The sequence below is a fragment of the Manis javanica genome, chromosome 2 (assembly GCF_040802235.1).
Source record: "Manis javanica isolate MJ-LG chromosome 2, MJ_LKY, whole genome shotgun sequence".
Lineage (NCBI taxonomy): Eukaryota > Metazoa > Chordata > Mammalia > Pholidota > Manidae > Manis > Manis javanica.
The window spans coordinates 86,452,321-86,524,409 of NC_133157.1; the positions used below are offsets into that span (position 1 = coordinate 86,452,321).

General features: G+C 41.1%; 1 pseudogene; it reads left to right on the forward strand.

The window, feature by feature from the left end:
* The first annotated feature begins 37,018 nt into the window (after nucleotides 1–37,018).
* Nucleotides 37,019–40,127, forward strand: LOC108409730 (zinc finger protein 532 pseudogene; annotated as a pseudogene).
* The last annotated feature ends 31,962 nt before the right edge of the window (nucleotides 40,128–72,089 follow it).

The window sequence follows — 72,089 nt, forward strand, 5'->3', positions numbered from 1 at the left end:
ACATATGAGTGAAATCATTTGGTACTTGTCCTCTGTTTGGCTTATTTCACTGAGCATAATAGCCTCTAGCTCCATCCATGTTGTTGCGAATGGTAGGATCTGTTTTTTTCTTCTGGCTGTGTAATATTCCATTGTGTATATGTACCACATCTTCTTTATCCATTCATCTACTGATGGACATTTAGGTTGCTTCCATATCTTGGCTATTGTAAACAGTGCAGCGGTAAACATAGGGGTGCATCTGTCTTTTTCAAACTGGAGTGCTGCACTTCTGTTTTTTTAAAAATAGAATTTTATAAATAATCACACAGCGTGCCACACTCCAGACTAGCTTCTTTCACTTAGCAACACACATTTGAGATTCCTCTGTGTCTTTGCTGGACTGATTGCTCATTCCTTATCACTGAACAGCTTTCCACTGTTCGGCCCTGTCAGAGTTTAGCAATCTGTTCACATATGGAGAGATTTCTTGGTTCCTTCTACTTTCTAGCCATTGCAAATAAAGCTGTTGTAAATATTGGTGTTCTGGATTTTGTGTGGACATAATTTTGCAATTAATTAGGGTAAATACTTAGAGCATGGTTGAAAGATTGTGTGTTAACACTATGTTTATCTTTGTAAGAAACCACTTATACCACTTTGCATTCCCACCAGCAAATAAGGAGAGGTTTTTTTTCTCCATGTCTTTGCCATTTACTAGTATTCTCAGGTGTGTTTTTGTTTTTGTTTTTGATTTTAGCCATTTTGATAGGTATGTTGTGGTATCTCATTGGTATTTTTCTTCATATTTCCTGGAGACAAATGATTTGAGGACTTTTCAAATTTCTTTTTAATTTTCATATGCTTACTGGCAATATGTTTAGTGATAAGCACCTTGCTTATTTTGTTTTTGAGAGGGCACCTCTCATATTTATTGATCAAATGGTTGTTTACAACAATAAAATTCTGTATAGGGGACTTAATGCACAATCATTAATCAACCCCAAGCCTAACTCTCAACAGTCTCCAATCTTATGAAGCATAACGAACAAGTTCTTACTTGTTGAACAAGTTCTTACATGGTGAACAGTGCAAGGGCAGTCATATCACAGAAACTTTCGGTTTTGATCACGCATCATGAACTATAAATAATCAACTCAGATATGATTATTCATTTGATTTTTATACTTGATTTATATGTGAATCCCACATTTCCCCCATATTTTTTTTAAATAAAATGCTGAAGTGGTAAGTAGATGCAAGATAAAGATAGAAAGCATAAGTTAGTGCTGTAAGAAGGCAAGGGTAGATGATCAGGTCTGTGCCTATAGACTAAGTATTAATCCAAGCTAGACAAGGGCAACAAAACATCCATGGATGCAGAAGATTTCTCTCAAAACAGGGGGGCATGAGATTCTAAGCCTCCCCTCTGTTGAACCCCAATTTCTCACCTGATGGCCCCCCTGTGACTGTGCCTGTCTTAGGTCGTTCCTACTTTGAGGAATCTTACCCGTCTCTGGCTAACCAGCCATCTTCTGGGGCCATACAGGGAAATGTAAATTTGGTAAGTGAGAGAGAAGCAATATTCTTTGAAAAGGTTAGCTTTTTACTTCTTTGCAGATTTATGCCCTGTGGCTTCTATGCCCAGCACTTGTCTTGAGGTATCTTTACCACCTGGAGGAATTATGATACTTGGTAATTTTAAATATGAGGCACAAATTCTACTAAAGGGCTGTAATTAGGAAGGAAGAAGAAAAGCTATAGAAGTATCAGACAGAAGAAAACATGAGAAGATTGATTATTTCTTTGACATAACTTCTTGTAGAGTAACATAAGCATGTATAGGTTTTAACAAACTACTAATTAGATTGCGTACACACATTAACAGAATAGGAATATGGATACATAACAAAAGCAGACCTACAATTACCGGCCATATCCAGTGAAACCAAGAAAACCAGTTAGGTAACCCAGGCATTTGTGAAAACTTATGAATAATATGATGGATATTGTCTAACTGATTTTGAATAGTTTGAGAAAAATCAGACAAATTAAAACAACACATTCCTGGAAACTGTTCACATCCCATATGTTCTTTTGACAATAGATAGTCTATAGTAGCACGATGTTGAAGCACTGCAACTCACACTTCTCCTAATTCTTGGTTGAGTTCAGACAATATAGAACCAGTCAAATTTGTTGTTTTACTGTATGCACAGGCCAGCTTAGATATCTCCAACGGCAATTCCAGGAACCGGCGGGATGAATGCAGCTACAACTGCAACAGCGCCAAGATCTTTGTTGAAGTTTTTTGATGGTCATCTTCTGGAATGACCCTTCCAGAGGATGTTGATGTTGGAAGTTCTTCTTCATATCGTATCGTAATTCGCTTTCTGGGTAGCCAAATTAGGCTTTGATTCTCTATAAAAACACAAAAAAACCCTTTGCCCACACTTTGATATGACCGTTATACCATTGTGAAGAACCTATTGGAGACCACCACACAGGAACTGCTTTTTTTTTAGAGAAAGAAATATTATCAGAAAAATGCACTTCCATAGCTAATCATCTGACACCCTTTAAAAGATCAAAATTAAGGATATGTAAAGCATGCATTAATCATTAATTTGCAGTTTATTTTATCCTATCAGGGAGTAATCTCCCCCTTTTTTGTTATCATTAGTCTACAATTACATGAAGAACATTATGTTTACTATGCTCTCCCCTACACCAAGTTCCCCCACCCCCCCAAACCCCATTACAGTCACTGTTCACCAGCATAGTAAGATGTTGTAGAATCACTACTTGTCTTCTCTGTGTTGCACAGCCCTCCCCTTTCCCCCACCCCCCACATTGCACATGCTAATCATAATACACCCTTTCTTCTTCCCCACCCTTATCCCACCCTACCCTTCCATTCTCCCCAGCCTCCTTCCTTTGGTAACTTAGTCCATTCTTGGGTTCTGTGAGTCTGCTGCTCTTTTGTTCCTTCAGTTTTTCCTTTGTTCTTATACTCCACAGATGAGTGAAATAATTTGCTATTTGTCTTTCTCCACTTGGCTTATTTCACTGAGCATAATACCCTCTAGACCCATCCATGTTGTTGCAAATGGTAGGATTTGTTTTCTTCTTATGGCTGAATAATATTCCATTGTATATATGTACCACCTCTTCTTTGTCTGTTCATCTACTGATGGACACTTAGGTTGCTTCCATTTCTTGAATATTGTAAATAGTGCTGCAGTAAACATAGGGGTGCATCTGTCTTTTTCAAACAGGAGTGCTGCATTCTTAGGGTAAATTCCTAGAAATGGAATTCCTGGGTCAAATGGTAAGTCTATTTTTAGCATTTTGAGGAACCTCCATACTGCTTTCCACAATGGTTGAACTAATTTACATTCCCACCAGCAGTGTAGGAGGGTTTCCCTTTCTCCACAACCTTGCCATTTGTTGTTGTTTGTCTTTTGGATGGTAGCAATCCTTACTGGTGTGAGGTGATATCTCATTGTGGTTTTAATTTGCATTTCTCTGGTAACTAGTGATATGGAGCATCTTTTCATGTGTCTGTTGGACATCTGAATTTCTTCTTTAGAGAACTATCTGTTCAGCTCCTCTGCCCATTTTTTAATTGGATTATTTGCTTTTTGTTTGTTGAGGTCTGTGAACTCTTATATATTTTGGATGTCAAGCCTTTATCAGATCTGTCTTTTATGAATATATTCTCCCATACTGTAGGGTACCTTTTTGTTCTATTGATGGTATCCTTTGCTGTACAGAAGCTTTTCATCTTGATATAGTCCCACTTGTTCAATTTTGCTTTTGTTTTCCTTGCCTGGGGAGATATCTTCATGAAGAAGTCACTGATGTTTATGTCCAAGAGATTTTTGCCTATTTTTTTTTCTAAGAGTTTTATGGTTTCATGACTTACATTCAAGTCTTTGATCCATTTTGAATTTACTTTTGTGTATGGGGTTAGACAGTGATCCAGTTTCATTCTCTTACATACAGCTGTCCAGTTTTGCCAGCACCATCTGTTGAAGAGACTGTCATTTCTCCATTGTATGTCCACGGCTCCTTTATCGAATATTAATTGACCATATATGTTTTGGTTGGTGTCTGGAGTCTCTAATCTGTTCCACTGGTCCGTGACTCTGTTCTTGTGCCAGTATCAAATTGTCTTGATTACTATGGCTTCGTAGTAGAGCTTGAAGTTGGGCAGTGAGACCTCCCCCCCACCCCCACTTTATTCTTCTTTCTCAGCATTGCTTTGGCTATTCGGGGTCTTTAGTGTTTCCATATGAATTTTTGAGCTATTTGTTCCAGTTCGTTGAAGAATGTTGTTTGATAAGGATTGCATCAAATCTGTGTATTGCTTTGGGCAGGATAGCCATTTTGACTGTATTAATTCTTACTAGCCTAGAGCATGGGATGAGTTTCCATTTGTTAGTGTCCTCTTTAACTTCTCTTAAGAGTGTCTTATGGTTTTTAGGGTATAGGTCTTTCACTTCTTTGGTTAGGTTTATTCCTAGTTATTTTATTCTTTTTGATGCAATTGTGAATGGAGTTGTATTCCTGATTTCTCTTTCTATTGGTTCATTGTTAGTGTATTGGAAAGCCACAGATTTCTGTGTGTTAATTTTGTATCCTGCAACTTTGCTGTATTCCAATATCAGTTCTAGTAGTTTTGGGGTGGAGTCTTTAGGGTTTTTTACATACAATATCATGTCATCTGCAAATAGTGACAGTTTAACTTCTTCTTTACCAATCAGGATTCCTTGTATTTCTTTGTTTTGTCTAATTGCTATGTCTAGGACCTCCAGTAATATGTTAAATAACAGTGGAGAGTGTGGGCATCCCTGTCTTGTTCCCGATCTCAGAGGAAAAGCTTTCAGCTTCTCATTGTTCAGTATGATGTTAGCTGTGGGTTTACTATATATGGCCTTTATTATGCTGAGGTACTTGTCCTCTATACCCATTTTGCTGAGAGTTTTTATCATGAATGGATATTGAATTTTGTCAAATGCTTTTTCAGCATCTATGGAGATGATCATGTGGTTTTTGTCTTTCTATTTTTTGATGTGGTGGATGTTGATGGATTTTCGAATGTTGTAGCATCCTTGCATCCCTGCAAGGATACATTTTTGATACATTTTTGAATGCGGTTTGCTAATATTTTATTGAGTATTTTTGCATCTATGTTCATCAGGGATATTGGTCTGTAATTTTCTTTTTTCATGGGGTCTTTGCCTGGTTTTGGTATTAGAGTGATATTGGCTTCATAGAATGAGTTTGGGAGTATTCCCTCCTCTTCTATTTTTTGGAAAACTTTAAGGAGAATGGGTATTATGTCTTGTCTGTATGTCTGATGAAATTCCGAGGTAAATCCGTCTGGCCTGGGGGTTTTGTTCTTGGGTAGTTTTTTGATTACTGCTTTAATTTCTTTGCTCGTAATTGGTTTGTTTAACTTTTGTGTTTCTTCCTTGGTCAGTCTTGGAAGGTAGTATTTTTCTAGGAGGTTGTCCATTTCTTCTAGGTGTTCCAGCTTGTTAGCATATAGGTGTTCATAGTAGTCTTTAATAATTCTTTGTATTTCTGTGGAGTCTGTCGTGATTTTTCCATTCTCATTTCTGATTCTGTTGATGTGCGTTGATTCCCCTTTTTTCTTAATAAGTTTGGCTAGAGTCTTATCTATTTTGTTTATTTTCTCAAAGAACAGCTCTTTGTTTCATTGATTTTTTCTATTGTTTTATTCTTCTCAATTTTGTTTATTTCTTCTCTGATCTTTATTATGTCCCTCCTTCTGCTAACTTTAGGCCTCATTTGTTCTTCTTTTCCAGTTTCAATAATTGTGATGTTAGACTATTAATTTGGGGTTGTTCTTCCTTTTTTAAGTATGCCTGGATTGCTATATACTTCACTCTTAAGACTGCTTTTGCTGCTTCCCACAGAAGTAGGGGCTTTGTGTTGTTGTTGTCATTTGTTTTCATATATTCCTTGATCTCTATTTTAATTAGTTTGTTGATCCATTGATTATTTTGGAGCATGTTGTTAAGCCTCCATGTGTTTGTGAGGCTTTTTGTTTTCTTTGTACAATTTATTTCTAGTTTTATACCTTTGTGGTCTGAAAAGTTGGTTGGTAGAATTTCAGTCTTTTTGAATTTACTGAGGCTCTTTTTGTGGCCTAGTATGTGGTCTATTCTGGAGAATGTTCCATGTGCAGTTGAGAAGAATGTGTATCCTGTTGCTTTTGGATGTAGAGTTCTATAGATGTCTAGTAGGTCCATCTGTTCTAGTGTGTGTTGTTCAGTGCCTCCGTGTCCTCACTTATTTTCTGTCTGGTGGATCTATCGTTTGGGGTGAGTGGCATGTTGAAGTCTCCTAAAATGAAAGCATTGCATTCTATTTCCTCCTTTAGTTCTGTTAGTATTTGTTTCACATATGCTGGTGCTCCTGTGTTGGGTGCATATATATTTATAATGGTTATATCCTCTTGTTGGACTAAGCCCTTTATCATTATGTAATGTCCTTCTTTATCTCTTGTTACTTTCTTTGTTTTGAAGTCTATTTTGTCTGATACTAGTACTGCAACCCCTGCTTTCTTCTCTCTGTTGTTTGCATGAAATATCTTTTTCCATCCCTTGACTTTTAATCTGTGCATGTCTTTGGATTTGAGGTGAGTCTCTTGTAAGCAGCAGATAGATGGGTCTTGCTTTTTTATCCATTCTATTACTCTGTGTCTTTTGATTGGTGCATTCATTCCATTTACATTTAAGGTGACTATTGAAAGATGTACTTATTGCCATTGCAGGCTTTAGATTCGTGGTTACCAAAGGTTAAAGGTTAGCTTCTTTAGTATCTTACTGTCTAACTTAGCTCATTTACTGAGCTGTAATAAACACTGTCTGGTGATTCTTTACTTCTCTCCCTTTTTATTCCTCCTCCATTCTTTATATGTTGGTTGTTTTATTCTGTGCTTTTGTGTTTCCTTTAACTGGTTTTGTGGGTACTTGATTTTATTTTTTGCCTTAAGTTAGTATTTGGTTCTTCTGCTTTCTTTGCTGTGATTTTATTTTCTCTGGTGACATCTGTTTAGTCTTAGCAGTGCTCTCGTCTAGAACAGTCCCTCTAAAATACCCTGTAGAGGTGGTTTGTGGGAGGTAAATTCCCTCAACTTTTGCTTGTCTTGGAATTGTTTATTCCCTCCTTCATATTTAAATGATTATCGTGCTGGATACAGTATTCTTGGTTCAAGGCCCTCCTGTTTCATTGCATTAAATATATCGTGCCATTCTCTTCTGGCCTGTAAGGTTTCTGTTGAGAAGTCTGATGATAGCCTGATGGGTTTTCCTTTGTAGGTGACCTTTTTTCCTCTCTCTAGCTGCCTTTAAAACTCTGTCCTTGTCCTTGATCTTTGCCATTTTAATTATTATGTATCTTGGTGTTGTCCTCCTGTGTCCCTTCTGCTGGGAGTTCTGTGTACTTCTGTGGTCTGATCAATTATATCCTCTCCCAGTTTGGGGAAGTTTTCAGCAATTATTTCTTCAAAGACACTTTCTATCCCTTTCTCTCTCTCTTCTTCTTCTTGTACCCCTATAATGCAGATATTGTTCCTTTTAGATTGGTCCCACAATTTTCTTAATATTGTTTCATTCTTGGAGATCCTTTTATCTCTCTCTGCATCAGCTTCTATCCATTCCTGTTCTCTGGTTTCTATTCCATCAATGGCATCTTGAATATTATCCATTCTGCTTACAAATCCTTCCAGAAATTGTTTAATTTCTGTAATCTCCCTCCGGACATCATCCCTTAGCTCTTGTATAGTTCTCTGCAGCTCCATCAGCATGGTTATGAGCTTTATTTTGAATTCTTTTTCAGGAAGATTGGTTAGGCCTATCTCCTTCTCAGGGGTTGCCTCTGTGATTTTGGTCTGCCTCAAATTCTGCCTTTTCATGGTGATAGAGATAGTTTGTGGAGCTGGTGCAAGTGATGGCTGGGAGAACATCCCTTCTTGTTGGTTTGAGGTTTTCCTTTCCTGGGAGAACAGCAACATCTAGCGGCTTGTGCTGGGCAGCTACACACAGACAGGGCTTCTGATTCTCGCCCGGCCACTGTGGAGTTTAGCTCTGTGGTTGCTGTGGGTCTGGTCTGCCTCAGGTTGCTGCTCCCATATGGCAGAGCCGCATCAGAGGGGAAACGGCCAGGACACTGTTTATCTCCGTGAGGGGCCTCCGAGGTGCAAGGTTAGGGTGCCCAGAGTTTCCCGGGATTCCCCGTTGCTGGGCTACATGTCCCAGGATGCTTCCATTCAGCTGTGGGGTCCCTGTCCCTTTAAGACTTTCAAAAAGCACTCACTTTTCTTTGTCCCCTGGGAACCAGCTGCAGGGACCTGCTCACACATCTTACTGTCCTGTTACCATAGTTTCCAGCACCCCATGCCTGCACTGTGTCTGCGCTCTGCTGCGAATGGCTAGGGATGGGTGTTTAGCCATCCTGGGCTCCCTCTCCCTCCCCACTCTGACTCCTCTCTTCCCACCAGGAGCTGAGGTGAGGGATGCTCGGGTCCTGCCAGGCTGCAGCTTGTATCTTACCCACTTCATGAGGTGCTGGGTTCTCACAGGTGTGGATGTGGTCTGGCTGAAGTCCTGTGTGTTCTGGTCTCTCTTTTAGGAAGAGTTGTATTTGTTGTATTTTCAAAAATATATGTGGTTTTGGGAGGAGATTTCCGCTGCTCTACTCATGCCGCCATCTTGGCTCCCACCTTGCTTATATTTTAACTGATTGTTTCTTTTTTCATTGTTGAGATTTAATCACTTCTTATACATTTTGGATACAAGTTCTTCAACAGATAAACATTTTTTTGAATATATTCTTTCAGTCTATGGTTTCTTTTCATTCTCTTAACAGTGTCTTTCATAGAGCAGAGTTGTTTTTTTTAAGTCCAATTTATCAAATTTTTCATGTATCATTCATTCTTTTGCTGTTGTGTCTTAAAATTCATCACCATACCCAAGGTTACTTAGATTTTGTCCTGTGCTTTGTTTCTGGAAGTCTTAGAGTTTTATGTTTTACACTTAGGCCTATGAGCCATTTTGATTTCATTTCTTTGAAAGACCATTCACTTCTCAGAGTTCTTAGACAGCTGCTACATGCCTTCTGCATAGGATTTATAGTTGCATTTTGTGGTCAAGATAGGGTAGAGTTTGTCCTTCCCTGTTTCATAAACCACTCATGAGCACTTAATAATGTATTTTAGAAGTTTTTTCTTTTCTTTTCATTTAACATTCAATTTTTTCCTGTTGTCTCAACCAGTTTAAGCGTTAGAATAATAAAGCATATGGTTAGTATATCAAGGAAATAGTGACTCCCATTTACTCTAAGTCCCTGAAACTTGTAGAGATTATCATAAACCAAATTTCATCTATCTCTTTAGATCCAAAATAATATATGTTTGAGAATCAATAAGCAAGCTACAAACTCAAAAGAATAAAAATATAGTATTATATTCTGGGGATTTAACAATCCCATAACTTCCCTTAAGAGCAAAGTTCCTAGCATTTGTCAGTTCCAGAAGTCCATACTTCTGCTTTATGTCACTAGCTCTGCTCTCCAGCTGATTCACCAACAGTAAACTGATGCTGATGGTTTTGAAAATGCCTGCTACTTAAAGCATAAAGGTAAGCATTCAAAAGGAAATTTAAAAATAAACTTTACCACTCATATATTGAGGCAAGACTGCTTCTCCTGACCCCTCCCTCACTTCTTAAGATTCCCTAATATATGCAAGGAGAAAGGTCATGACCAAGGGGAGCCTCTATGTCCAGAAAAATTCCAAACTATAAAGCTATGTAAAAGACCCATCCAGTGGAGATGAGATCAGATTAAATATGGTGGCATGAGAGGTGACACAGAGGCTTCCTCCTAAAACTGCATATAGTATGAAAATATGATTAATACAACTAATCCTGAGAGAGCAACAGGAAAAAGGACTGCACCAGACTGCATACACCTGGAGAAAAGAGCAGACCTCACGGAACAGAGTAACATACCAAAGCTGTGGCCTGGTGGGACCCAAGCTCTTCCCCTTCCCCAGCTCACTGGAGGGAGGAAGAGAAACAGAGTGAAGAGGGAGTAGAGTCCTGGGACTGCTGAACACCTAACTCTGGAGATCTGTTCGGGAAGCATAAACCTACATTTCATGTTGCTTTCATGATACTAGTGTGATTACGGGGTTGGAAGCTAAGGCAGGCAGAATTCCTGGAGAGACTGAGATTCCAGCCACTTGTGGAAAGCAGGGATCCATAACTGGCTGCTCTGGGACAAATGCTTATACCTGTGTGCTCAGCCCACTGGTTCAGGCAGTGGAGACAGGCATAGCATCTGGGAAGCAGGAAACAGCTCTTTCCTACCCGCAGGCACCAATCCCACTCCCCTGCGACCCCAGGCATTGCTTCAGGGGCTGAGCAGCTCCAGAGAGTAGAGCTTCTGGACACTACAGGGTGCTATATACAAATATGAAATGCCAAAGGAACCTGGTACAGAGTAAAATTAATATAACTACTGAGAAAGATGACATGGACCTCATGATTCTTCCTGAAAGGGAGTTCAAAATAAAAATCATTAACATGCTCATGGAGGTACGGAAAGATATTCAAGAACTCAGGAATAAATTCCGGTCAGAGATCCAATGGTTGAAGGGCACAATGGAGGGTTTTAAAAGCAGATTGGATATGGTGGAGGAGATGATAAATGAAATAGAAACTAGAGAAGAGGAATACAAAGAAGCTGAGGCACAGAGAGAAAAAAGGACCTCCAAGAACGAAAGAATATGGAGAAAACTATGTGATCAATCCAAGTGGAACAATATTTGCATTATAGGGATACCAGAAGAAGAAGAGAGAGAGAAAGGGATAGAAAATGTCTTTGAGGAGGTAATTGCTGAAAATTTACCCAATCTGGGGAAGGAGATAGTCTCTCAGGACATGGAGATCCACAGATCTCCCAACACTAGGGATGCAAGGAAGACAATACCAAGACATACAGTAATTAAAATGGCAAAGATCAAGGATAAGGACAGACTATTGAAAGCAGCCAGAGAGAGAAATAAGGTTACATACAAAGGAGAGCCCATGAGGCTAACATCAGACTTCTCAACAGAAACCTTACAGGCCAAAAGGGAGTGGCATGATGTGTTTAATGCCATGAAGCAGAAGGGCCTGGAACCAAGATTACTTTATCTGGCAAGACTATCATTTAAATTTGAAGGAGGGATTAAACAATTTGCAGATAAGCAGAAGCTGAGAGAATTGACCTCCCACAAACCATCTCTACAGTCTATTTTGGAGGGACTGCTCTAGATGGAAGTGTTCCTAAGGTTTAATAGCTGTCACCAGAGGTAATAAAACTACAGTAAAGCAAGTAGAACAGCTAATTACTAAGCAAATGCAAAATTGAATTAACTATCCCCAAAGTCAATCAAGGGATAGACAAACAGTACAGAATATGATGCCTAATATATAAAGAATTGAGGAGGAAGAAAAAGGAGGACAAAAAGAAAAGAATCTTTAGATTGTGTTTATAATATCATATTGTGAGCTAAGTTAAACTCTTAGATAATAAGGAAGTTAACCTTGAGCCTTTGGTAACCACGAATCTAAAGCCTGCAATGGCAATAAGTACTTACATATCGAAAATCACCCTAAGTGTAAATGGACTGGATGCACCAATCAAAAGACACAGAGACACTGAATGGACAAAAAAACAAGACCCATCTATATGCTGCCTACAAGAGACTCACTTTAAACCCAAAAGCACACACAGACTAAAAGTGAAGGGATGGAAAGAGATATTTCATGCAACTAATGGGGAGAAAATAGCAGGAGTTGCAGTACTTGTGTCAGACAAAATAGACTTCAAAACAAAGAAAATCACAAGAGACAAAGAAGGACATTACACAATGATAAAAAGGTCAATCCAACAAGAAGATATAACCATTATAAATATCTATGCACCCAACACAGGAGCACCTACATATGTGAAACAAATACTAACAGAATTAAAAGGGGAAATAGAATGGAATGCATTCATTCTAGGAGACTTCAACACTCCACTCACTCTGAAGGACAGATCAAGCAGACAGAACATAAGTAAGAACACAGAGGGACTGAACAAGACATTAGAACAGATGGACCTAACAGTCATCTACAGAAGTCTACACCCAAAAGCAGCAGAATACACATTCTTCTCAAGTGCACATGGAACATTTTCAAGAATAGATCAGAAACTAGGCCACAAAAAGAGCCTCAGTAAATTCAAAAAGATTGAAATTGTACCAACCAGTTTCTCAGACCAGAAGGGTATGAAACTAGAAATAAATTACTCAAAGAAAATGAAAAATCCCACAAACACATGGAGTCTTCACAACATGCTCCTAAATAACCAATGGATCAATGACCAAATAAAAACATAGATCAAGTATATATGGAGACAAATGACAACAGTATTTCAATGCTGCAAAATATGTGGGACACAGCCAAGGCCGTGCTCTGAGGAGAGTATATTGCAATACAGGCCTACCTCAGGAAAGAAGAACAATCCCATATAAGCAGTCTAAAATCACAAGTAATGAAACTAGAAAAAGAACAACAAATGAGACCCAAAGGGAGTAGAAGGGGGGACATTAAAAAGATTAGAGCAGAAATAAATAAAATTGAGAAGAATAAAACAAAAGGAAGAATCAATGAAAGCAAGAGATGGTTCTTTGAGAAAATAAACAAAATAGATAATCCCCTAGAAGACTTATCAAAAAAAAAAAGAGAGCCTACTCACATAAACAGAATCAGAAATGAGACAGGAAAAATCACTATGAACACCACAGAAATACAAAACATTATTAGAGAATACTATGAAAAAATTATATGCTGACAAACTGGATAACCTAGAAGAAATGGACAACTTTCTAGAAAAATACAACCTTCCAAGGCTGACCCAGAAAGAAACAGAAAATCTGGACAGACCAATTACCAGCTTTGAAAAAGAACTTGTAATCAAAAACCTACCTAAGAACAAAATACCAGGACCAGATGGCTTCACCACTGAATTTTTAGTGGAGACCTAATACCCATCGTCCTTAAAGTTTTTCAAAGAGTAGAAGAAGGGGGAATACTTCCAAACTCATTCTTTGAGGCCAGCATCACTCTAATATCAAAACCAGGCAAAGACACCACAAGAAAAGGAAATACAGACCAATATCCCTGATGAACATAGATGCAAAGGTACTCAACAAAATAATAGCAAACTGAATTCAAAAATCCATCAAAAAGATCATCCATCATGATCAAGTAGGATTTTTTCCAGGGGTGCAAGGATGGTGCAACATTCGAAAATCCATCAACATCATCCACCATATCAACAAAAAGGACAAAAACCACACGATCATCTCCATAGATGCTGAAAAAGCATTTGACAAAATTCAACATCCATTCATGATAAAACCTCTCAACAAAATGGATATAGAGGGCAAGTACCTCAACATAATAAAGGCCATATATGACAAACCCATGGCCAACATCATATTTAATAGAGAGAAGCTGAAAGCTTTTCCTTTAAGATTGGGAACAAGACAAGGATGCCCACTTTTCCCACTTCAATTTTGCATAGTTCTGGAGGAACTAGCCATGGCAATCAGACAACACAAAGAAATAAAAGGCATCCAGACTGGCAAGGAAGAAGACAAATTGTCCCTGTTTGCAGATGACATGATATTGGACATAAAAAACCCTAAAGAATCCACTCCAAAACTGCTAGATCTAATATTGGAATTCAGCAAAGTTGCAGGATACAAAATTAATACACACAAATGTGTGGCATTCCTGTACACTAACAATGAACTAGCAGAGAGAGAAATCAGGAAAACAATTCCATCCACAATTGCATCAAAAGAAATAAAATACCTAGAAATAAACCTGACCAAGGAAGTGAAAGACCTGTACTCTGACAACTACAAGACACTCTTAAGAGAAATCAAAGAAGATACCAGTAAATGGAAACACATTCTGTGCTCATGGATAGGAAGAATTAATATTGTCAGAATGGCCATCCTGCCTAAAGCAATCTATAGATTCAATGAAATTCCTATCAAAATACCAACAGCATTTTTCAACCAACTAGAGAAAATCATTCTCAAATTCATATGGACCAGCAAAAGACCTAAAATTGCCAAAGCAATTCTGAGAAGGAAGAATAAAGCTGGGGGCATTACACTCTCCAACTTCAAGCTCTACTACAAAGTCACAGTAATCAAGACAATTTGGTACTGGCACAAGAACAGACCCATAGAACTATAGAACAGACTAGAGAGCCCTGATATAAACCCAACCACATATGGTCAATTAATATATGATAAAGGAGCCATGGATATACAATGGGGAATTGACAGCCTCAACAGCTGGTTTTGGCAATACTGGCAAGGTACATGCAAGGAAATGAAACTGGATTATTGTTTAACCCAATACCCAAAGGAAACTCGAAATGGATCAAAGACTTGAATGTAAGTCATGAAACCATAAAACTCATAGAAGACAACATAGGCAAACATCTCCTGAATATAAGCATGAGCAACTTCTTCCTGAATGCATCTCCTCGAGAAAGGGAAACAAAAGCAAAAATGAACTCATGGGACTACATCAAACTAAAAGGTAGTACAGGAAAGTACACCATCAACAGAACAAAAAGGCATCCTACAGCATGGGAGAATTTATTTGTAAATGATATATCTGGCAAGGGATTAACATCCAAAATATATAAAGAACTTACATGCCTCAACACCCAAAAAGCAAATAACCTGATTAAAATATGGGCAGAGTATATGAAGAGACAGTTCTCCAAAGAAGAAATTCAGATGGCCAATGGACACATGAAAAGATGCTCCTCATCACTAATCATCAGGGAAATGCAAATTAAAACCACAATGAGATATAACCTCACACCAGTAAGGATGGCCAGCATGGAAAAGACTAAGAACAACAAATGCTGGCAAGGATGAGGAGAAAGGGGAACCCTCCTACACTGCTGGTGGGAATGTAAATTAGTTCAATCATTGTGGAAAGCAGTATGGAGGTTCCTCAAAAAACTAAAATAGAAATACCATTTGACCTGGGAATCTCACTCCGTGGAATTTACCCAAAGAATACAACTTCTCAGATTCCAAAAGACATGCACCCCTATGTTTATCACCATACTTTTTACAATAACCAACATATGGAAGCAACCTAAGTGTCCATCAGTAGATGAATGGATAAAGGAGATGTGGTACATATACACAATGGAATACTGTTTAGCTGTAAGAAAGAAATAAATCCCACAATTTGTAACAACATGGATGGAGCTGGAGGACATTATGCTCCATGAAATAAGTGAGGTGGAGAAAGACAAATTCCAAATGATTTCCCTCATTTGCGGAGTATAACAATGAAGCAAAACTGAAGGAACAAAATAGCAGCAGACTCAGAGACTCCAAGAAGGAACCAGTGGTTACCAAACGGGAGAGGTGTGGGAGGGTGAGTGGGGAGGGAGGGAGAAAGGGACTGAGGGGTGTTATGTTTAGTTCACATGGTGTGAGGGATCATGGGGAGAACAATGTAGCACAGAGAAGGCAGATAGTGGATCTGTGGTATCTTGCTGTACTGATGGACAGTGACTGCATTGGGGGATGGGTGGAGACTTGACAATATGGGTAAATGTAGTAACCACATTGTTTTTTCATGTGAAACCTTCATAAGGGTGTATAGCAATCATACCTTAATAAAAAAAACAAAAAAGACCCACCCAGTAAATTCTTTACTCTTGTTCCATAGCATATAGAATATTGCTTTTCAGAATGGCTGAATTCCAGTTCTGCATGGAAAATTTATATTTATTATGGAGTCCCAGGAGCTAAGAATATTGTAGCAATTGCTCAGCTCTTGAGTGACCCTGAATTCCCAATTGCCTGAAAGGCTTTCATTGCTGTGACCGGAGCCTGCCAGTTCATCTTTTGTATCTCCTAGTCTATGGAAGTTAAGACCCAAATGGCTGACAGAGGATTCTGACCGATAGTTTTTAGCCACGTGCCCCTCGACATGGTTTTTAGCCACATGCCCCTAGACACGGTCAGCCTGCCTCACATCCCTCCAATGTCCATGTCCTATTTGCCCTATTGGTTTCCTTCTACTTCTGCAGACCCTGCAAATGCCTTTTGTAAAAAACTGAGATGTAATAGTCATATATTAGTTTTAGGTGGACACCATATTAATCTGATTGAGAAATGATTGCCAGAGTAAGTTTAGTTAATGTCCATCACCACACATAGTCACCTTTTTTATTTCCTGAGAACAGAAGCAGATGCCTTTTTAAAGCATCTGGTTCCTTATCACTCACTTTTTCTCCCCAAATAGATGACATGTTAAGGTGCAGACGTGATCTGCCTGATTTGAAATTGGCTCTGTTTCGTCTGCACAATTTTGCAGAGAGGCATGTCTGCATCCCCCAAATCCAACATCCGAATATCCAAGATAAGGCAACTGAGCACACTTAAGTCATACGCAGCTCATCAGGAGCTCACTGTGCCTCAGCCACTGACAAAGAAAAATTCTAAGATAAAAGGGGGAAGATGTCACTGGGTATCAACTATGGCTAAGGAAACACAGGACTTTGAAGAGCGGTGCCAGTCATCGTCTGTGGGTTAGGAAGGCGGGGTTGCAGATCCTCAGCCGTTACTGAGGAATGTTTGACTACAGACTGTCCCCCTCAGCCAGAAGGGGCTCTCCTTCCGTTCCTGTACTCACTCATTCAAATCCTCGCCAAATGCTCTTTAAGCCCCTACTCTATGCTGTTCCTGGAATGGTGCTGCATTGAGAGCCAAGTCCTGCGCTCTGTGCTCAGTGTCAGAACTTGGTGGGTCCAGCAAACAAGGGCGGCGCATTGACTCTGGTGGGTTCTGGCGTGGGCAGGAAGGAGGCTGGCCACAAGAGAGGTGCCAGGATGTCTCAGGGCACGTTGGGTATTAGGCTGTGGATGAATGAAGAGACGAGGAGAAGTCAGGGCAAAGCCCGGCTCCAGTGTGCTTTGAGTGAATACCGTCTGCCTGCAGAAAGCTTCTCCCCCCACCAAGGAAGGGGAGGAGAAAATGAACAGACAAGCGGTCACTTCCTATAAATCCCTTCCATTCACCTGGAATGATTCTTTACTTGTTTTCTCTGTGAAATTGTTCCTTCCAGAATTAAACGACAATTTCCTTGCATTTCTGGATTAAGAGCACTTAATGCTGATGAAGGTCAAACAGCCTAGTCTTGTGACTCTTTCATGTTTCAATAAAAAACAAAAAGCTGTCCAGTGTCTCATCACTTCAGGCCACTAGGCCCTGGCATCTGCAAGGAAGAGAGAGATTCTCTTGAAATGGAGGTGTTTGGTACACTTCACAGGAGCAACTCAACTTTATCCCTTCTCCTTTGAAAATACTTGATTTCTTGGGTATGGTGTTAGGTACACACTCTTTTATCACCCAGACCTAAGGGAGATTTTTTCGTAGAACAGCTATTTAGATCATAGATGCACAATGGGGATGTTAAGCTCCCACAGTGCCAATTAGAAATTCCATAATACAATTATAAGAGGGTCAAATCTACCGCACTGGTGCTTTGCCCACACCAGAAAGGGCTGTGTCCCCGCCCCTCACTATCAGCCTTCCCCGCACACTGGTCTGCGGTATCTCCACCCAGCTGTCAGGAGGTTTTAATAAACAGATATTAGTCACGGCCTTTCCTTTCTTATTTACTGAAGCTGTTTTATGTTAGGAAATAACAACAAAAACTTATAAAAGTGACCAATTGCTACTTACAAAATGTATTTCTTAGCAGCAAAATCACTGCTGAGCAATAATCTTTTAGGCTAAGTTTTAACACAACAGTTATTTTTTAACAATCATAACCCCATGTTGACAAAAGTCTTAACTCTATTGGTGACACCAGATGGTACTAAAATACTGTTGTATCTTAGAGTTTCAGAGCATATCATAAACCAAATAATTATGCTTAAAAGCCCATTCCCAGAGTGTGCTCCAGATCTGAAGCAGGAAACATGTTGCCTGAAAAGAATATAAAGCAATTGGGATTTTATATGACAAATACAGCAGTGGATATATTCATGAGAAGTTTGCACAAGTGCTGCAGAAACACTCTTATGACTTAAGATGAAGAGTAAATAAAAATCTATACAGATCGTTAAATAGGAGAAAAAGCAATGATTTCTTTTGAGCACTTGGAAGACTCTCAAAGGTGTTTGTACCAAAACTGACTTTACCTTTTCCATGGTGTTGATGCCTCCTTGTGTGGCTGAGCAGGGAAGGTGCCAGACTGACCCTGAGCTCAGACCCCTTTCTGACAGCAGTGGTATGATCTTAGACAATCATCAGATGTTTTCTCTTTTCCTCAAGTACTAGCCCTAAGTCTTGCCCTGGTCATTATTGATTTGCTAAGCAAGTAAAAAAACTTAATATCTGGCTTCTAAGCCCTGGTAACTGTCATTAAACAAGGAGGAGGAGAAGAAAGATCACGTAAATAGGGCATATAAAAGGATTTCAGGAAAAAAGTCTTAACAACCTCCTTAGATAGTTAGACTAAATCCCAGCCTCATTAACCATGGCTGGTGAGGGAGCACCCATGACCTCACCCGTGGGCCCCTCTCCACCTCCTTCTCCTGACCGGCTGGCTCTCCCTGATCACTCTGTGCAAACCACCAGGCTCCTTGCTGATTCTCCATGCAGCCACCTCAGGGAGTTTACACTTTCTGTTCCCTCGACCTGAAATGTTCTTCCTTCAGCGAATCCTCTTCTTTCCTTTTTAATTAATTAATTATTGAAGTGTAGTTGATATATAATATTCTGTTGTTTCAAGTATACAACACAGTATTTCTACAGTTATGTACTGTTAAATCCTCACCCCAACTAGTATTGCTACTATCTGTCAACACAGAAAGATGGTACGGAATGACTGACTATATTCTCTATGCTGTACGTTCATCTCCATGACTAATATGTATTATGATTGAGATTTTGTGCCTCTTTACTACTTTATATATTTCAGCCACCCAACCCCTCCCTCATGGTAACCCCAAGTCACTTCTCAGTGTCTATGAGTCCATAGCTGTTTGCTAATCCCTTTCTGTTAGGGGTCCCCTTACATATAACTGAAATAAACTTACATGGCCTTTATTAGTTTTCATTCAAGTTTGTAGTAAATACACAAGCCCACCGGTAAAAAATATGGGCCAATATAAGAATAAATAACTTAGACAAAGATAAATTAAAAATGTTAAACAAGCAAATAATATTTATCTTTGTTAAGTCGGTCAATCTATGAAACAATGTTTTATGGCTACAAATTAGTACTCCCTTAAATCAGTGACTTCAATGTTGTAGTGAAATTGGAATATTCATGTCTTGCTGGTGGAATTTAAAATTTTAAGCACTTTTTGGGAAAATCAATTGGCAGTGTGTATGTCAAGAACTATAAAATGCTTAAAATATTTCATACAGAAAAATCACTTTTAGAAATGTTTTCTAAAGAATGTCAAGCTCTATGCACTCAACTATTGCTATTCAACTATAGTAAAATGATTAAATATATGGTAGTTTAATAAAATTATATCATGTGTAGCCTGAAAATGTTAATTAACAGGGATATAGTAGAAACTATAAAGTATTATGCTATGTTGCTGAGAAAGAGAAAACAAAATAAACTGTATTTGTACATGGACAAACTCTAGAAGGCAATTTGCTGAAGTATAATTATGATTGCTGCTCTTCTTTTTCAAAGTTTTATTTACTGCTTACAGTTTAAGGTAAGGATACACAGTGACCCATGCCCACTGGTTCTGCAGTTCTCTCACAAACTTCCTACTTTACCAAAGATTTCAGCTCTGTTCTAACCATCTGTGAAGAATTTGTCATTATCTGCAGACCCTAAGACAGGGCAGTGCCTGGACTATACTGACAGCTGACAGCCTGCCTCTAGAACCAGTGCTGGACGCAACAAATAGCTGAGAAAATCTGAGATCCTCCCATCTACTTTACCTCTAACTGTGTTAAACTTGCCGTCAGGTTGACTGAAAAGAAATCATATGGAACATGACAATGTGGTGAGGAAATGCCACAGATATCGAGTCTCTGAAGCTTTGACAAGTGAAGCAGTTGCTCATTTTCTAATGCTGGTTGCCCTCAAGATGCGTGAATGTGATCTGGTCCATCACCATAGGTTGGTAAGCGATGGATCCTTTGCTGTGGAGTCTGTGTCTACATTTTAGGGAAAATGATGCAAAGGGGGAGGCAGTTTGGAACATATAAACAGGAACAATGGTTAAGCATTTTATTGAGGAAAGATTGAGAAAATGCAACTTTTTATCCTGTCAATGCATGGAAGCAAAGGGCTCCCAGACAGAGGTGACACGGATGCAGCAGCAGGGCACCGAGGACCAGAACGCTGGGGAACCCACAAGGATGACAGCAGGAGACCCACAGGGAGCAGCCAGCTGGAGAAGGCCTCACAGGCTGTGCTAAGGAGTGGAATTTTATCCTGAAAAGATACGGAAACATTGAAAGACCTTTAGAGAGAAAATAATATTTTCTTGCTTTTCCCCAAAGAGAAAAAAATACCATGGATGGTGTCTATAAAGCTCCTTGTACAGATACACAGGAGGGATCTGATTAAAGTGTTCAAAACCTCAAGAAGTAAAACAAGCAATACACATTTAAGTAAAATATTGTTTGTGGTGCCTTGTGACATTACCACAGCCTTATTTCTCAGGGTCCCCCAAAGCCGCACTATACACAGTTGGATCCATGTATTGTTTTCGTGTTGCTTATGCAATGAAAGGTGTCTAATGTTTGTTTTCATTCTGCTTCAGAAAAGCATCATTTGTTTCACAAGATCTATATAATTTGCAACTTATTTTGAGATACATCCACACTATGCAAGACATGCTACTGTCGGGATGTTATCCAAGCCCCCTATGTGTATCCTGAGTCTGCTGAAAAATACTTCAAACAGAGGACTGATAAAAGCACACAGTCAAGGCAGACAGGAGTCCACTGTGAAATCTGCCACTAACTAGCTGTTTGACGTTCAACTTAATATTTGCCAAACCCAGATCAGGAAAAGTTATCTCACAGGGGGTCATGGTTTTCCAGGTAGGTTGTGGGAGAATCTGGGACCGGCAGCTAGTGCCCATCATCCCAGCGGGTCCCCATCCTGAGGGGCATGTATCCAGATCTGGGACTTGTGTGTCCTTATCCTGAGAGGTAGATCAAATGTCCTCTGAGTAGTTTGTCAGATTTAGTAAAAAAAAAATGTGCTGGTCATCAAGTTAAATACACTTTTTGGTTCAAGTATATATCAGATACTGTGTGGGAAAAGTAACATTTGTTGTCCATCTGAGATTCAAACTTCACTGGGCACCTTGCATTTGTTTGCTTACCCCTGAGACCTCTGGGAATACCACAGTCAGGAGGGCGAGTGGAGCAAAGCCCTTGGGGGCTCACTGGTGGTCGACTCCAGGGTCACCACACCTCTCGGCAAAAGGCCAAGCGCCCTGCTGCTGAGTTAATACTCAGGCCTCACACCAGGTCCCCTGGCATCAGGGGACCACCACTGGGGGACAAGCCCTGATGCGGGTCACTGCTTCTGGGCTCATGCTGAGGAGACCTGGGGTGTCAGCACCAGTCCCAGGCTTCAGCATCTGTCCTGCTCAGACCTTAAGCCCAGTCACTGTGGCACTTGAGGCCTGACTGCTGAGGCCCCTTTAGAAAATCTCCAGCTTTACCCGCACAGTGACTGTTTTGTGCCCCGGCTCCAGGGCTCTGGTCTAACCTCTTTCCCTTTCCCTCTCTCTCTTCCTCTTCATCTCCACCTCTGCCTTCTCTTCTATGTGTGACCTCTGAGTGTCCCCCCCCCACCCCGACCTCCTCTGAGATGTGATCCAAATCACCAGCTTCTCCAGTCTTGCCTGGAACCGAGGGAGGCATTGCTGGCTGTGTGTGTGTGTGCATGTTGGGGGTGGGGGCTGCTTTTGAGCCCCTGCCAGGCAGTGAGGCATCAGATCTGTGCCTGTGCTCTGGACCCTGCCGCCCCTATTACTGATGACAATGTGAGGGACCTTCTGGGAGCCTGCCTGGACCCCAGAGATGGAAGTAACTCTTCTATGCACTGGCAATCAGGGAGAAAGAAAGGAGGGTTGGGCATCCAAAAATAGAATCAGGAAAGATGCAGAGAATGAGGGGGAAAATCTAATTCTGAATGTAACTTACAGGATGAGAAATTAAGCAGCTAAAAAGAAATCTCTCAGCATGTCACATTTAGGCATCCGTGTAGCTGGCAAACTGCATCTTATCTTCAGGGCTGTAGATGAAAACATTCTTCCTTTACACCCATGCATATAAAACCTTCACAGTCCCACTAGAAAACAAACTACTTCATAATGTAATTTTGGCACTTAAAAAGTTGTAAGCATCAGGGTTCAAAAATCCAAAAAATATTAAGTCCTCTGAAACAAACATATCTTCTGGGCTGTGTGAGGGACTCCTCTGGCAGAACTTAAGCAACAAGGAGTCCCCTTTGCAGTCTTCTAGACACTTCAGTGTGCAGACGAGGTGGGGTGGGGGGGCTTTAGGCCACAGGACACCATGCACATCCTGGCTGTGACCATCTGTTTTTGACACTGCTTGTGTCTGTCCTCTTTTAACTCTGTAACTGTTAAGGCTTTATTTGGAGGCAGTCAGATAATCCTTCTTCTCTGGGTGGGATATGAGGTAGTTCTTTCTAGTTAGGAGGTCACACTTGATTTTACAATTAAAATAAGATTTAATGGGATGAGTAGGAGTCAAGTGCCTGATACCCAGGGTGTTTCCTGGGAAGAGGTTTTATGCCAGACAAGGGCTTGCAGTCCTGCTCCTGGGCCCCTCCCCACAGGGCATTGTCTGCTCTGACTTTCTCATTTCTCTTACTCCCGTCCAGCCTTTGGGAAAACCACAGTGACTGTGCCACAGTGACGGTCCGCTGAAACAACAAGCTTTTCTTTCATCTCAAACCCAGGAACGGCATGTTTTCTTCCATCACAGTGAACACCATGGTCCTGTTCTTTCTCCGTTTACCAGTGAGCCAATACCTGTGCTGCTGTGTGCCTGAGCCTAACCCCAAGGACGCCCCCATAAGCCCTCTGAGCCTCACTTGGCACAGGGCCACCCACACCCGTCTGAGCTCAGGGGCCATCTGCTCACCACGCATTGCCTGGTGCTCCACCAGCCCTTATAAGTAACACAGTTTCTAAGCTAGTGTGCATTACCATCTACAAAATACTTGGACAAAAAAAAAACCCATGTAGATTTAAAAATCAAACGGCGGTAAAGCTGAACAGATGCAATCTGGGTGCCTGAGAATACCATCAGCCCTGAGGGGCTGGCGGCACCCGGACAGGGCAGAGCAGATCAGGGCATTACTAAAGGGCCAGAAGCCACGTACAGGTGACTGTCGAAAGAAGACAGCAGCGTCTGGCAGCCAACAGCTGCACCCTCCTCTGCAAGAGGGGCTTTTCTGTTCTGTCTCCAGGAGCAGAAGCAGCTCCTGGCCAGCCGAGGCCTGGTGCCCATGCCTTGAATTGAATGCTCTGGCCCCAAACACGGTGGTTTCACACGGATTACACATTGAAGGGAGCCAGTGCAGGAATGTTTGGGCCCATTCTACCCTTGAAAATCAAAATCTCAAAGAGGCTCAGCACAGTGGCTAGGCAGGGGCAGTCGGGCTGGCGGCCAGGCCCGCGTTCTCCGGGGTGCGGATGGCAGGGAGCGCCCCAGGCTTTGGCGCGCACAGCACGTCTCCTTTGAAAGAAGGAAGAACGCCCCCATCCACGGCTTTATTCAGCAGTCAGAGAGGCCGAGTCTGAGTGGGAGTCCAGACGTCTGGTGTTTTAAGCTCCATGGATAATTCAGATGTGCTCCCATGTTGAGGACCATGAACCAGCTGGAAAGACAGATAGATGGCGGAGGCCTCTGTCCCTGATGGCAAGTGGCAGTGTCGACAAGTGGGAGTCACCTGGGGTCCCCTCAGACACCCTGATCCTGCGGGTCTAGGAAGTCCATGGTTTTAAATCTCTTAACATTTTTCATTTAGGTGTTCCTCAGAATATCCTTTGATCAACACCAATCTAAGGAGTTTTATCATTTCTATATTAGAAGATACAGAAGATCTTTTAAGTAGGCAAAACTACTTAATATGCAATGTCCTTATGCACATGTTTATGCATATTCTTAAACATTATCCAAATATCTCACAATCCATAAATACATTTTACTCCTTAGTTTTCGATCTTTAAGTCATTTAACTAAACCAGGTGTGGACACTTTTCAATTGGGACTACGATCTTCTACAATGTGAAAACAAGGCTCCTACAACCCTATCCAAAAATGATCTCTATTCCCTTCCAGAGAACCAGCAGACACTGGATGATTTGTTTTGATATTTTGTTTAAACTGCATGCTTTAATGGTCTTAGTAAAGCAGAGTGACAGAAGACAATGTAGAGGGATGAGAACAGGCACGTTTTTATTTTTAGTTTTTTCTTTTTGTAAGAATCTGTCATTTTCCACTCAAGAAATGTATTTGCATTCTTTTCCTTTAAGAGCACGCACAAACATGTGATATGCAGAGAAACTCTTTGTGTGCCATAATCTTACTCTGTCTTAAGTGTGTTTTCTGAGCTCCATGGGGAAGTCAACAGAAAATCTTCAGAGAAGCCCCTGCTGCTTGATGTGCACAGGTCGCTGCACCAGAGAACCCACGTGCTTTCCCCGTGGGCTGCCACAGCCTGACGTGCATGCAGCGAGGGCGGGGTTAGTCCCGTGCAGGTCTGCAGACGTGACACACTGCCACCAGGATGGACGGACAGATCTCAGACTGAAGGAGCTGCCGCCCGCACCAGGGGACGTTGTGCTGCAGTTTTAGTTCTGTGCAGTATGATCACGTGATGGGGGCTGTTCCCCTCGAAACAAGAACTTTTGGCACCAATTAAGGTCCCTGCCAGTATTAGTAGCTCAGCCAGTAAATCCCAACCTGCCTTTTCTGCTGTGACTTCTTCCCGTGGTATTCCTGGTACATGGGACAGACTAGAGGGACTTTCCCAGTGACAGTAATTGAAAATCTCTTCTATCTCATTCTTAAGGAGCTAGTACATTGAAGATTAAAAAAAAAGTTCTTTCAGGATGCTGCTCTTCTACCTAAGTGGCAGTTTCCAGGCTGTCCAGTTCTTTGGCACCCTCCCAAAGTGATGTCCTCTTACCACTGATTTATGTTCTCACATGGGATTTTACTCCAGATTGGAAGCCCCAGATTCCTTCACTTAGGATTTAAAACACATCTGCTAAATGTGAAAGCAAGCTTCCCAAAGGGGGAACAGATGATTGATTGAGACCTTTCTCGGAGCTTGAGTCTGAATGACTCAAACCTCTGATATGGCTAACTCAGGTCCTGGGAGTGGAGCTTAATTGTTTCATCCCAATTCAGATAACAGGGGAAGAAAATGTTCTTCAGCAGGGCACCCTGTGCCTGGGCCTTATGAGGAATATGGGGAAGAGGCTCAGGGAGTGAAGCCTGTCAGCAGGGGTCTAAGAGCTGGGGCATGGGAGGGTGGGGGACAGCTGTGTCCCCTCTCAGGCATGGCTTAGTGCGGGCCCTCCGTTAGGCAGCTGATTGCAGAGTCCCAGGCAGGAGGAGGAGGCTGTAGTGAATTGAAGTCCTCCATCCTCAGAATCCAGGCTGGCGGCCACTTGATTCAAATGTGCTGCCTAATTTTCTCTCTTCCTGGATGAAGCCCCAGAAGCACAGAGCCTGTTTTATCCCATTGTTCATACATCACAAGGAGAAAAGCAAGGAGAGCATGTTCAGCAAATCATTTCTGGCACCTTATTTTGTTCTATTCTAAAGGAATAAGTTCACAGCAGCCACTAACAAGACCTCATCTTGGCTGGGCAGGAAATAAAAAGCAATGGAGATGAGAATCTCAGAAGTTAATGAAAGTCACTCCTAGGGCCAAAAAGCACTGCTTTGGAGCCCGACACACTAGGGAATCGCCCTGCCGGAGTTACGCAGCACTTATGGAACAGTGACAAAATGTCTTCAGTCTTCTGAGCCTCCATCTCTCCAGCTACAAAATAACAATAATACCATCTGAGCAGGGTGCTATTGTTTTAATTACTGTGCATGGAAAAGGGCATGTGGCACACAGCTCACACTCTGTAAACATGTTTGTCCTCTTCCCCCAGTTTCAATGAAAAAATGCTGTGGGGAAGGAGACAGTAACTGCCTACGGAGTATATCACACCTGCACATGGAGCTTGATGCTGGGTCAGGCAGATGTTCTCTGAAGGCATTTCTTTGCTGCCCACATATCTGCAAACACAGGCCTATGATACTATGTTCTCTATAGTTTCTTTCTCAGGAAGATTTACTCCATACTCTCAACATATCTTTCTCTTTTTTTAATAGGCTCTTCTCCTAGGGTAGTTTAGGGTCATAGTAAAATTAAAGGGAAGGTGCAGAGAATTACCCTGCCTTGTGCACAGCCTTCCCCATTTTCAACATCCTCTCCCAGAGTGGTGTATTTGTTACAATTGATGGAGCTGCAGTGAGAAATCTATGGTTTACATTAGGGTTCAGTCCTGATGGTGTATATTCTGTGGGTCTGAACAAATGCATGACACTTACCCCCGACTGTGCTGTTCCACAGAGCAGTTCCACTCCCGAAAAACCCTCTGGGCTCTGTCTAGTTATCCCTTCCCAACCCTCATCCCTCGCAACCACAGATCTTTCTACTGTCTTCATAGGTTTGCCTTTTCCAGAACATCACTGAATACAGTATGAACCCTTTTCAGATTGGGTTCCTTTTACCTAGTGATATGCATTTCACTTGCCTCCATATCTTTTCCCAGCTTGATAGCTCAATTATGTTCAGCACTGAGTGATAGTCCCTTGTCTGGATGGACCACAGCTTACCACTCATCTGCCGAAGGGCCTCTTGATTGCTCTCAAGTTTGGGTGTTTGTGAGTAAAGCTGCTATAAACATAATCTGCATTTTTTGTGGATGTGTTTTCAACTCCTTTTAGTAAATAATAAGTGTGATTGCTGGCATGTATGCTAAGAGTATGTTTAGTTTTCTAAGAAACAAATTGTCTTTCAGTGTGGCTGAACCCTTTAGCATTCTCACCAGCCACGAGTGGGAGTTCTTGCTGCTCTGCATCCTCCCAGCATGTGGTGGTGTCAGTGCTGGGGACCCAAGCCAACGTAATAGACGTGCAGTGGGAAATCATTGTTTTCAATTGCATTTTCCTGATAACAAATGATGTGGAATATCTTCACATACTGTTTTTATTTTTACTGTAGGATTTATTTATTTATTCAGTTGTTGTTGCTTTAAGGATTCTTTTAAATTGGAGTATAGCTGATATACAATATTATATTGGTTTCAAGTATACAACACAATAGTTCAACAGTCACCCGCATTGTTAAATCTTCACTCTCAGCGGTGCAGTTACTATCTGTCTACATAGGAAGATGTTACAAACTCATTGGCTCTATTCTCCTTGCTATACTACTGTCCTCGTGATCAACTTATATTATGATTGAGGATTTTTGTGCCCCTTTATCCCCCTCTCCCTCCCCACCCATCCACTCCAGCCCCTCCTCCATGGTAGCCACCAGTCACTTCTCAGTGTCTATGAGTCTATTGCTGATTTTTCATTTTGTTTTTAGATTCTACATGTAAGTGAAATCATATGATATTTGTCCTTCTCCACCTGGCTTATTTCACTGAGCATAATTTCCTCTATGTCCATCCATGTTGTCACAAATGGCAGGATTTCTTTCTTTTTTATGGCTAAACAATATTCCATTGTATACATGTACCAAGTTGTTCTTACCTTATCAAATAATCATTTGTCCTTTGAATAGATACAATGAATATTTTTAAATAAGTATAAGGCTTTAAGAATGAAGCAAACAGCTGACTTACTTTGCTTTGAAAATAACAATCAAAGACTATGAGGACATCAATTTTGCTCCATAAATGGATGCGACGCCAAAGGAAATTTATATGCTCTGCTAGAGTTAGGCTTTTAATTACATAAATTGCTTTGTATATTGACTCAATATACATTAATTTTTCTTATGATCTCAAAAACTACAAATAAGTATTCCCATTTTTAGATATTAATAAAATTCACCCTTTAAATCCTGATGTTCACTTACTGTAGCATGAAGAGCATTTTTCGTTACTTGCACTACGCAAATGTCAAAATGTAGACCAAAAGGGTAGATATTCATGTCGTTTTTGTAATCACTTTAAAACAAGCCATCATTAGGGCTTCGTGCAGTTCAGCACAGTGTGATGTTCAGCAGAAAATGATGTCACTTGAAGAAAGATTTGTCAGGGGTCTGTCATGATGTAACACCTGACACTTAACAAATTAGCCCCCCTCCTAATCAGAAAACTCCATAATCAGGTATCTCCACTAAGTATTCAGTAACTAACAAGAGTCTGCTCTGTGCTGAATTCCAAGTTGTTCATTTATTCAGGAAATCTTTAAAATGTGTTTTTGCTACTGAAGACAAACACCTCCTGTATACATACGACAAGAGGCGGGGCTGATGGGGACTCTGCAAGGTGCCTTAGCAAAGGCCCATAGAGTAATTTCAGATACATGCTGTGTCAATTTTCTTTTGCTGTTGTAACTAATTACCATAAACGTGGTGACTTGAAACATCACAAATGGATCCTTTCATAGTTCTGAAGTTCAGAAGTTTAAAATGGTTGCCCACAGGCTAAAATCAAGGTGTCCACAGGATTGCATTCTTTTAGGGGCTCTAGGGGGTGAACCCATTTTCTTGCCTTTTTCAGCTCCTGCAAGTTGCCTGCATTCGGGGGCCCCAAGCCCCTCCCTACATCTTCACAGCCAGCAGTGCAGCTTCAAAGTCCTGTCTGGCTCTGCCTCTCCTGCCTGCCTCTTACATGGACCCCTGGGATCACACTGAGCCTGTCATGATAATGGAAGACAGTCTCCGCATAGCAAGATCTTTAAGCACGTCTGCAAAGCCCCCTTTGCCATGTAGGTACATTCATAGGTTATGGGGTTAGGATGTGGCTATCCTCAGGAGACCATTATTCTGTCCACACATATGCTATGAGGAAATAGCAGTATATCAGGGTCGTGCTTTGGTGAACTTAGAAATCTAAGACTTTGTCCAACACACAAAGAAAGATGTACTTATCGCCCTTTATCTCTTTAAGTATCACACTGCTCATTTAAGGTAAACCACCTGTTTTCTCAGGTAAATTCTTAGATTCCCTGAATACCTTTTCTACTAAGAACTCTTTTGCCTAATCTGGTTAGCTTTAAATGGAACAATATTGGCATGATTTTGCAAGACATTCTGATTATCATATACAACTGAATTCAACTCAATTCAATGCCATATGTTTTCTCTTTTGTTGAACAAAAAAGAAACCATCACAACTTGAAGGTCCTGCCCACAGCTCAGCACTGAGGGTTCGGAGGCCTGGAGATGGCGACAGAGACCAACCCTGCACCCGCAAGCTACTTCCTGGGTCCCTGGTTTTCACGGCCATTTCAGGACTAAGCACCAGATAACGAGAGCTCACTATCCTGAGCTAAACACAATGTTTCCTTTGGGGGGACATTAATTCACATGGGGAGTGGAGGACATCACCACACATAGGGTGTAGGGGTGACATCAGCACACATGGGGAGTGGGGGCTCCAGACCCTGTGGCTGCCATGACTACAGGTCACCTTCCTGATGAAAGAAAGGGTATCGTGCCCGCTTCCCGTGGGTCGAGTCGACGTGATCACAGGAGACCTGGTTTGGTTTCAATCAGCTCTAATTTCTTCTCACAGGCGGTGTTACAGAAAGATTGCAGCTTGCACACAGGCAAGTATGAGTTAGAGCTCTTTTAGTTTCTCCCTAGCTTATTCCTCTCGGCTCTGCAGGCTCACTCGCTAGCTTCTGGTTCTGCTGGCTTCTCTTTTTTCCTACTATATATGTTTCCTAGACCAATCAAAGGGGAGAGCATGCGTGACCTTTAACTCTATTGGCGACAGGGTGGAAATCATGCAGTGTGCACGAGCATGGAACTACTTATAAAGTCTGGGAGGGGGATTCTCCTACTCGGCAGAGCGGATGCATGGGATGTGCCATTACCGGATGTGAGCGCCATCTTAGAAGGGCTGGGGTCCGACCTTGGCTGCGGCTCGGACCTCTACATCTCCCCCTTTTCTCTTAAACAAAAATGAAAAGAGGTGGGGTTTAAAGGGACTCTGCCTGTCTTAGGTCGTCAGAGGTCCTTTTGCATTCTTACCCTTCATTGGGTGACAGACATCTAATGGTCTGCTCCCTGTCTTAGATCGATATGCATGGCCTTTGATCTTACCCGTCACTGGCTATGAGTCCAGCATCTCCAACCATTTTCTGGGGGAGGCACCCTCTTCTGTGGTGGCCATGGCCTGAAGCAACACTCTCTTGTCACACTGCTGCCTGAGCTGCATCGAGCATATCATTCTGCCAAGCAGGAGGAGCCCCAAAACCATCAGTATTCCTAGGGTTGCTGTTCCCGACCAGGCCTTTACTAAATTAAATGCTGTATTAGCTAACTGCTATAGTTATAGTCTGTACTACATTGGAGCTAACATTCATTATTTCTAGCCTTAGCTGTGCGGTAAGTTCTTCAAGCTCACTAGACCAATTTGTAGCTAATAGTTATCCTAAGTGTCTAGACAGGTTGGCTGCTCGGGAAAGGTTATTAAAGGGGATGCTAGAAACACAAAGTCCAGTATAGGAATGGATGCACCCGAGGTGCCAGGTTAGTGCTAATAAGTCTGTTTGTTCTTGCAACAAGTCCACTCGTTGGTTCACTAGGACGATGCCATTCTTCAAGTGTGTGTTCTGCGTCAGGGCTGTCGCAGTGTTCATTGACAGACTATTCAATATCTCGGCTGTAGGGATGGAGATAGTCAGGGCTGCAGTGGCTGTGGCTGCGGCGGCTACTGAAGCTGCTACTGCAATAGTGATGGCTTGCTGAAATCCAAAGTCTTTCTGATACCTAAGTAGTACCGGGATGTTTGCTTCTTGCTCCCTCACTGGCATAGGGATGTATGTTGGAACATGCATTACCAGCATTATTGGGTACTTGTCTGCGTCCCAGCATTCTGTCAGGAAGCATTTACTCTGGTTGCAGTGGAGTTTTCCATCTGAGACGCTCTCGTTGGTAATGAGAGGGAGTGGTACTGGCCATGCTTTCACCATTCCCCATAATTCCCTTGTCTCCGCCATGGTTTGTGATGTGATTCCCGCCAGGATCAGGATCAGCGCGGCTCTGTTCTCTGACTTCATGGCTCTCGAGCTTGCGTGTCAGCCATTCAGGTACCCAGATGGGGTCTTTCTGGTCCTGTGGAAAAACACAAACAGAGCCTTGGGTCCAGATCAGTACTGGATCCGGGCCTTTCCATTTCCCTTCTAATACATCTTTCCATAGGATTTTTGGTAAATCTTTTAGCTGATTCTGCTGTGTATGGCGTTCAGCGGCATTGCGGCCGTTTTTGTTCAATATTAAGAAATTTTTTATGAATAAAATAAGATTTAGTTTGTCTTTTGCAGATCTGAAGTCTTCCCCTATTCCACCTTTTTGTTTATATAATGCATTCTTGAGGGTGAGGTGTGTGCGTTCCACCATACCCTATCCTTGAGGGTTGTAGGGGATTCCTGTGGTGTGGGTGATATTCAGTGTTTTTAAGAAGTTGAGGAATGGTTTGGATGTATATGCTAGCCCATTGTCAGTTTTTAATTGTTTGGGTTTTCCCCAGGCTGAGAATGCCTGGAGGCAGTGAGAGATGACATCTCTAGATTTTTCTCCTGTATGGCAAGAGGCAAAAATGATGCCTGAACAGGTGTCTACAGACACATGGACATGTTTCATCTTTTCAAATTCTGAGATGAGTGACATCCATTTACCAAATGTGGTTGGGGAGTAATCCCTTTGGATTAACTCCTTCTGTGACAGGGGGTAGAAGTGTTACACACCATTTGCAATTGACTACTATGGCTCTTGCTTGGTCTCTAGTGATGTGATATTTCAATAACTGCTTCTCTACAACTAGGTTTGTTCTCTTTTAGGCAGCTCTTAACCAGGCCCCATATGGGAAGCGTCCCAGCCAGGAGCGGTTCCATCTGATCTGCTTTGCGGAGATCATCGCCTAGCCTTTCCCACAAAGGGGCAGTGATTTTTCCTTCATCTAGGAACCACTGAGCATGTCTCTCTACTGTGTGGAGGAAGGCTTAAGGTTTTTGCTTTTAATGGGGTCCCGTTTGCTCTCAGGAGCGCCCTTAAAGGCTCCTCTGCTCTGAGTCTAGACACTTCAGATCCCATTTTTTACAGGGAGATTGGTAAATTTTGAGTGGGTAAGGGGTATTCTTGTCACTATCCCGTGAAGTTTTATTGCATTCCTTGCTATCCCGTGAACTTTTATTGCTTCGTTGCAACCTCGCGAACTTTCACCTGTGTCCTTTCATTCCATACATGACAATACAAAACAGTACAACAAGGAACACTATGACAATCAGACAAGACAGGAACACCCACCACAACTGCTCACTCTCACCTTTTCTAACCCTACTTTTGTTTTGCTCATTGGTCCACTCACCCTCCTCTCCGGTGGCTTCTCTGGTGATCTTTCCGAATGGAGTCCACTGGAACCATTGCAGGGAAAGAAGCTCTACATCGTCCGCAGTTGCCAGTTCTGCCGGGTGGTTGTGTCTCGCGAAGAAAGCTCTGACTTACGCGCGGAGCTCGGAGAGGTTCCTGGGTTTCGGCACCAGCTATCGCGCCCACTTCCCGTGGGCCGAGTCGATGCAATCACAGGAGACCTGGTTCGGTTTCAATCAGCTTTAATTCCTTCTCACAGGCGGTGTTACAGAAAGATTGTAGCTTGCACGCAGGCAAGTATGAGTTAGAGCTCTTTTAGTTTCTCTCTAGCTTATTCCTCTGTCTCTGCAGGCTGGCTCGCTAGCTTCTGGTTCTGCTGGCTTCTCTTTTTTCCTACTACTAACTACCGCTATATATATGTTTCCTAGACCAATCAAAGGGGAGAGCATGTGTGACCTTTAACTCTATTGGCTACAGGGCAGAAATCATGCAGTGTGCATGAGCACAGAACTACTTATAAGGTCTGGGAGGGGGATTCTCCTACTCGGCAGAGCGGATGCGTGGGATGTGCCATTACCGGATGTGAGCGCCATCTTAGAAGGGCTGGGGTCCGACCTCAGCCATGGCTCGGACCTTTACAAAAGGGCACAATGACACAAAGCATTAGGACCCAGCTGTCTTCTCCAGAGCATCAGTGAGCCTGAGGGTGGCGGCCGGGCAGACACAGGACTGCAGCAAAAAGAGCACAGTGAGGAACAGGGGGACATGAAGGTGGACGGCTCTCAGGTTTCTAAATGCTTCAGTCTGTCTACCTGCCTTGGAGTAGAGAAAGGCTGGCTAAGTGCCCCTATTGAGAAAAGGTGCATAGTTTCAACTTTCAGAGAACCTGTCAGAAAAATTCTGCAAAGGGTGACATGGCATCCTGCCACTGGTACTTTTCTAGCAGACCACTTTTCACAGATTCCTGAAAGAATTCCTGCTTCATCAGACAGCTTTGCAAGTCCAAACACAGTACACAGCACCTTGACAGTACATTCGCCTTAGGCAGATCATAGACTAGGGCAAAACTTATTTAGATCCAGCTTTTAAGCCATATTTAATGAAACAAATCTGCTATCCTATGGACTGTCCATCTTAGTTTGATAAAATATAAGGCTTAATGTGCAAATAGCATTTTTATATCAGATTTAAAAAAAAATTCACTGAGATCCCAGTATGCATCAAACATCATGTCAATACATTCAAATATGTCACTTTATGTCCACAGCAAATTCTATATAGATGCCATGAAGTAAGGTTGTAAACGCAGGAAAATGCCTCTGATTATCTTATGTCCAAAATAAAGATCATAATGCAGTCCGAGGGTTGATGCAAAGGTGCTGTGGCAAAGAGTTCTGAGTTCTACGGACAGCATCTCTGTCTCCTCACCATTTCTTGTCTCCCTAAACCTTGCTTAGTGCTCCCCTGCCCTGAAGGGCTTGCCTCTGGTCCCCGCTGTCCCTACGCCTCTTCTGCCACAGCCTCTCTGGCCCTTGCTTCTGCAAAGCCTACGGGACCACGACCTTCATCTGACTTGTCCCTGGCTCCCTCCCCAGGGCCTCCAGCCGCGGAATGCTTAGGAAGTCCTCATCAGACATTTCCAAATAAGTGAACCATAGGACTCTTCCCAGCCTGCTTGGGATATTTGGGTGTTCCTTGGAAGAGAGATGTTGTGAAGGCCAGCACTGTGTTTACCCAGCAGTAAGTGTCCTCTGACTCTGCGGGTGATTGGCACACAGAAAGCATTGGATGAACACATTGAATTTGACAAATGAAGGAATCACAGCTTGTGCATAAAGATTTTTTTTGATATCATTAATCTATAGTTACATGAGGAACATTATGTTTACTAGACTCCCCCCTTCACCAAGTACCCTCCACATACCACATTAGTCACTGTCCATCAGCGTAATAAGATGCTGTAAAATCATTACTTGTCTTCTCTGTTTTGCACAGCCCTCCCCATGGCTCCCACATTATACATGCTAATTGTAAGGCCCCTTTTCTTCTCCCCCACTTTCTCCTCCCTTCCCACCCATCCTCCCTAGTCCCTTTCCCTTTGGTAACTCTTAGTCCACTCTTGGGTTCTGTATAAAGATTTTAAGGTGAAAACATCTGGCACACAGAAACCTTACTTGAATTCCCTTAACTGACTAAAGCAGAACCTTCAGAAAATACAGCTGCCAATATTCCACCTCCAGGGAGTTTCCTGTGAATTCCGCTATCAGAAACAGATTGTCTATTGCTATTCACATCAAGAAGCTTACAGAACCTTCCATGCTTTCCCACTGAAGTCCTAAGCCCCTCCCTTCTTGTCAAAGTGCTGTACAAATCTTTACTTCTGGCTCTTGGAGGAATTACTTATTATTGAGCTACTCCCACTTGCACCTATGAATAAACCTGGCATTTTCTGTTTATTCTCAGTTGTCACAATCTGTCTGTTGTCAGTTAGTTCACAGGCCCTCAGCCATTGAAACATAGGTGGTAGAGGAGAAGATTCCTTCATGCCAACACAGCCACGATGAAATCTGATCTGTTCATTGATTCTAAGCATCTTGCTTCCAAGGGCTGGTTTCCAGACCACACTGTTAGTCTGGCTGTTGGATTGCCAGCTGTTTCCTAACACTGAAAGGATGTCAGAGAGTCACAGATGATCCGTAAGACAGTCAGTTTAGTAGAGAGATAAACCCATTGTATGAAGAGCACAGTGTCAGTGGTCAGTACGTTTTCCCAACTGGACAGAGATGGTTCTCAATCATTTCCTGTCCTCAGCATACCTGCCTGAGTTGGGTCCGTCTGCCCACGTGCATCAGAAAGCCAATTTGGAAGCACCATCTTCTGCAGAGAGAGAGTTTTATTGCAAGCTAGCCAATCGAGGAGACAGGAGGCTAGCTCAAGTCTGCTTGCCTACCCCAGCCTAAAGTCTGTCTGTTAAGGATGAGAGCATGGGAGAAAGGGATTGGATGGGTAAAGGCCCGTGTTTCACTGTGGGCCGTCTGCATCCGTTGAGGGGGATGGGTTGTTATGAAACACATGGTGGGAATTTGGGCTGTGACTACAAATCCCTACTCTTGACGTTTCCTCTTAGTGGTTTTACATCCACTGACACCTACCTGTTCCTTGCCTATGAATTCCTACTTGCCCACCCTGTATTTGGAGTTGAGCCCAGTTTGACAACAGAGGTCTCTTCTCTATCAGAATAATCCTGAATAAGATCTGTTTTTTCCACTTTACCGTCCATCTCTGTTGTTTCTTTGATAAGGCCCACCCTTCATTTTATATGTAAGCACTGCTGACTATTCTAAAAAGCCTCTTGGCTTAACTACATATTAAATTATTTGTTTAAATGCATAACCTGTTTTAGTACCTTAAAACAAATATTATGAATATTGTTGTCAGCCAAATTTATTTCTATTCTTTGGAAGTGCCATGTAAAACTAATGTACCCCCTGCCCAAACATGTGTGTGCTTTTTATGTAGACATAGGTATGCTGGTACGCTTTTTAATTTTGTTTTTCTTTCTTCAGATCATATAATCTACAAAACAATACTTGTACTTCTAAAGTAACTATTAAGTGTGAATTGTTCTGTTGCTAAACAATTCATTCAAATACAGATCCCTCCCCCAATTCCACAACACACACACACACACACACACACACACACACACACACACACACACAATGGAATTAGAAGGAAATTTTGAGGGTTCAAGTAGCTTAAAAATTCCAGATTGGCTGCAGTTTGTCCCTCTGGGATGTGTGGTCAGAGGGCCCAAGAGGTCCTCGAGCTGCGGCCCTGTCTGCTGCGAAGCCCAGCAGCCCCAGGAAGGGGGAGCCCGAGGCCGGCTCCCGCAGCCGGCGCAGCCAGCCAGCAGACACAGAGATGATGGCTTTCTCGGGGCTCTTTGTCAGCCACCAGCACAGAGAACGACCTGAGCCAGGTTGTGGGAGAGACTTGGCAACTCGGCAAGGGTTGCCATAGCTTTTTTATGTGGGGTGACCAGACCCAGCTGAAACTGGTTTTAGGCAGATCAGCACCTGAACACAGTGTGGTCACTGAGCTAGACAGTGGAATGGCAGCTTCTTCCCTTCATGGCAGCCAGAAGCAGAGGAGCCTGCAGGAAGGGTGTGTTCTGTTTTGTGCTTTTCCTTTTAGAAGCTACAAAAGGGTGTTGGGGATACTTCTGACTATTATGAAGCCCAAAAGGCCTGTTGACTGGGGCTGCTTTTAACTCTTTCATATTTGCAGAGAATGCGACTGTGTGACAGTAACTGAACATTGGTCCAGAGTCTTCCCAAAAGGTCAAGGTTCACAAGAACATCTGATCAAATTCATGACTATGGGGGATATGAAGACCCCAGGCTTTGATGACCTCCTGGCAGTGTTTGACATCTCAGATATGGTCTATCCAAAAGCAGCCATTGAGTCTGGACACGATGAGCAGGAGAGCCACATCGAGCAGCACGCTCGTGCTGCTGACGCCTCCCACACACTACCTCTTCTGATGCTGGTGTCAGCTTTATCGTTAAGAATGTTCCTAACAGCAATTCCTCCAAGGGTGTGGAGAAAGATGGCTGCAGTCCCACGGGCAGTGGCTTGTGTAATGGCTTTCTCACCATGTCCTCTCTTGACAGTTACAGTAAAGATAAGTCGAAGTCCTTGAAAGGAGATGTGCCTCCCTCAGAGGTGACTTTAAAAGACTCAGCTTTCAGCCAGTTTAGCCCTATCTCAAGTGCTGAAGATTTGATGACAATGAGAAGATTGAGGTGGACAACCCCCTTGATAAAGAGGACATGCATCCAGGTTTCACATCGAGCGTGCTGACGGGCTCGGCTCTCCAACAGGACTGTGATAAACTGAAGACACTTGGAGGGGAAAACAGGCAAAACTGGGATCTCTACTTCAGGCAATACAGATAAAAGCAAAGTTGTTAAGAGAGAAACAGAAACAAAATCTATAAATCTGAGTGTTCATGAACCTTTTAAAGTCAGAAAAGTGGAGGACAAATTGAAGGAAAACTCTGAAAAGGTGCTTGAAAACAGGGTCCACGACGGGAAGCCAAGCTCCGAGAAGAATGATGCCACCCTTAACAGCGTCGTACCATTGACGACAGAGCCATCTTCCAAGCTTTCTTCATGTATAGCTGCAATCACAGCACTTAGTGCTAAAAAGGCTTCTTCAGACTCCTGCAAAGAACCAGTGACCAACTCACGGGAATCCTCCCCATTACTAAAAGAAGTAAATGACAGTCCTAGAGCCATTGAGAATTCTCCTGAATCTCAGAGTCTCATCGAAGGGAAAAAAAAGGCATCCCCAAAGCAGCCGGATAGTCTCAGGAGCATTTCAAGTGAAAACAGTAGCAAGGGATCACCATCCTCTCCGGCAGGATCCATACCAGCAATTCCCAAAATCCGCATAAAAACCATTAAGACATCTAGGGAAATAAAGAGAACAGTGACAAGGGTATTGCTGGAAGTTGATCTCAACTGTGGAAAAAAGCCTTCTGAGCAGACAGGGTCCTTGATGGCGTCTGTGACATCGTTTTGTCGTTTCCAGCCTCGGCCGCTGTCCTTTTCTCTCCCCCCAGGGCACCACTGCAGGCGGCGGTCGTTACCAGTGCAGTTGCCCCTGCAGAGCTGACCCCCAAACAGGTCACTATTAAGCCTGTGGCAACCGCCTTTTTTCCACTGTCCGCCGTGAAGATGGCAGGATCGCAAGTTATTAATTTGAAGCTCGCTAACAGCACAACGGTCAAAGCCACGGTCATATCTGCCACCTCCGTTCAGAGCAGCAGCAGCACCATCATTAAAGCTGCCAACGCCATCCAGCAGCAAAGTGTTGTGGTGCTGGCATCCAGCCTGGCCAGTGCCAAAGGCTGTGCACCTCGCCAACCTTAATCTTCTGCCTCAGGGCTCCCCGGCCACTCTGAGCTCCGCCAAGTGCTAACCAAACCTCAGCAGCAAATAAAGCAGGCAATAATCAATGCAGCAGCCTCGCAGCCACCCAAAAAGGTGTTTCACATCCAGGTGGTGTCCTCCTTGCAGAGTTCTGTGGTGGAAGCTTTCAACAAGGTGCTGAGTAGCGTCGACCCAGTCCCAGTTTACATCCCCAACCTCAGCCCTCCTGCTAACGCAGGCATCACGTTACCCACCGGAGGGTACAAGCACTTGGAGTGTGGTGACTCCTTTGCTCTCCAGAAGAGTTTGACTCAGCACTATGACAGATGCACATGTGCATTGAAGTAATGTATAACCACTGTACAAAGAACATCGTTTTTTACAACAAGTTCAGTCTTCCTTCCCCATGCCCGGGGGCATAAGGAGAAGGGAGTTGTGATGCAGTGCTGCCACTTGATTTTAAAGCCCGTTCCAGCAGATCAAATGATTGTTTCTCCATCAAGCAATACTTCTGCTTCATCTTCTGCTCCTCCGAGCTCTGTGGGAGCCGGCACACACACTGTAACCAAAATCCAGTCTGGCATAACTGCAACGGTCATATCGGCTCCTTCAAGCACACCCATCATTCCAGCTATGCCTCTGGATGAAGACCCATCCAAGCTCTGTAGGCATAGTCCGAAATGTTTGGAGTGTAATGAAGTTTTCCAGGATGAGACGTCGCTGGCTACACATTTCCAGCAGGGTGCAGATAAGAGTGGACAAATGTGTACACCGCAGTGCTGTGTACTCTGATGTGGCCGCACTGAAGTCTCACATCCAAGGTTCTCACTTTTACAAGGGTCCCATTTGTCCCATGGCATTTAAGTCTGCCCCAAGTACACATTCCCATGCCTACACACAACATCCTGGCATCAAAATATGAGAACCAAAAATAATATGCAAGTGTTCCATGTGCAACACTGTATTTACCCTGCAAACTCTGCTGTATTGCCACTTTGACCAACACATCAAAAACCATAAGCTGGCTGTTTTCAAGTGTCCAGACTGTTGTTCTCTTTTATATGCACAGAAGCAACTCATGATGGACCATATCAAGTCTATGCACAGAACATTAAAAAGTATTGAAGGACCTCCAAACTTGGGTATAAACTTGCCTTTGAGCATTAAGCCTGCAACTCCAAATTCAGCAAATCAAAACAAAGAGGACACCAGATCCATGGAGAAAGAGAAATTGGAAAATAAATCTCCATCACCTGTGAAAAAGTCAGTGGAACCCAAGAAGGTGACAAGTCCTGGGTGGACGTATTGGAAGTGTGAACGCTTGTTCACACAAAGAGATGTTTACATTTCCCATGTGAGGAAGGAGCATGGGAAGGTAAGCGTGCAAGCCGCCCCGTTAGCCTGCGGAGGAGCACTGGGCTGACGGACCTTCACGACGTGGCTCTGCCAGTAATTAGTAGGTTGATCTTGAAAGTCACTCAGTGTCTCTGAGCCTCGGTTTCTTTTTCTATAAAATAGGGACTGTCTTATCTTGTTCTGTGATTTTGTTAAAAATTGCCTTCACCGGTGCTTCCCATGGCTGGCAGTGACTTATCCACAGTCATGTTTGTAGCTGAGGGAACTGAGGACGGTGAATCAGAGTTAATAATGTTTGAATTTACTCCTTAGGTGTGTGGTAAGGAAGGAAGGAAGAGAGAAAGAAAATGGATGTTTTGAAAACTGCTGGTAGCACTTGTATGACTTACCTGATTCTTTCTTGAGGTTGGCAGTGGGAAGAGGGACCTCATCCTTAAACAGTATCCAGGAGAAGCTCTGTAACTTAAAGTCACCAAGAAATATGGTTGCAATATGTATATTCTTTCTCTTTTTAAATAACAACTATACATCCCCATCTGATAAGGATTTTTTTAAATGCCCATTATTAGACCTAATAAAACAAGCATGATTATTTTGTAATATTATTCTTGTTGTCTCAAAGTCGGTTTGTTCCTGTTAGGATCCAGAAAAATTCTGTATTGCATTTGGTTCTGTATAACTTAAATCTTTCTTATGTCTATAGCAGCCTGCCCTCTATTTTATTTATTTTTAATGTGCTCTTGATTTGTTGGAAAAACTGGGTTATACGTCCTGTACATTTTCTTCTGCATTTCTAGATTTGGGCAATAGCTTCCTTTTGACATTGTTTAATTTGTTTTCTCTATCCCATAATTCCTAGAAATTTGATTAGATTTAGGTTGAATTTTGTAGATACAAATATGACAAAGGTGTTATGTTCTTTTTGTATCATCTTGAGACACCCAGTATCAGCTTGTTCCACTTTTATTGATACTAAGATCAATTTGTGGGTTCAAATAGATACATGATACTTGTAATTTTACTGTTTTAATTTAAGTCAATACAAAACTAAATAGTTATCCTGGGAACCTGTGTAAAAAGTGCATAAGTATTGGTTTGTAATTAGTATATACTAGATCCTTGAAAAGTTTGTTAAATGAAATATATTAAACATTATTTTGTAGCCTCATTTACATGCTTTATTTGAGCTATTCATGAAACTAACGTGTTTTACCTTCTTGCCATCCAAACGCTGTACACCCTCCATTGAGTACTGATCACAATCATTACAGATTGCAAAAGATGAAAAAAAAAGGAAAAAGAGAATCCCTATTACTAAGAGTTTCCAGTGAGTAGAGTGAGGCTGGTGCTCCCAGAGAGCTGACTCTCAGCGATGCTGTGAATGGTACCAAGTGGCAAAGAAGCAAGTGGAGCGAGCAGCGATGTTATGAAGGGACGGAGGCTGCATGGGTGGAGAAACTCCTCATTTCTCAGGCTTGGGGAATATTTAGTCTTTTGTTGGAAAGGAAAAGCCTTCCAGACAGAGGGTCACTGAGCCGTAGAAAGAAGATGTGGGGTCTCCAGGTGTGTGAGCATATCAAGGATCTTAGCCTGGCTAAGGGCTTTGACTTTGTACTTTAGGTCCTAGACTCTCAAAGTGTTTTGAATATGATTGTGTCACGGCTAGTATCAAATTATTCTAGGACCCTTATTTCATTCATTGCATTTAACCACCACACTAACCTTAATATTGGCTATAACTTGAGTAGCTAAGCATGGTTATTTTTCCAATATTCTATAGTGTGCTAGTACAGAAAACCATCCAAGTTATTGCTTTGAGTATGCTTAGTAGTCTGGGTTAATTTGTTCTGAAATGCTCTGTTGCTCAGAGCAGAATGAACAGCACATTTGATGAACTTGTTTTACAAATAACAGTCCATGGGCATATTTTATCATCATACTACAAGATTAAGATGATTAGATGATTGGTAGATAAAACTACTTCTGTTTCAAGCAAATGCTTATTTTCCATTTGAAGGAAATGATTATTCATTTCCAATGTCCAATCGTGAGCTGTGGTGGAAACTTGAAACATTTAAGGAGAGTCTTATTTCATTTATTTTTAAAGGAAGAAACCAAAGATTGTAACAGAAGCATTTTCTGGCAATGTCTTCAGATGGCCTTAAGTGGATTCTACTTTTGAAGCATCACTGTTGCAAAACAAATTTTGAACACCCACTCTAATATCACTTTCCATTTGGAATGTAAAGAATCACAACAGATAGTATCACCATTTAATTTTCTGAATAAAAATTACACTTTCCAGGGAAGAAAATTCATAGCACTTTCTACTCTAGTGCAAAAAAGTCTGTTCCAAAATTGCAAGAGCTAAAATAATGATTGAGATAAGCAATTAAAACTGTACCTTCTATATCAATCTCCAATATTTTAGTTTACAGAATTTTGTTTACTTTTAAAATGATGTAATTGTGAAGATTTTATGTAGAATACTGGATGGTTTCAGAGTGGCCAAATAGTAGAACATGACTTTAAGTAGAGGCCATTCTATGGTTAATCTAACTACAACATTTTATAAAGATTAAGAGAGAAAAATGGCCTTGTTTACATTTATTCATATTGACCTTCAAACTAAGTAAAAACTGTGAACACAATACAATCTGAAACACACATACATTTAAATCAAAGAAAGGTGTCCAGGTCACTGAAAAGTCAGGTAAATTAATTTTACTTTATATTTTCCAGCTCCACAGGATTTCAGTTTATAGCATTTTCTATTTATAAGGAACCCTAGACATATCCTCAGGTCCTTACATTACAAAGCTAGAATAGAAATTGAAGATTAGATTACAGCAAGACTGCTATTTCCATAACCATCAGATGTAGGAAAATAGAGAGGCAACTTATATTTATACCTTTGTTTACAGCCTAACCCTCCTCTTGTTGAATGCTTCATAAGAAAAAGAATAAAAGCAGTTTTTCAGTACTTTGTTGTTAATATATGTTAATGCTTAGCACATACCAAAAAAGACAAAGAGAATCAGGAAAATCAAAAAGTTTATTTGGTCATGAATTAACCATGTGGGAGGCCACAACCAACAACATTCAAGGTAGCTTCCCTACATTATTGCACATTTTTGCCTGTGGAGATACTTTATACTTCAAACAAATACAGAACCAAATAGGAATACAGAAAGCCTAAATTGGTTTATAGCATACAAAACTGAGATGGTGCCCTGCAGGATTATTTCCTCTTTTGTAATTTCATTCCCAGTCACTGGGCTTGATTAGCCTGAATGCACAACAGTTCCCTTCTCCCTTTATGCCATTTCCATTATTTGCTTATTTGAAAATAGGTCATATGGTTTAATTTATTTTGATGGGTAAAAGTCATACCACCACTCCTAGAGTGTTGACTGAGGCTACCAGAACACTCTAACCTCTGGGGGTGACTCTATACACCTTCGTTTCTCCCCAAGTGTGCTAAGGCTGCATTCCCATAAAATACTGGAAGAGCACAAAGTGTCAGCCATAATGTAAATTAGTTATGGGGCTGAAAATACAGCATAGATAATATGTAACATTGTATGTTGATGGACGGTAACTACACTAGTTGGGATGAGGATTTAGTAATGTATGTAACTGTCAAATCACTACATTGTATTCTTAAAACCAAAAAATATCATGTATCAACTATACATAATAAAAATATATGAACAGAAAAAATAAAACAATGGGAATGAAAAAAAAAGAACTGGAAGAGCATTGGAATGACATCAGCAACATGGCTCATCATAACATCCATCATCATAACTCCACCCTCAACAACCACAACAATTTAGCATCCGTCCAGAAAAAAGTGCCCTTGTGGGAACAGTGGATCCAAGACCATGTACCTAGGGACTCTGGAGGAGCCTCACCCATTCATGTCAAACATACCGATGGGCGTACAGATCTCAGTCCTTGCTTTGGACCCTGCAGTGGCCTGTGAGCCAGCTGCAGCCTCTCTTGCCCACAGCCCAGAAGCCCTGGAGAACACTGTATTATAAAATCATCCATGGACATGAGACCTTTTGGGGAAGTCCATGTGTTCAATGGAGAAGTTCCAGGAAACCACTGGAGAAAAAAGTATGAGTTTGGATGAACCGGAGAGTGAAGATGAACAGTTTGACTTTACCTGTGTCAGCCCTCCCCCAGGGTAATTATATCAGACAAAATAGACAAAATCAAAAAACTGTAACAAAAGACAATTAAGGTCAATGTATAATGAAAAAGTGATTGATTTATCAAGAAGATGTAATTACCTTAGATATATGTACTGAACATAGAAGCACCCAAATATATTAAGCAAATGCTAATGGATCTAAAGAGAGAAATAATATTGCATTGTTATACAATAATAGTAGGGGATTTTGATACCCCATTTTCAAAGGTGAATAGATCACTCATACAGAAAATCAGTAAGGAAATGTACTTGAACAACCTTTAGAACAAATGGACCTAACAGACATATATACAACATTCCACACAACAGTAGATCACACATTCTTCTCAAGTGCACACAGAACATTCTCCAGGACAGATCATGATAGCTCTTAAAGTCTTAGCAATGTAAGACTGAAATCATATCAAGTATCTTTTCCAACCACAATGGTATGAAATTAAGAACCAATAACAATAGGAAAGCTGGAAAAAATCACAAACATGTGGAAATTAAGCCACACACTCCTGAACAGCCAATGGGTCAAAGAAAAAAACAAAATAGATGTTTAAAAAATTCTCCAACAGATAAAAATGGAAACAGCATACCAAAACCTATGGGATACTGTGAAAGAAGTTCTGAGTGGGATAAGTACCCAAGTAAAAAAGAAGAATCTCAAATAAGCAATCTAACTTTACACCATGAAGAACTAAAAGAAAAACAAACTAAGCCTAAAATTATCATAATGAAGGAAATAATAAAGAGCAAAACAAGTGTAATAGAGAACAGAAAAAAGAAAAGGTCAACAAAACTAAAAGCTGTTTTTTTTGAAGATAAACAAAATTGACATACCTTTAGCTAGACAAAGGAAAAAAGAAGACTCAAATAACATCAAAATAAAGGAAGAGATGTTATAACTGATACCACAGAAATATAAAAGATCATGAGGGACTACTATGAACAATTATATGCTAACAAATTGGATAATCTAGAAGTGGCTACATTCCTAGAAACATAAAACTTACCAAAATTGGAACATGAAGAAGTAGAAAATCTGAACAGACCAATAAGGAGATTAAATCAGTAAATAGAAATCAGTAAATACAAAAAAAATTAATGTCCCAATAAGATTGCCAGAACCAGATGGTTTCCTTGGTGAATTCTACCAAACGTTTAAAGAAAAATTAATGTCAGTTGTTGTCAAACTCTCACAAATTGGAGCTAGAAGAAAACAAGGAAAAATCTCCTTGACTTTGATTTTGGCAACAGTTTTTCTATATGACATCAAATGTCAAAGCCACAAATGCAAAAACCAATTAAGTGGGACTTCGTGGACCTGGAGAGCCTTCAGCACAACCAAAGAAACAACACCATGAAAAGGCAACCTACAGAAGTGGAGAAAATATTTGCAACTCATACATCTGAAAAAGGTTTAATATCCACAACATATAAAGAACATATATAATTCAATAGCAAAAAAAAAAAAAAGCAACCAACCCAACATCCAATTAGAGAGGTCAGAGGGTCTGAAGGAACACTTTTCCAAAGGAGAGGCAAATGGCCAACAGATACAGGAAAGGATGCTCCACATCAATAATCATCAGGGAAATACAAATACAAACTACAGTGAGATACCACCTCCTGCCCATTAGAATGGCCATCATCAAGAAGACAGGAGATAAGTACTGGTGGGGGTGTGGAGAAGAGGGACCCCTGAGCACTGTTCATGGAAGTGTAAATTGATAACCACTGCTAATGAAAACAGCATGGAGGCCCTCCAAAAATTAAAAATCGCGTTACCATATGATCTAGAAATCCCATTTCTGGGTATATATATCAAAAGAAATGAAATCAGGATCTTAAAGAGATATTTGAACTCCCAAGTTCATTGCAGCATTAGTTACAGGAGCCAAACTGTGGGAACAGCCCAAGTGTCCATTTGGATGGATGGGTAAAAAACTCATGGTGTTTATACACAGTGAAACATTATTCATCTATCAGAAATAAGGAAATCCTGCCAATTTCAACGATGTGGATGGACTCTGAGGGCATTATCCTAAAGGAAATAGAGACTGACAAATACTACATGATCTCACTGTTTTGTGGAATCAAAAAAAGCTGCACTCATAGAAAGGGAGAGTGTAATAGTGTTTGTCTATTGGAGGAGATAGGGTAGTGTCTATCAAAGGGTACAAACTCCTAGATATAAGATGAATAAGTTTTGGAGATCTAATGTACAGCATGACAACTGTAAGTAGGAACACTGAGTTACATAGTTGAAAGTTGCTAAGGGAGTAGACTTTCAATATTTTAACCACAAAGAAGAGATATGAATTATGTGAGGTGATGGGAGCCTTTAGTAACAGTGTCATTGAGTCTCATGAAGCTTCACTAATCATCTCCTAAGACTCTTATAGCTTCTACCTGCTATCCCATCTCAAAGTTTAGTTTTTTGTTGCAACAATAACCCAATTTTTAGGTGCCCAAATTGTTCTTGTTATATTTTTTGTGTTAAATGGTCATGGCTTAAAATAATAGCAATACTTTAATTGTCTTGCATGATTTCTGTGGTTGGAAGGGTTTGACCGGATGGCACTGGCTTGGAGTTTCACTGGCTTCCTCACAACATGGTCGCCTCTGGGCGGGAGGACTGTTTACGCTGCTCTAGTTGAACTGTCCCACCAACCAAGATGGAAGCAGCACCACCGTTTCTGATCTAGTCTTGGAAATAAAACAGCATTATTATTGGTTAGAAATGAAGGGGTATTAGATGCTACTTCACGATGGGGAAGTGGCATGTTTTTAAGAAAACATTTGGGATGGTATATAATACTTCAGTCATCCTTGGAAAATACAGCCTATAACAAGTCAGTAATGAGGTTATCTGCAGAATTTGAATGTGATGCAGTGCAGGAGATTTGGAAGAAAGAACTTGAGGGGATGTCATAGAGACAGAAATGAAGTAGACAGCCTCTGAGAGACCCAGCAGAGACTGTGTGTCATGAAAGTGTGTTGGTATCATTTAATTTAGTTTTATTCCTCCCCACCCAGCAACACTCAGTGGTCTGGGATTTGAGATTGTTAGTGTACAAATAACAGAAAGATGAAACATGTGTAAAGGTAAGGGTACCATTGGGTAGCCATAAAGCTGAGAGGATATGATAATGGTATATAATGTAAACACAAAAAAGCAACAAATACAGCAGATATGTACTGGCAGTCATGTAGGTTCTAGAACTGCAAAAGACAAGCCTCCTGATTGTGCTTTCTCAGTAATTTCTCCATCTCCTGTTTAATCACCATTTTAGTGTCACTCCTCTACTAAAAACAGGGATCAGCAATTTTTTTCTACAGAAATTCAGACAAATATTTTTCCTCCTACAATGCACTTTTATTCTTACCTCTTCTCTCTCTTCTAAATTTCAACTAATTTATTTTAAATTTGTATCCTTCCAAAGTAACATCACAGAAGAAAAACAACTAAGTAATGCTGTTGTTTAAAGTATCTGAGTATATAACAAACACTCTCCCTCTAATTCTGTCAGTTTTTGCTTCAGCTATTTTGGGTCTCTATGAGTTAGGATATTATCTATGAATTAGGATTATTATATATCCTGATGGATTGACCCTTTGATCATTATAAAACACTACTCTTTGTCTCTAGTAACATTTTTGGCCTTAAAATCTGTTTTGTCTGATATTAGGGTAGATACTCCAGATATTTTTGGGTTCATGCCTGCATGCTGTTTCCTTTTCTATCCTCTTAATTTTAACCTATTTGTTGAATTTGAAGGGTGTATCCTTTAGGCAGCATATAATTGAATAGTGTTGTTTTATTATTCAATCTGACAATCTCTGCATTATGATTGTATTCTTTAATCCATTTACATTTAATGTGGTGGTAGGCATGGCTAACAGATAGGAGAGTTAAAGTCAAGTTGTTAATTGTGATAATAATTCTAGGATTAGGATCTTGATCTTAAACCAAGTGTCTAGTGAAATCCCTGTAAAAGACAGGAGAGGTATACTCAGATGAGCAGGCCACAGAAAGAAATTTGATCTAACTATTTACAGTGAACCTTAGCCACAGCGGGAGCTGAAGTTCCTGCGGTGAGGGAGAACTTTTTTCACCTCACCTGATCCAGCTTGTGCTTGGCTTTCCCAGGGCAGTGATCATTCAGGTTAGAGACAAAAACCCAAGGCCCTTTTATCCTGTAATATTTATGGAATTCCATGAGATGTCCAGAGGAGACATGGACAAAGCTTGCAAAGAAAGACAAGCCTAAAAGACCATGTCTCAGGGAAATGAGGGTTTTTCCCTTTATTCCTCTGTTACTACATTTATATCTGTAAGTGCACCTTTTACCCCTTAACTGCAAACTTTGTGAGAGTGGACATGAGGCCTTGTTTGCTCCCTGTCTGTAGCAGCATCTTCATGATGGGTGTCAGCAAACTGAGCAGGTAATCCTATCGTGTGCTTTTAGGAATATGTGAAGAGTTTTTCTCTCTCAGTATCTGTATTCTTCCATATTCTTGTTGACATCAATTCTTTGGCAATGTTGCCCTTTAAGAGTAATATAAAGGCAGCCGCGGCCTGAGCTCTCCCAGAAAGTTCTAAATGGAGGGCACCTTGGAGGGCAAAAGGTCACCCCCTTTTCCCTTCTGGCTGAGGACCTGAGGCTAGAGAGACGATGTGACTTGCTGAGGACACAGAGTCATGTGGTGGCAGGGCTGTGACATGAGACTTGGCCTTCTGTGACTCTTCCATACCTGTGACTCAATCATGAATTCTTTGATAAAAAATTAGCAAATTTGATTTTAGAGTAAACTTGTCAGAATAGCTCCCTGGCAACAGTTAACTTCCCAGTACATTTAAATGAGGATACGTAAGGCCATTCTTCACGCTCGCTTCTCTCTGTCCTGCTGCCTCAGGGAGCCCGAATGCGTCTGCTTCCCTGTGGTTCCAGAGTGAGCTTCCCCAGCCCTGGACTGCAGACCCCGTTTCAGGGAACAGGTCTGTCTGAGTCTGCCATCAGTCAGTTTGTCCTCTTTAAATGCTTTCCGCTTTAAAGACTAAAAGTAACCTCTCACTTTTTTTCCACAAGTCTGGAATTTTACATTGCTGACACTGCTCAGTCACTTAAGGAGGAAATTAATCTTCCTGGATACACATTAATTTTTTTACCATATTCATTAATTTTTTTAACCTGAATACAAACTAAGTTGGAGTATGGAATTATAAAGAAGCACTTTTTGTGTATCAATTTTTGATAAAATTTTCAATTTAATATTTATATAATTGGAAAGCAGGGACAACAACAAAACTATAAGCCATATGAAAAGATAGAAATCTGAAAGTGACACAAAAATTAATTTGGAGACACCACCAGAAAGTATTGTGTTCATGAATGTCACTCTCAGAATAGTTAGGACAGCTCAGAATCCCCAACTTAGATAAGATGTGCATACAATATAAATGGCAACATAATACTTTGTAGCAATCTACACAAAACCAAAAATCACCCATATTCCCAGTGAGCAAAACTGTAGACATCTGACTCTGGTTACTGTTAATATGTTGTTTCACCAGTTTAGTACCATGGCTTCAATTCTTAAAAATATAAATAGATAATCAGAATCAGTCACTTCTTTATGAATAGTTCAGCTGATTATAAGTGTAACAAATTACCGATTCCTTTACATTTTTGTAACAAGTAGATTTTAATAATTTTTAACATTTGTGAGACAATAAATGATAAGGAAATACATTTACCATGATAATCAAAAGAAATTCATAAAGCAAATTTTAATGTTATAGATGTTGGAAATCAATAACTTATTCTGTCATACCTGTATCAAGATGAATTGGGGAGAAATGTTTTTGATGTAACAAGGTATATGAACCTAATGAGCAGTAAAACAAAACTATAAAAGATAATTTTGACTAACACAAAAATATGACTTAATGGAAATATGATTTAAATGGGAATTGAGCTTCTGTTAGAACCCATCAATAATCAGACAATGTTAAAGTTTATGAAAAATTATCTACCTCATATATTGCACTTCTATTTCTTCTTTATAGTCAACTATACAGTTTGGGAAAGTTATTATGTAGCTTTGTGTTTTCCATAGAAGTGAAACTCTTCATGTAAGGACTTTAGAGCTGAACCAAGACTATTGTTTTCAGAAGGATGCAGAGTAAGTCTCTTGACTTGAAGCTTGATGGCTGGCTCGGGAGACCCCATCTCCAACATTTTCTGTTATTTCCATTATAACAACAGAATACTTTGAAAAACAATCAGAGATGTAAACTAGCTTTCAGCTAACTAGGTGATCTGCAGGCCCTTAGAGCTCTTGGGTTTATGGAACTAAGTCTGAAAATAACAGCCTAACTCTGTACACATGCTGGTCAAGGGGACAGCCGAGATTGCACATTCTCTCCCTGTGGGGTCCCCACAGCAGTACTGCCTCTTGTATGATATCAGGACAAATTTGCAAAGTCCAACTTGCAAAATTAGTTTGCCCATTTAGGAATCCTCAGGGCAGACACTTTGCACTGGAAGAATTATCAATGATTATTTTACCAGGTTTTCCAGACCCTCAGCCCCATCCCTTCCATCTGATACAGGCATACCTTGTTTCATTGTGCCTCACTTTATTGAGCTTTGCAGACATTACAACCTTTACAAACTGAAGGTTTGTGGCAACTATGCACCAAGTAGCAAGGCCATTTTCCAACAACATTTATTTGCTTTGTGTCACCTTGTCACATTTTGTTAATTCTTGCACTATGTCAATCTTTCTAAATATTATTGTATCTGTTATGGTGATCTTTGATCAGTGACTATGATTTGCTGATAGCTCAGATGATGATTAGCAATAAAGGATTTTTAATTAAATTATGTATACTTAATAGCCTACAGTATAGTATAAACATAACTTTTATATGCACTGGGAAACCAAAAACTCATTTGACTTGCTTTATTGCAATATTCACTTTATTGTGGTGGCCCAGAACCACACCCACAGTATTTCTGTGCTATGCCTGTGCAAACATGCATTCACACGATCAATCAGAACTGACAAGCGCATGCAGACAGTGTGCACAGCCGCCAGTGGGAAACCACAACTGGGATCTGAAATCGCATTAGGGGTATTTATGATGCTTTCTGAAGTTTATATCCATATGACTTGGGATACTGCATCTAGTTCTGTACTTTAGAGTTTAAAGAACAGTGTTTAAGCCCAGTGCAGCAATCATCCATGAAGGAAACCTTTGTGCTCCAGTGAGAGAGCCAGATTCATTTGAGTTCTTAAAGATTTTAAGGGAAAGAAAAACAAGACTTCAGGAATGCTAAATTCCAAGTGGTATTTATATAAAATAAACGTCTGTAAATTCCTGTTTGTACCTTCTAGTTTCAGTAAGCTAAAACCTCAAGTTTCTGCTCCTATACCTGGTTCCTCCACTCTCAGGGAGCCTCTCGCCTCCTTGGGCATCCCACACATGATTGATCGAATTTTTGTTGGGTATGACCTGTTAATAGTCTCCTCCTACAATTCTCTTTTCTGTAAAATCCGTGTTACTTGTCACCATTCATCATAACAGCCTTTCATATACAGCTATCAATTCACCTCTCAGCTTCTGGTAAAGTTTTACATTGAAACTAATTTTACTCATAAATACTAATTTCATTCAAGGGTACATCTCTTTTTCTCGCTGCTTCCTCATTTTGACCCGGGGGTGGCCTTGGTTAATCATGCATGTCGAAGACTATCTTGCTGGCTTGGGCTTCTGTCTCCTGTCTGCCAGTATCTCTGTCCCCCCAGCTATTCATCTTCCTCATCCTCATCTCTGTCCATCCCTCCCACCCACAGCAATACTTGCTTGATGGATGTTTGATTGATGTTCTTGAATATAAATGTATCTCTGTTAAATGTATGCTGTTTTATTTTTCTGTGTATCATCATTGAATTTGTGTAAATATTAACTGCATTTATTGTTCTCTTCTATTTTTCACCTCTTTCCACATCATTTCTTACAACAAGTATATTTAAGCTCTGCACCATCAGGAGATTTTGAATGTTCTCTGACTGCTCCACGGTCCTCTGCAGTATCCATCCATCCCAGTTATTTGTCTAATCCTTTCATGACAGGCACTGGGTGACCCTCAATTTCCCACCACCACACACACCACCTCTTGCATATGATTCCCTCATGACTCCATTATGGATCTGCTCAGAAAAAATAAATTCTGTGATATATTCCCAGAAATGGGTTTTCTGAGCCAACAGACACACACAGCTTAAATCTCAGATTGCTTTTCAGAATTGCTGCAGTTCACACTCCCACCAGTCCAAGGCCCCATCTCAGCCATCCTTTCCCACATTTGGTCTTGCTCAGCATTCTTCATCTTTATAAATGTAGGGAATGCTGAAATGCAAGATCACTTATTATATATTGAGGATTTCAGATCCTGGACACCTGCCAAAATACATACTATGTTGTCAAACTTGCCTGTTAGAAGTTTGAATCCTGTTCATCCTATAACTTGGTCTGATCTCTACTGAATCCTGAACTGCTTATGTGTCAACTCACTCAGGCAAGTCGCCCACCACTTGGAAGCCCAGTGAAGCCCACTCTCACTATCCATAAAACAGGGATCATATTTCTGTGTCAGGGGTGACTCTCAAGAGTAAGTGAGATAATGAATGTAAAGCAATTGACCTGGTTCTTAACTGTGGCTGCAGGCTGACCGATGTCCTGATGGCCTACCTAAAGGCATCCCTGGGCCACTGGAATTTTAGTGCCATGTCCAGGGAATTCCTGGGCAGACCAAGGAAACAGATCATCTTTGGAGGCAGATAAGTTGACTCCCTGTTCCACAAAAAAGGACCCCCTGTTCCCCCACCCCCTGGGGCTGTGTGTTTTCTGGGGTGTGCACCTCCGCTTTGAGCTAAAGTTGCTCTATTCGTAACTCAGCAAGGAGCTGGTTGCCATGGGTAAGCTCTTTTTTAGCAAAGCAGGAGAACCAGGATGAGCCATTTAACCCTGTGATGCTCTAGAGCCCCCCACCTCCTGGCAGTTGGGCAGGTGATTCATCAGAGGTGCAAAGTGGTCTGATGGTTTCCCCTGCACAATGTCACTCTCTCCCTTTCCTGTGTTTCCTTTGGTACTTCTAATTCTGTACTCAGATGTACTGCTCAGGCAGTGTTAGCTAAGACTGTTTTCTAAGTATTTTGCAATTTTAAACATAAGTGTATATGAAGTTCATTGATCACCTATTATACACACACACACACTCACACACATTCACACTCAATCACGTTCTGGTCCAGCCCCGTGCAAGGCCTGACTGAAATAATTACAGCTGAAATAAATACAGGTACCATTTGTTGTGCAGTTTCCAGACATTTATTCCAATGGCTTGCCTTGTGTTTTTCTTTTTTTGCTGTTGTTTACTTGTTTTCCCTTAGCAAATCCTACTGTGGGTTTAATGGCCCCAGGACTCACTTGCTGGCCTGTCTCTTGTTAGCTCAGGACAAAGTTGACCTGATGCTTCAAACAAAACACTGGCCAAGAGGGACACAGCGTTGAGAATGAAGTGTGCATGAAATCAGGAAGCAGAAAACCTGCAAAGGCAAAGACGTTCTTTACTGTCAAGTGATTTTATCCACATCTCTTTAATGGCTGCCCTTTCCTGTGGTAGCAGACACCAAGAACAGCTCAGGGGCCAAAGAGTGTTTGGGGGTGTCAGGGGGCCATTGGGTGCCAATTATATCAAGTGAGAAACATACTAAAAATGACTTCAAACCTGAGATACCAAGACAAAGGCAGGATTGAGTCCTCAGGGGAAACACATTCACCTTTCCTCAGTCATCATTTTCTATCTGACCTAAAGATGGCCCAGTGTAAACTCCCTGCTGGGGTAGAATTCCCTCTGAGACCCTGGTGAGGGACGGGCCTCCACTCAGATGCAGGAGGCCTTTGTTCATCCTGGAAACTTTGAAGTATTAGAGTATATTCCTCGAGTTGAACCAAAATCTGTCTGCCTGCCATGCCATTCATAGTCTGTCCCCATTACTGGAGCAACAGCAAAAAATCTGGTGGTTGCTCACCACTTTTTTGCGCAGCCGCTGGCTGAAGGGAGCTGTGGTGTCCCCTGAGTCTTCTTGTATCTGAGAGAGTGGTACCACTTTCCCCTAAGGTGTCCACAGGGGGCATCGTTCTGGGGCTCCCATCACTCATTCACCGTATGATATGAAGACATTAAGATGTGGTACCCAGACTGAGACCCAATGAATGCCTGCTGTGGGCGCATTAATGCAACTTAGATATGCACTAGTTTGGGGGTTTGGGTTTGGGTTTTACCCTGCTAAAATAGCTCATCACACTGTTAAATGTCCCTGGGCTAAAGGCCAACTAACACTCCCTTTGTGAACTGTACTGAAGAGGGTCCTTCTTTCCATTGTGATGACTAAGAACATGGGTCAGATAAACAAGTGATGAAATTTCCATACAACACTTCTCTGCAATAAAAATAACAACAGGAATTTCAAAATAATCCTGATGAGTGAAAAGGAGTATACACTTAAAAATAGAGTATACACTGTATATTTCCATTTATACAAAATTCTAGCAAATCCAAACTAATCTTAAGGTAATACACAGTGTCTATCTGTGACTGCCTAGTGGTGGGGGGAGAAGTGGCAGCCAGCAATTACACAGAGGAACAAGGAAACTTTGGGGATTGATGGATGTGTTTATTATCTTGACCCTGGTGATGGTTTCACAGGTGTGCGTGTGTGTCAAAATGCATCAAACTGTACACCTAAAATATCTCTTATGCTGTCATTTATACTTCAGCAAAGCTGCTTTAGAAAAGCATTAGAGTGCAAAGTAACACGTGACTAAGAGAAAATATGCAAGACAAACAGCAGGTGCACACTGTGAAGTGGCTGGAGGGCTGCTCTCAGCAAGGGCTTGCGGTGCACCTTGCAAGAGGAAGGATGTGGCCAGGCAGACGGGAGGAGTAAGTGTATTTCAGCTGAGGACACGGCAGTTTGGAAGGATAATGGAGAGGCTGGCATACAGGTGTTGGGGACAGTGTGGAACTGGTTGGAAAAGCTGGTGGATCTGAATGATAGTGGGAATAGTGCAGTCATGGGAAAAACCTGGGGGTCACAGTTGTTCCTGGAAAATAAAATTCTAAACAGCATTCAGAATCTTATGCTATTACAGAATTCTGAGAATACATAATCGTATAATCGTGCTATTCTGAACCAGCTGTATTAAGTTTAATAAAGAAGAGCCACCTGAAAAGTGGGAGTTTGGGAGCTGAATGCACATGCTCATCTAATCAGACCCTTGTCCGTATGGGCCTCGTGATGAGCCTGAGATGATGGCTGACATGGTTGGCACCTTGAGTGCAGTGGCCCTAACCTGCCGCAGCAGACGCCCTGTTTCCTCCCCTGGCGTCCATCTCCCTGTAGCATGAACATAGGAAGACATGGTGAAATATTTCATGAGTGTGATATGTAGTGAAATCTTCTGTAAATATTGGCTTTTTTGTTATGCAATTTAATATTTTGCTGACAGTAATCATCCTTTATTTACAAACCAAAATAAGAAAACACAAAAATTTAATCTCCACCACAGAGTTTCACATACACTAGCATTTTCCTATTATAGAGTAAAAATTGTTTCTGAGTTAAACTGGTTGGATAATCCTGATTTAAAGGATAGCACAAAAGAAAAGGAAGTCAGGAAATCTTGAAGCCGAAAGACCATTGTGGAATTTTCCTAGCAAGTTTGAATCTATGTGAGTTCTGCTTACCAAAAACAGGGTTTACATCAGCATAAGAACCAACTGTGAATCAAACAGAAAGCCTTGTCCAAAGCGTTTATGAACGAGCCACGCCTTCTCTTCTTCCTCACCTTCTCTTCTTCCTCAATGAGAGTGGTGGGAAGTGACTCATCTCTCTACCGTTTCTCTCCTTCCCCAGCAATGCCACTGTGAGTCCTCGTATTCTGTCCTACATAAAAGTCCTAAATGATTTCCTACAAAAGTCGTCGATCATTCTGTAGTCTCAAAAACATATATTAACATACATTGCAAAAATAAGAACAAAGAAGAGAAGCTGATAACTGGAATTTTAATTCAGTCTCACGTTCAGATGACCTCATAGACGTTGGAAGACTGAAATTTTAGGCTGATTAATAACTACCCAATTAATCTCTCTGTACCTCTTATCCTCTGCCACTATACAACCGCATCCACCTTTCTGATTACAAGGAAAGAAAAATACATGGCCCTTTCTTGGCTCAGATGGTCCCCTTGCAAGAAAATGCCTGTCCAGGAGCTGCACGTGCCAGCTCGGCCAACAGGCTCTTTCTGTAACTGAATCCCCATCACCCCTGATGTCTTTTTGGGTGGGTGATACGGGTAGTGTTTTCTTTGGCAACAAAGCTGGTGATGAAAACATTTGAGTTAGATATTGTACAGATCCTCTGTGGCCTGCAGACTTTTACTCCATTATATACTTATTGAAGAGTGTTTGTTAATTAGGTCCCAGAGGCATATTAAAGAGAACTTTCTAAATTTTACATTAAAAAGCATGTTACTTAACCATACTTGTAAAACACCTTTGATTTAATTTCTTGTTTTTGTTCACTAGAAAATGGTATTATGTTGTTTTCTTTTAACGTCATTGGCCTCAGCGCCAACACAGCAGCAACAGCTGTGTGGGAGTTTGTTACTCTGAAGGTGCTAATGGCTGATGAGATCACTAGCCCCCCTTATAAAGACACAAACTCCTGAACAAAATTACCCATCACAACAAAATATATTTTGAAAGAACGGGAACAAGAATCACAGATTTTAACTGAGCATAATACCCTCTAGGTCCCTCCATGCTGTCACAAAGGGCAGGATTTCTTTCTTTTTTATGGCTGAGTAATATTCCACTGTTTACTATGCTCAGTGAAATAAGCCAGGCAGGGAAAGAAAATACCATATAATTTCACTTTTATGCAGAATCTGAAAACAAAACAAAACAGAATGAACAAAGCAGCAGTAGACCCAGAGACACTGAGAAGAGATCAGTTACCACGGGGGAGGGGTTGAGGTGGGAAGGTGGTGTGGGAGGGGGATAAACGGACACAAAATCTCAATCATAGCATAAGCTGGTCCCGGGGATGGCAGTACAGCATGGAGAACATAGCCAATGGCTCTGTATATCTTCCTCTGTTGACAGACAGTAACTGCAGTAGTTGGTGTAAGGATTTAATAATGTGTCCAACTGTTTGAATCACTGTGTTGTATCCTTGAAACCACATAATATTGTATATCAACTCCACTTCATTAAAAAATTTATAAATTTCTAGAAGATTTCATTCAATGAGACCCTAAAAATGCCAAGGCTGCATGCAGGATATTTGATACTCAAAATGCATAAAATTACTCCCCTGCCCCAGGTGCTCATGGCCTGGTGCATATTAGTCCCTTTCTGGACATGTGTCTACACCTGTCCCAGCACACAGGCTCACATCACTGTGGAAAAGAGTTTGCCTTATTCCTGAGTTTTATGCACTGCTGTCTGTAGGTCCACTCGGACCCTTCAAAGGGATAACAGAAATTTTGGTATATACAATGGAAGGTAATCAAAGAAGTCTGCCGCTGAATTACAAGACAAAGACAAGTGGCCTGAGTAACACGGTAGAATAGAAAACCTCATTCTGCCCATGGAGACAGCTACTTCATGACACTATACAGAACAAGTTGACCTTGTGAGCACGGCAGAACTGTTTAAGGGGTAGAAGCAGCCCAGGCCAGGGAAACGCCAAGAAGAGTCCCACTGTGCAGGGTGAAGAACTTCTCTGCATCTGCCCTCCACAACCCCTTCCCTCAGCTGCACGGCCTGGTACAACTGGGAGAAAATTTCCAACTCCTGGCTCCTCCCTTGGGTGGGAGAGGGGAGAGTGGGACCCGTGCTCAAAGTTCTGAGTCTGCGAGGGGCTCCGAGGGGCCGATCGTCCCACCTGACTCGGAGCCCTGCAGGGGACGGCAGTTCACTTAGGTGTTGGGCTGGGGTGGTGATAGCAAGGGAAGCATCCTGGCCTGTTCTGAGCCAGAGAGGCATTGCACCGAGTGGAAAAAGCCATCACAAAAAAGATGAATAGTGTGTGATTCCACTTACAGGAAGTATCTGAAGCATTCAAACTAATGGAAACAGGAAGTGGAGGGGTGGTTTCCAGGAGCTGGGGAAAGAGGGAAATGGGGAGTTCCTACTTGGTGGATATAGTTTCAGTTTTGCAAGATGAAAAACTTTTCTAGAAGTTTGTTGTACAACCATATGAATATAGTTAACACCACTGAAGTGTTAACCAAATATGGTTAAGACGGTAAATTTTATGTTATGTATTTTTTGCCACAATAAAAAATTTTGTAGAAATATATGCATATTGGGAAAAATTCTAATTGAATTGATAAATAACTCTGTCAATGGTTGTATTTTTAAGTAAAACCATATGGTTTCCGGTGAAGACAAAAAATGTACTGGTAAATTTTAAGCTTAAGAGAAAAGTCACCCAATGCTCTATTAAAGATAAAAAATCTGCCAGAAGATCTTTTTTTTTTTTTTTTTTTGGGTCTCCTTACAGCGCATTTATTTTAGAAAGATTTGATTGACTCAGACTAATTATGTCCTAGTATGAGTGGCAATCGCCCTGGGTTACTGCATTTATGTATGACCTTTCTGCTCACAGTTTTCCCATCCAGTCGTAAAATTCCTGTTATATCCTTGGTCTTTCAAGTTCTCCTGGGCTCAGGTCCCTGGGACCCTGTGAAGCAATATGCTCCTGGCATCCTAAATGTCCCTCCATCTGCAATTCAGGGCTATCTTTCAGGGAAACAATCTCTCCTAGTGTTTGGAGTTTAGGAAGTCATGGTAACTGTTGTTACGATGCCTCATTACAGGACAGTCGTTTGGCTCAGAATCTATCATGAACTATTTAAAAACGGGAATGTTCTGTGCCATGTTCTGTCTTCTGTCAAATGAACACTCCCAAAACAAAACGTTAGGAATGGGTAGAATTTGGTTATAAGCTGGATGGGAGTTTTTGTGTCGATGCGGGATAATATTCAACATTTCCCTTTATGCACTCTTCTGTCCATGGATAACTTCACCTGAAGGCAGTGACAGCACCATAGTATGGTTTGGGAATGAAATGGGGGCTGTCAGGATGCATTCGGACCCCAACTAAAGCCAAGTAACTTAAAGTTCAGAGATGAACTGCCTTCCTTGTGGCCCTGCAGGCCAAACTAGATCAAGGATGAATGCTCGAGGAGTCTTTGCTTTTCATAAGAGATGCTGTTTTTCTTTTCTACTGTGGAATAAACCTCTTAATGAGCATTGCCCACAGGATTCTGTACCCCCACTCTGCTTACTCCTTTCTCCATTTATTCTGAGACCTAGCACCTTTTCTCCATCCATAAATATTCTCCACATGAGGGTAGACCTGAGCTTTCTCAATTGTAAGTGAATAACACCTTCATATACAAGAGCATAAACTCCTTTTGGTTAATAAAGCATAACAAATCGTGCAAGCATACCGAATTACTGGAGTGAGGTATTTACAATTTCCGTTATTTCTAGTAACTGAGTCCATATTGATAATGCATGTAAGTACAATAGCGACATGCAGCCAAATATGGTAGAGCTGTTTTCTACCTAAATCGCCCAATTCTGTTTATCTTTTTTTTTTTTTTTTTGAGAGGGCATCTCTCATATTTATTGATCAAATGGTTGTTAACAACAATAAAATTCAGTATAGGGGGGTCAATGCTCAATGTACAATCATTAATCCATCTCAAGCCTAATTCTCATTAGTCTCCAATCTTCTGAAGCATAACGAACAAGTTCTTACATGGTGAACGAATTCTTACATAGTGAATAAATTCTTACATGGTGAACAGTACAAGGGCATTCATCACAGAAACTTTCGGTTTTGATCACGCATTATGACCCATAAACAATCAGGTCAAATATGAATATTCATTTGATTTTTGTACTTGATTTATATGTTGATCCCACATTTCTCCCTCTATAATTATTATTATTTTTATTTTTAATAAAATGCTGAAGTGGTAGGTAGATGCAAGATAAAGGTAGAAAACATAGTTTAGTGCTGTAAGAGGGCAAATGTAGATGATCAGATGATCAGGTGTGTGCCTATGGACTAAGTATTAATCCAGGCTAGACAAGGGCAGCAAGACATCCACGGATGCAGAAGATTTCTCTCAAAGCAGGGGGCTGAGGTTCTGAGCCTCACCTCTGTTGATCCCTAAATTCTCACCTGATGGCCCCCATGCGACTGTGCCTGTCTTAGGTTGTTCCTCCCTTGAGGAATCTTACCCATCTCTGGCTAACCAGTCATCTTCTGGGGCCATACAGGGAAATGTAAAGTTGGTAAGTGAGAGAGAAGCCATATTGTTTGAAAAGGTTAGCTTTTTACTTCTTTGCAGATTTATGCCCTGTGGCTTCTATGCCAAGCACTTGTCTCGAGGTATCTTTACCACCCGGAGGAATTATGATACTCGGTAAATTCGATATGAGGCACAAATTCTATTTAAGGGTTGTAATTAGGAAGGAAGAAGAAAAGCTATAGAGGTAGCATATGGAAGGAAACATGGGAGGATTGATTATTTCTTTGACATTTATTCTTGTAGAGTACCTTAATTCTGTATAGGTTTTAAACTACTAACTAATTTGCACACACATATTAACATAATAGGAATATGGTGACATAAACAAAGCAAATATATAATTACCATCCATCTCCAGTGAAGCCAAGAAAACCATTTAGGCACCCTAGGCATTTGTGAAAATTTATCTGTGATATGATGGATATTGTCCAACTGTACTTGAACAATCAGACAAATTAAAGCAGCCCATTTCTGGGATCTGTTCACATCCCATATGTTCTTTTAACCGTAGATAGTCTATAGTCATGAGATTTTGGAGTGCTACAACTTGCACCCCTCCCAACTCTTGGTTGAGTTCCAAAAGTACAGATCCGGTCAAATTCGTTGTCTCACTGTATGCACATGCCAGCCTAGACATCTCCCTTCTCATTCCTATGGCCAGTCCAGGAGACGGTGGGCTGGATGCAGCCACAACCGCAGCATCGTCTGGATCCCTGTGGAGGCTTTTTGATGATCATCCCCCTGGCACAAGTCCTCCAGAGAGTGCTGATGCCGGACGCTCCTCCTCATATCACATCTTAGTTCATTTTCTGGGTATCCAAGCTAGGCCTTGATCTTCTGCATAGAAACAAACAGACCCTTTGCGCACACTTTGACATGCCCTCTATACCACTGTGCAGAACTCATTGGAGGTCAGCACACAGTAACTGCTTTTTTTTTTTTTTTTAATTAAGAGAAAGGAATATTATCAGAAAAGAGTACCTCCATAGCTGATCATCTGACACCCTTTAAGTGATCAACATTAAGGATATTTAAAGCATGCGTTGATCTTTGATTTACCAATAGTTTTATCCTATCAAGGAGTAATCCCCCTTTTCTTTCTTTCTTTCTTTCTTTTTTTTTTTAATTTTTAATCTATACTTACATGAAGAATACTATGTTTACTATGCTCTCCCCTATATCAGGTCCCCCCTAACAACCACATTACGGTTACTGTCCATCAGCTTAGCAAAATGTTGTAGAGTCACTACTTGTCCTCTCTGTGTTGTGCAGCCCACCCTCCCCTTTCTCCCTCCCCCCCATGCATGCTAATCTTAATATCGCCATTCTTCTTCCCCCCCCTTATCCCTCCCTGCCCACCCATCCTCCCCAGTTCCTTTCCCTTTGGTACCTGTTAGTCCATTTTTGGGTTCTGTAATTCCGCTGCTGTTTTGTTCCTTCAGTTTTTCCTTTGTTCCTGTACTCCTCAGATGAGTGAAATCATTTGGTATTTCTCTTTCTCCGCTTGGCTTATTTCACTGAGCATAATATTCTCCAGCTCCATCCATGTTGCTGCAAATGGTTGGATTTTTCCACTTCTTATGGCTGAGTAGTATTCCATTGTGTATATGTACCACTTCTTCTTTATCCATTCATCTACCGATGGGCATTTAGGTTGCTTCCAATTCTTGGCTATTGTAAATAGTGCTGCGATAAACATAGGGGTGCATCTGTCTTTCTCAAACTTGATTGCTGTGTTCTTAGGGTAAATTCGTAGGAGTGGAATTCCTGGGTCAAATGGTAGGTCTGTTTTGAGCATTTTGTTGAACCTCCATACTGCTTTCCACAATGGTTGAACTAATTTACATTCCCACCAGCAGTGTAGGAGGGTTCCCCTTTCTCCACAGCCTCGCCAACATTTGTTGTTGTTCGTCTTTTGGATGGCAGCTATCCTTACTGGTGTGAGGTGATACCTCATTGTAGTTTTAATTTGCATTTCTCTGATAATTAGCGATGTGGAGCATCTTTTCATGTGTCTCTTGGCCATCTGTATTTCTTTTTTGGAGAACTGTCTGTTCAGTTCCTCTGCCCATTTTTTAATTGGGTTATTTGTTTTTTGTTTGTTGAGGCATGTGAGCTCTTTATATATTCTGGACGTCAAGCCTTTATCGGATCTGTCATTTTCAAATGTATTCTCCCATACTGTAGGGTTCCTTTTTGTTCTATTGATTGTGTCTTTCGCTGTACAGAAGCTTTTCAGCTTAATGTAGTCCCACTTGCTCATTTTTGCTGTTGTTTTCCTTGCCCGGGGAGATATGTTCAAGAAGAGATCACTCATGTTTATGTCTAAGAGGTTTTTGCCTATGTTTTTTTCCAAGAGTTTAATGGTTTCATGACTTACATTCAGGTCTTTGATCCATTTTGAGTTTACCTTTGTATATGGGGTTAGACAATGGTCCAGTTTCATTCGCCTACATGTAGCTGTCCAGTTTTGCCAACACCATCTGTTGAAGAGACTGTCATTTTGCCATTGTATGTCCATGGCTCCTTTATCAAATATTAATTGACCATATATGTTTGGGTTAATTTCTGGAGTCTCTAATCTGTTCCACTGGTCTGTGGCTCTGTTCTTGTGCCAGTACCAATTGTCTTGATTACTATAGCTTTGTCGTAGAGCTTGAAGTTGGGGAGTGAGATCCCCCCTACTTTATTCTTCTTTTTCAGGATTGCTTTGGCTATTCGGGGTCTTTGGTGTTTCCATATGAATTTTTGAATTATTTGTTCCAATTCATTGAAGAATGTTGCTGGTAATTTGAGAGGGATTGCATCAAATCTGTATATTGCTTTGGGCAGGATGGCCATTTTGACGATATTAATTCTTCCCAGCCACGAGCATGGGATGAGTTTCCATCTGTTAGTGTCCCCTTTAATTTCTCTTAAGAGTGACTTGTAGTTTTCAGAGTATAAGTCTTTCACTTCTTTGGTTAGGTTTATTCCTAGGTATTTTATTCTTTTTGATGCAATGGTGAATGGAATTGTTTTCCTCATTTCTCTTTCTATTGATTCGTTGTTAGTGTATAGGAAAGCTACAGATTTCTGTGTGTTAATTTTGTATCCTGCAACTTTGCTGTATTCCGATATCAGTTCTAGTAGTTTTGGAGTGGAGTCTTTAGGGTTTTTTATGTACAGTATCATATCATCTGCAAATAGTGATAGTTTAACTTCTTCTTTACCAATCTGGATTCCTTGTATTTCTTTGTTTTGTCTGATTGCCATGGCTAGGACCTCCAGTACTATGTTAAATAACAGTGGGGAGAGTGGGCATCCCTGTTTGGTTCCCGATCTCAGAGGAAATGCTTTCAGCTTCTCGCTGTTCAGTATAATGCTGGCTGTGGGTTTATCATATATGGCCTTTATTATGTTGAGGTACTTGCCCTCTATTCCCATTTTGCTGAGAGTTTTTATCATGAATGGATGTTGAATTTTGTCAAATGCTTTTCCAGCATCTATGGAGATGATCATGTGGTTTTTGTCTTTCTTTTTGTTGACGTGGTCGATGATGTTGTTGGATTTTCAAATGTTGTACCATCCTTGCATCCCTGGGATGAATCCCACTTGGTCATGGTGTATGATCCTTTTGATATACTGTTGAATTCTGTTTGCTAATATTTTTATTGAGTATTTTTGCATCTACATTCATCAGGGATATTGGTCTGTAATTTTCTTTTTTGGTGGGGTCTTTGCCTGGTTTTGTTATTAGGGTGATGTTGGCTTCATAGAATGATTTGGGAGTATTCCCTCTTTTTCTATTTTTTGGAAAACTTTAAGGAGAATGGGTATTATGTCTTCTCTGTGTGTCTGATAAAATTCCGAGGTAAATCCGTCCGGCCCCGGGGTTTTGTTCTTGGGTAGTTTTTTGATTACTGTTTCAATTTCTTTGCTCGTAATTGGTTTGTTTAACTTTTGTGTTTCTTCCTTGGTCAGTCTTGGGAGGTTGTATTTTTCTAGGAAGTTGTCCATTTCTTCTAGGTTTTCCAGCTTGTTGGCATGTAGGTTTTCATAGTAGTCTTTAATAATTCTTTGTATTTCTGTGGAGTCTGTCGCGATTTTTCCATTCTCATTTCTGATTATGTTGATTTGTGTTGATTCTCTTTTTTTCTTAATAAGTTAGGCTAGAGGCTTATCCATTTTTTTTATTTTCTCGAAGAACCAGCTCTTGGTTTCGGTGATTTTTGATATTGTTTTATTCTTCTCAATTTTGTTTATTTCTTCTCTGATCTTTATTAAATCCCTCCTTCTGCTGACTTTAGGCCTCATTTGTTCTTCTTTTTCCAGTTTTGATAATTGTGATGTTAGACTATTCATTTGGGATTGTTCTTCCCTCTTCAAGTGTGCCTGGATTGCTATATACTTTCCTCTTAAGACTGCTTTCGCTGCGTCCCACAGAAGTTGGGGCTTAGTGTTGTTGTTGTCATTTATTTCTATATATTCCTTGATCTCTATTTTGATTTGTTCCTTGATCCATTGATTATTTAGTAGCATCTTGTTAAGCCTCCATGTGTTTGTGAGCCTTTTTGTTTTCTTTGTAGAATTTATTTCTAGTTTTATACCTTTGTGGTCTGAAAAATTGGTTGGTAGAATTTCAATATTTTGGAATTTACTGAGGCTCTTTTTGTGAGCTAGTATGTGGTCTATTCTGGAGAATGTTCCATGTGCACTTGAGAAGAATGTATATCCTGTTGCTTTTGGATGTAGAGTTCTATAGATGTCTATTAGGTCCATCTGTTCTAGTGTGTTGTTCAGTGCCTGTGTGTCCTTACTTATTTTCTGCCCGGTGGATCTATCCTTTGGGGTGAGTGGTGTGTTGAAGTCTCCTAAAATGAATGCATTGCAGTCTATTTCCCTCTTTAGTCCTGTTAGTATTTGCTTCACATATGCTGGTGCTCCTGTATTGGGTGCATATATATTTAGAATGGTTATATCCTCTTGTTGGACTGAGCCCTTTATCATTATGTAGTGTCCTTCTTTATCTCTTGTTACTTTCTATGTTTTGAAGTCTATGTTGTCTGATATTAGTACTGCAACCCCTGCTTTCTTCTCACTGTTGTTTGCCTGAAATATGTTTTTCCATCCCTTGACTTTTAGTCTATGCTTATCTTTGGGTTTAAGATGAGTTTCTTGTTAGCAGCATATAGATGGGTCTTGCTTTTTTATCCATTCTATTACTCTATGTCTTTTGATTGGTGCATTAAGTCCATTTACATTTAGGGTGACTATTGAGAGATATGTACTTATTGCCTTTGCAGGCTTTAGATTTGTGGTTACCATAGATTCAAGGTTAGCTTCTTTAGTATCTTACTGCCTAACTTAGCTCGCTTATTGAGCTGTTATATACACTGTCTGGAGATTCTTTTCTTCTCTCCCTTCTTATTCCTCCTCCTCCATTCTTCATATGTTGGGTGTTTTGTTCTGTGCTCTTTTTAGGGGTGCTCCCATCTAGAGCAGTCCCTGTAGGATGCCCTGTAGAGGTGGTTTGTGGGAAGCAAATTCCCTCAGCTTTTGCTTGTCTGGGAATTGTTTAATCCCGCCATCATATTTAAATGATAGTCGTGCTATATACAGTATCCTTGGTTCAAGGCCCTTCTGTTTCATTGCATTAAGTATATCATGCCATTCTCTTCTGGCCTGTAGGGTTTCTGTCGAGAAGTCTGCTGTTAGCCTGATGGGTTTTCCTTTATAGGTGACCTTTTTCTCTCTAGCTGTCTTTAAAACTCTTTCCTTGTCCTTGATCCTTGCCATTTTAATTACTATGTGTCTTGGTGTTGTCCTCCTTGGATCCTTTCTGTTGGGGGTTCTGTGTAATTCCATGGTCTGTTCAATTATTTCCTCCCCCAGTTTGGGGAAGTTTTCAGCAATTATTTCTTCAAAGAGACTTTCTATCCCTTTTCCTCTTTCTTCTTCTTCTGGTATGTCTATAATACGAATATTATTCCTTTTGGCTTGGTCACATAGTTCTCTTAGTGTTGTTTCATTCCTGGAGATCCTTTTATCTCTCTCTATGTCAGCTTCTATACGTTCCTGTTCTCTGGTTTCTATTCCTTCAATGACCTCTTGCATCTTATCCATTCTGCTTATAAATCCTTCCAGGGATTGTTTCACTTCTGTGATCTCCTTCCTGACATCTGTGATCTCCTTCCGGACTTCATCCCACTGCTCTTGCATTTTTCTCTGCATCTCATCCCATTGCTCTTGCATTTTTCTCTGCATCTCTGTCAGCATGTTCATGATTTTTATTTTGAATTCTTTTTCAGGAGGACTGGTTAGGTCTGTCTCCTTCTCGGGTGTTGTCTCTGTGATCTTTGTCTGCCTGTAATTTTGCCTTTTCATGGTGATAGAGATAGTTTGCAGAGCTGGTACAAGTGACAGCTGGGAGAGCTTTCCTTCTTGTTGTTTTGTGGCCTTCCTTTCCTGGGAGAATAGCGACCTCTAGTGGCTTGTGCTGGGCAGCTGTGTGCAGATAGGGCTTCTGCTTCCTGCCCAGTTCCAATGGGGTTTATCTCCACTGTTGCTGTGGGCGTGGCCTGGCTGGGGCTGCTCCTCCAAAGTGGTGGAGCTCCATTGGAGGGGGAGCGGCCGGAAGGCTATTTATCTCCGTAAGGGGCCTCTGTGCTCCCTGCTGCCCAGGGGGTTAGAGTGCCCAGAGATACCCAGATTCCCTGCCTCTGGTCTAAGTGACCTGTCCTGCCCCTTTAAGACTTCCAAAAAGCACTCTCCAAACCGAAACAACAATAGCAACAATGAGAGAGGGAAGAGGAAAAAAAAAAAAAAAAAAGGAAAAAACGCGCGATTTTTTTTTTTTTTGTCCTCAGGTGCTGGTCCCAGGCACCCGCTCACTGGTCCTGCTGCCCTGTCTTCCTATGATCAGGTCCCTGTCCCTTCAAAGCTTCCAAAAAGCATCCACCCACCGGTCCCACAGGGAAAATTCCGGATATTCTTTGTCCACAGGCACGGGTCCCAGGCTCCCGCTCACCAGTCCCGCCGCCCTGCATCCCTAGCACTGGGGTCCCTGTCCCTTTAAGGCTTCCAAAAAGCACTCACCAAAAAGAGAGAAAAAAAGGGGAAAAACGCGCAATTTCCTCCGTCCTCAGGTGCTGGTCTGAGGCACCTGCCCACCGGTCCCGCAGGAAAAAACGCGGGATATTCTTTGTCCTCAGGCACCGGTCCCAGGCACCCGCTCACTAGTCCCACCGCCCTGCCTCCCTAGCACCGGGGTCCCTGTCCCTTTAAGGCTTCCAAAAAGCACTCACCAAAAAGAGGAAAAAAAAGGGGAAAAACGTGCGATTTCCTCTGTCCTCTGGTGCCGGTCTCAGGCACCCGCCCACCGGTCCCGCAGGGAAAAATGCGGGATATTCTTTGTCCTCAGGCACCGGTCCCAGTCACCCGCTCACCGGTCCTGCCACCCTGCCTCCCTAGCAACGGGGGCCCTGTCCCTTTAAGGCTTCCAAAAAGCACTCGCCAAAAAAAAAACCGCTGCGGTTTCTTTCCACCCGCCAGGAGCCGGGGGTAGGGGCGCTCGGGTCCCGCCGGGCCGGGGCTTGTATCTTACCCCCTTCGCAAGGCGCTGGGTTCTTGCAGGTGTGGATGTGGTCTGGGTGTTGTCCTGTGTCCTGTGGTCTCTATTTTAGGAAGATTTTTCTTTGTTATATTTTCATAGCTCTATGTGTTTTTGGGAGGAGATTTCTACTGCTCTACTCACACCGCCATCCTGGCTCCGCCCCCCAGAAGATCTTTTTTATTGGAATAAAGTTGACATACAATATTACATTGGTTTCAGAAGTGCAACATAGCGACTCAATAATTATGTCCTTTACTCGATGCTGGCCACAATAAAGGTAGTTACCCCATTACTGTACCAAGGTATTACAATGTCCGAAGGAGATCTTCAGCTCAAGATGACAGAGCCCTTTACTGCACACGTGCTCTACAGCTGGAGCACTCTGATGTAACGCACCCCATCCCTCATCCGTGAGTTCTCCAAGTCATCAATGAACACTGCCAAGGTTCCCCAAATCTCATGGGGCTCATGCCCAATCCAGTGGAGAGACTCTTCTCAGCTCTATTTCTCCATCTACAAAAGGCATATAGCCTTTCTGTCTTTTGGTGCTAGATTTGGAGGAAGGGATCAAATTCAACAATCAATTTTCCATTTATGTGTGGGCCCACTTCTGGGCTCTCTGTTCAGTTACACTGGGATATAGGTCCATCTTGTTGCCAGTACTCTCTCTTCATTACTATGGTTTTGTAAATAATCTTGAGATCAGAAGTTTTAGCCCTCCAACTTTGTTCTTTTTCAGAGTTGTTTCTGTTGTTCTGGGTCCTGTGCATTTCCATATGAAGTTTAGAATCAGTTTTTTAACTTTTCCAAAAAAGAAAACAAAAATCTACTGAAGTTTTGCTTGGGACTATGTTAAATCTGTAGAAAAATCTGAAGAGGATTGACAACTCTGTAATACTGAATCTTTTAATCCACGGACACGCTATATTTCTTAATTTATTTAAGTTCTCCTTGAGTTCTTTCAACAATGATATTTCAGTTTTCCATGTACAGGAGTTACACATCTTGGGTCAGATTTATCTCTAAACATTTCATATTACTTGAGTTCACTGTATACGACTGTTTTTTCAATTTTATTTTCTGAATTTAGTTGTTCTTTTTATTTATTTATTTTATTTTGGTATCATTAATCTACAATTACATGAAGAACATTATGTTTACTAGGCTCCCCCCTTCACCAAGTACCCCCCACATACCCCTTCACAGTCACTGTCCATCTGTGTAGTAAGATGCTGTAAAATCACTACCTGTCTTCTCCGTGTTGCACAGCCCTCCCTGTGCCCCCCAGGCACTATGCATGCTAATCGTAAGCCCCCCTTTCTTTTTCCCTGCTCTTATCCCTCCCTTCCCACACATCCTCCCCAGTCCCTTTCCCTTTGGTAACTGTTAGTCCATTCTTGGGTTCTGTGATTCTGCTGCTGTTTTGCTCCTTTAGTTTTCCTTTGTTCTTATACTCCACATATGAGTGAAATCATTTGGTTCTTGTCTTTCTCTGCCTGGCTTACTTTACTGAGCATAATACCCTCTAGCTCCATCCATGTTGTTGCGAATGGTAGGATCTGTTTTTTTCTTATGGCTGAGAAATATTCCATTGTGAATTTAGTTGTTCTTATACAGAAAGTAGTTCTATGATTTTTTTATAGAACTTTAAAAATGTAAAAACAAAAATTTGACATATCCCCTTCATGGAAATAGGCCTTAAAATTAATAAATCTGATGGTTTTATTACAAACAGAAATGTAACAACAATTCTTAGCTCACAGACTATATAAAAAAGACCATGGGCCAGATATGGCACATGGGCTGTAGTTTGCTGGCTTGTAGAGTATAATTAAATTTCATACACTGATCTTGTATCCTGTAAACTTTTTAAATTTGTTTACTAACTCTTGTAGCTTTTCTGTTCTGTCTTTGAAGATATTGACATGACTCTGTTCTTCACTAAACTTTAGTCAGGCTGCTCTAAGACTCTAGGCCTCAACCTTGGAGTCTATCCTTGCCAGGCCTGCATTGCTCCAGTGTAGCAAGAAACTTTCATCAGCTCAGAGAGAAAACTTTGCCCTCAATATCTGATCATCCTAGAAATCTGATCAAATTCCTCATCCCCATGTGATATCTGATCACCCTGGCCTGCCTTTAGGCAGAATTTAATTAGAATCTCCCACCCCTTTTGTTTTCTCTCACTGAATTTCCATCCACTGACCCTGACCTGCTCCTTGGCCATAAAACCCCACCTGCCCTTCTGTGTTCAGAACTTAGCCCAGCTCTCTATTGAGGTCTTTTACCCTATTGCAATAGTTCCTGAACAAAATCTTCTCCAATTGTTTTCTCTCTGTCCAGGGATGGTTTTAACAATGCCACCAAGTTTTCTACATAGAAAATATGTTGTGTGCAAATAAAGGAAACTTCACTTTTTATTTCCAAACTGGAGTGCTTTTTTTTGCTTTTTCTTCTCAGATTGTGCTAGACAATGTTCAATTGAAATGATGTAATTGGTTATCTGTAGCTTGTTCCAGATCTTGAATTTTGGAAGAAGGACATTTATCCTTTTTCTACTTCTTATTGTACTTATGGGTTTTTCACAGATGCTCTTATTTAGGTTTAGAAAGTTCCTTTCTATGCCAGATTTGCTAAGAATTTTCATCAGGAATGAATGCTGGATTTTTTTTCAAATATTGTTTCTATTTTTTTAGCATATTGATACTGGTGAATTACATTGATTTTCAGATATGGACAGAAGCTGGTGTTCTTGGTATAAATTCTACTCATGTGAAGTGTTACCATTTTCACATACTGTTGGATTTGATATCCTAAAATTTTTTAAATAATTTAAATATATGTTCATTAGGGGTATTGATATTTTTTTCCCTCTTATAATGTTTTTCTGTTTATCCTCAGGGTAATGTTGGCTTTATAGATTGAAATGGCATACATTCTTTCCCCTTCCATTTTCTGAGTTTGTATAGATTTAGTATTATTTCTTCCCTAGATATTTGGTAAAATTTACCAGTAAAATAATCTGGAGTTTTCTATGTGGGAAGTATATAAACTACAACATCTTTTATAAATACAGAGCTATGTAATTTATCTACAAGTATCTTCCTCTCTGCGCTCTGGTTGCTTGTGTCTTTCAAAGAATTTGTCCATTTCATCTACATTGTCACATTTACTGGCAAAGAGCTGTTTGTGCCATTCTTTTCCCATGAGGCATCTGTGGCGATGTTGCCTCTCTCTCCTTCGTGATGCTGTTAATTTTTGGCCTCCATCTTTTTTCTTGAAGTTTATCAATCTTATTGATCTTCTCAATAAAACAACTGTTTTGTAGATTTTATATATTGTTTTCTGCTTCTCATTTCATTGTTTCTGCTCTCATCTTTATTCTTTTCTTTTTTTCTTTTTTCTTTTTTTTTACTTACTTTGGGTTTAGTTCGCTTCTTTTATTTATTAAGCTGGACTCTGAGGTCCTTGATTTAGACCTTTTTTTCTTTGAGAAAAGGTGATAAAGTTTCATAAGTTCTCCCTTAAGTACCACTTTAACAGGATCCTACTAATTCTGATGTTGCATTTTATTTTCATTTGATTCAAAATACATTCTTCTGTCTATTTTGGTTTATTTCATAAAATACCTGTTAGTAGGTATTTTGCTATTTTTCTTATTTTTTGGTTTAATAAGTTTAAAAGCATTGTTTTATCCAAATGGCATGCTGGTGCCTGCTTTCACTGAAGTCTTTCTTTACGTGAAGTCCAGAA